Below are 60512 nucleotides of genomic sequence, written 5' to 3'. Positions count from 1 at the left end.
CTCCCCATTTAGTGCCAACATGCCTCCCTCCAGCTAGCCCTGGATGCCCCCAACTAGCTCAGACCCCCCTCAACTAGCCGTGAATGCCCCTAGATAGCCCAGACTCCCCCTCAGCTAGCCCTTGATGCCCCTAGGTAGCCGCCCTTGATGCCCCTAGGTAGCCCAGACTCCCCCTCAGCTAGCCCTTGATGCCCCTAGGTAGCCCAGACCCCTCTCAGCTAGCCCTGAATGCCCCCAGATAGCTCAGACTCCACCCAACTAGCCCTGGATGCCGTCAGGTAGCCCAGCCTCCCCTCAGCTAGCCCTAGATGCCCCCGTAGGAGGCTGCAGGGACTCAGAACCACTACCCTGGGCCACCCCGCCATTCCCAAGGTGGTCCTGGGGTCAGATCCAGAGGCAAGAGGGTCGCAGAGGCCAGCCTACACCCACCTCACCTTAACTCTGCCCTCGGGGGGGGGGCGGAGGGAGGGCTGACCCCGCCCCCACCGAGCGAGCCCCACCCCATCACAAGCCCCCGCCCTGTCCACAGAAGCCTGCCCCCTCCATCCCAAGCCCCACCCTTCCATGCAAACCCCGCCCCTCTCCCTCGTGCCCCGCCCTCTACACCAAGCCCCGCCTCTCCCAGCCGGCCCCGCCCCATGGCCGAGCCCCGCCCATATACTACAACCCCGCCCCTCCATATCAAGCTCCACCCCTTATACTAAGTCCTGCCCTCTGTACCCAAGTCCCGCCCCTCTGCCAAACTCCGCCAATCTATACCAACCATTGGACCCTCCACGGAGCGCCCCGCCCTTCTGTTTCCAAGCCACGCCCATACCGGCAAACCACGCTCCCAAACCACTCAATCTAAAAGCCCCGCCCATTGACAAACCCCGCCCTCCTCTAAACCCTATATGATAAAACCACGCAATCATCAAGCAACAAGTCCCACCCTTGTTCACAAGCCCCACCCATACACGTAAATTATATCAGTCAAGCCCCGCCCACAAGCTGGAGCTAACGTCATGTCCCTGTCGCTGATCCCAGCCACGCCTCATCGACGGAACTCTCGCGAGATCTGCGCTGCGGGACCTGCCGTGCAGCGGATACCTCGCGAGATCTGCGCTGCGGGACCTACCGTGCCGCTGAAATCCCGCGAGACATTCGTTGCGGGACCGGCCCTGTGGCTGAAATCTCGCGAGCATTGCAGGCGGTAGTGGCGGGATGTGCGGGGGCTGTGTGAGCACCGAGTACCCGGAGCGGGTAAGGCCGCGGTGGGGGTACCCGAGCCTGGTCCCGGGCCTGGGTCTCTCTTCACCCAGTGCCAGCCGTGTGCCGCTGCCCTAGGGAACCACCTGCTTGGAGGGCGGATCTTTCCTTCTCAACTTCGTGGGGTGCGCCCAGTGCGGCCGCCGGGACTTCGTGCTGCTCAGCAACCGGGCGGAGGGCCTGCACGGCGGGGAGGAGATCGTCACCTATGACCGTGCGGTGGCACTGGGGAACGGCGTGGGGGGCTTTGGGGCCTGAGGGGGACCTTTGGAAGCTGGTGTTTTAAGGAGGCTTGAGGGCTGAGAGGCGGTTTGTCGCCTGCGGGGACCTTTGGGGTCTGCGGAGGGCTTTTGGCGTCTAGGGTTTGGGAGAGGGGTCAGGGCGTAGGGGGGACTTTGGGGTTTTGCGGGCGATCTCATGGCTGGAGGGGGCTTTGAGGTTTGGGGACGACCTTTGGGGCCTAGGGGGCACCTCTGGGGTCTGAGTTTTGCAGGGGACCCATGGCTGGGAGGGGGCTTTAAGGTCTGGGGTTTGGCAGCTCATGGCTGGGAGGGGGGCTTTGGGGTCTAGGGGGAGCCTTTTGGGGTCTGGGGTTTGTGTGGGGTCAGGGCTTTGAGGACCTTTTGATTATGGGGTTCAGGGTGTCTGGAGTTTGAAGGGGGCCCTGAGGGATGGGGGGGACCTTTGAGATCTGGTGTTTGGGGACATCTTGAGAGCTGGGGGAGGTATTTTTAGGGCCTGGGGCTCAGAGAGAGGCTTGAGGTCTGGGGGAGACCTTTAGGGTCTGAGGCTTGGCAGGGGGTGGGGGAGGCCTGAGCAAGTGTTAGTTTGGGAAGGGTATATTTGGGGGTCTGCTACTCGGGGGGAGATGCTAAGTGATGCTTTCATGGAAGCAGGGGGGGCTGGATCTCAATCCTCTGGGGTGGGGCCATTAAGGGGGTTGGGGACTGGGGGAGAGGCTGTCTGATGCTGTAGGACCCACCCTGGGGACTTCTGGGGGTCAGTGCCAGAGAGGGTGAGTGGGCACACACAGGGGTGGGGGCTTGTTCCTGAGGGACTGAGGGGATTGTTTGGGGCAGGTGGGGTGAAAGACCCCTAGAACCAGCCATGTCCTCTTAACTGCCACATCTTCTCTCCTCCACAGACCTCTGCAAGAACTGCCACCACCTGATTGCACGCCACGAGTACACCTTCAGCGTGGTGGATGACTACCAGGTAGACCATGGGGGGTGGCTTGACTCCCTCCCCCACAGCCCCTTCTGCCCCCACCCCTGTAACTCCTTGCCCCTCCCCATAACCTGTCTTTGGCTCCAGGGACATCCTAAGCTAAGCCCTAGTCTTGTCCTCTACCTCCGTGGCACCAGCCTGGAAGGTTTAAGATCTTCATCCTAATGCTTGGGGCTACCTGGAGTCCTCCCAGCACCACTGCCTGCTTTGTGGCAGGGGAGGGGAGGCTCTTCTCTCCCACACATGGCAATGATGGTGACATAGTGCAGGCAAAAGTGTCTGTGGGGTGGAGGGGACCCTCCCCACCCTCCCTCTCTGGCACTCAACGCTGGAAAATGAGCTGAGGGAGGGGGGCAGGGGCAGGGAAAATGGGGCTGGAAATGAGATCCCTCCCCGGATCTGATTGCAATCGCGGATCAGGTGCCAGCTCCAGCTCGGGTTTCCCTGGCTGTGCCCCGCGTGGGGCAGTGTCCCCAGCTGTGACAGTGTCCCCCACCCTCCTCTGCTGTCCCAGGAGTACACCATGCTGTGCCTGCTCTGTGGCCGTGCCGAGGACTCCATCAGCATCCTGCCCGACGACCCCCGCCAGATGACTCCCCTCTTCTGAACCTGGTTTGTACCCCTGGCATGACTCCTGGGGTACTCCAAGATCTCCCTTCTCAATCCCTGGCACAAGGCCCTGAGTGCCCCAAGATCTCTGGACCCCTGTCAGAGGAGTCCTGGGGGTAGCCCAAGATCTCTGTCATTGATCACTTGCACAAGGCCCTGGGTACCCCAAAACCTTCCCCCTGCATCCCTGGAATGAAGTCCTGGGTGCCCCAAGATCTCCCTCCCCAATCCCTGCATCCCTGGAATGAGTCCTGGGTGCCCATAAACCTTCCTCATCAATCATTGGATCCCTGGAGTCAGGCCTTGGGTCCCCCAAGACCTCCCATCACCCAACCCCACCACACCAGCAGATCCCTGGGTCCCTGTCGCAGGGATCCCTGGGAACAGTGTAGTGCTTGACAGGATCCTCTTCTCCAAACCTCCAGCATGGATGCTGCAGATCCCAACTCTGGATGCTCCCATGCTTCACCTGCTGCCCTCTGGCCCCAACCCCACCATGGTGGAGCACCACAATCTGCCCCCCTCCTCGTGCTGAAGACATGATGGGACCTTGACATATTGCCACCCCAAAAAGGGGTCACAAAGGACACCCACCCTGTCCTCCTACTTGTGTGGGACAATAAATGTGACATGTCACAGCTCATGGTGCTACTGGGGACATTGTGGGGTGGGCTTCACCCAACACCAGAGTCTTTGTAGGTGGTGACAGGTGGTGGGACCCGACTCGGATCAGAGGAGGCTTTTTCCTCCTTGGAATCCTATGGGATTGTGACTCCTAGGAGCAGATCAGGTCCATCCCTGCTCCCTTTGTGCTTCAGAAAACTCTCCTGAGAAGTGATGTCACCTGGCTTTCCCCAGGACCTTCTTGGGGGGCTTAGGGGGATGGACCTTCTTTCACCCCCAAATTCCCTTTCCCTCTTGGGTATAACCCAGCCCTGGAGCAGGAAGGTGCCCAAATCTCTCTTCAGGGTGGGGTTGGGTGCTGCTTTTGGCACCCAACGCTGCCAACACCCTCAGGGAACTGGGTGCTGCAACCTTGGCACCCTGCCCATCCCTCCAGCATTTCCCAGGTCCTACAGCTTGTCCTCATGCCCCACCCTGCCAACACCCTCAGGGAACTGGGTGCTGCAACCTTGGCACCCTGCCCATCCCTCCAGCATCTCCCATGTCCCACAGCCTGTCCTCACGTCCAACAAACCACACGGACACCTGGCACGCTCCCTCTGGCAGCTTTATTGCCAGTGCTCTGTGCCACCCCCCAGCTCTCTGCCCCACCATCAAGCCCCCCCCCTCATTATGACAGTTTTGGAGGGGACCATCACCTGGCAAAGAGCTGGGGTGGCATCCAGGAGGGGTGGCAGCATGGGCAGCGGGGGAGGTGAGCCTACTTTGCCAGCTTGAGGAGCCGTTGGATGTCTGGCTCCAGCTGGATGGTGGCCATGCGGGGGCTGTAACGTCGGAAGGGTTCCCCCTCGGGACCCACCAAGAACTTCTCGAAGTTCCAGGAGATGTCAGACCGTCTGACGGGGCTCCAGGTGACGAAGCGAGGCTCGCCCATCAGGTGGGCCCCGTCGTCAGCTGGTGCAGGCAGGTGGGCCTTCAGGTAGGCAAAGACTGGGTGGGTGTCCTGCCCGTTCACCTGGCACTTCTGGAAGAGGGTGAAGTTGGGCTCGAAGCCGCCCCCCGGCCGCACGTGCTTCAGGCTGTTGAGGATCTCCTCGTTGCTGCCGTTCTCCTGCCGTGGGCGAGAGGAGAATCGTCACGGAACGTCAGGGGCTGGAAGGGACCTCCAGAGGTCACCCAGGCCGACCCTAAGGCCAGAGCAGGTCACACAGGAAGGCATCCAGGCAGGGCTTGGATAGCTCCAGAGAGGGAGACTCCACAACCCCCCAGGGAAGCCTGCTCCAGGGCTCTGTCACCCTCACAGTGAAACAGAACCAAACTGGGTCAGTGCTTTACCCCTCCCTGGGCACCATGGTGGCCCTCAAGGACCTTGGTTCAGCATCTTCCCATTTTCAGGTGCTGTGGTGGCCTTTGAGGATGTGGTAGCCAAATTGTGTCAGTGTTTTTGCCCACTCTAGGCACCATGGTGGCCCTCAAGGATCTGGTGGCCAAATTCTGTCAGTGTTTTTGCCCACTCTAGGCACCATGGCGGCCTTCAAGGATCTCGTGGGTAAATTGGTTCAGCATCTTCCCCATTCCAGGCACTGTGGTGGCCCTTGGGGACTTGGTAGCCAAATTTTGTCAGTGTTTTACCTGCTCTGGGCACCATGGTGGCCCTCAAGGACCTTGGTTCAGCATCTTCCCCTCTCCAGGCACTATGGTGGCCCTCAGGGACTTTGTGGCCAAATTGGGTCAGTGTTTTCCCCCCCTGGGGACTCCCTGCTAGCCAAATTGCTTCAGCATTTTCCTCTTCCAAATACTGGTGATCAAATTGATCCAGCATCTTCCCCTCCCTAGGCACCATGGTGGCTCCTGAGGTCTTGGTGGCCAAATTGGGTTAGTTGTTTACCTTTCCCAGGCACTGTGGTGGCCCCTGAGGATTTGGTGGCCAAATTAGTTCAGTGTCTTCCCTGTCTGAGCATGTGGTGGCCCTCAGGGACTCAGTGGCCAAACTGCTTCAGTGTTTTTTTCCCCCTGAGGACTTCCTGGTAGCCAAATTAGTTCAGCATTTTCCTCCTCCAGGCACGTGGTGGCTCTTGGGGATTTGGTGGCCAAATTGCTTCATTGTTTTTCTCTCTCTGGGCACTGTGATGGCCCTCAGGGACTTCACAGCCAAATTGCTTCTGCATTTTTCCCCCTTTCACTACTGTGATGGCCCTCAGGGACTTGGTAGTCAAACTGGTTCATTTGGTGCCTCCAGGAACTGTTATGGCCCTGGAGGACTTGGCAACCAAATTGGTGGAATTGGTACCTCCAGGATTTGGTAGCCAAACTGGTTCAGTTGGTGCCCTCCAGGCACCACGGTGAACCTGGGGGATCTTGGTAGCCAAAATTGGTTCCCTCCAGGCACCATGGTAGCCCTGGAGACTTGGTAGTCAAATTGGTGAAACTGATGCCTTCAGGACTTGGTAGCCAAATAGGTTGAATTGGTGCCCTGCAGGCACCACAATGGCCCTGGAGGACTTGGGAGCCAAATTGGTGAAATTGATGCCTCCAGGACTTGGTAGCCAAATGGGTTGAATTGGTGCCCACCATGATGGCCCTGGAGGACTTGGGAGCCAAATTGGTAGAACTGATGCCTCCAGGACGTGGTAGCCAGATGGGTTGAATTGGTGCCCTCCAAGCACCACGATGGCCCTGGAGGACTCGGTAGGCAACCCGAGCTTCCCCCTCCCCCCCCCAACTTACCTGGTAGCCAAACTGGTTGCAGGGGAAGCCCAGGACGACCAGGCGGCGCGGGTAGCGGGCCTGCAGCATGTTGAGCTGGGTGTAGTCGCGGGTGGTGGTCCCTCAGAGCGAGGCCACGTTCTCGATGAGGACCACCCGGCCCCGGAAGACGTTGAAGTCCACCTTCTCCCCCTGCAGGGTGGTGGCACTCAGGTCGTAGAAGGACTTGGCGATGGGGAGGGCCATGGCTGCGCGGGCACACGGCGCTCTCGCCCGCCGCCAGGAGCGGCCTTAAGAGCTGCCCCTTTGCCCACGTGATCCACCAGCTCCAAAGGTCTCCTGGAGGAAACCCGAGCTGGGTCCCACCGGTTGGCACCTACCCGAAGGGCGGGAGGGGGAGGGAGAGGGAAAGAGAAGGGTGCGGGTGGCACCGTGCCAACAGCTCAATAATTCATGGCGTTGGTCGGCAGGGTGCTGCTGCTGCTGCTCTTCTCCCCGTGCCCCACGGGATGCCATGGGGCTTGGTGCGCCCAGCCTGGCACACCAGGGAGGATACTGGGAGGGCATCATGGGATAATGGGAGGCTGGCAGCTGAGGAGGGGGTGAGGTGGGCACAGGTGGGTGATAAAGGGATCTCTGCCCCATCTCTGTCACCTTGGTATTGCCACTGGCACCTCCTGGTGCCTTCTGCTTCTCTCATCCCCCTCCCCAGTGCTCACCAGTCCTGGTCTGCTGGTTTATGTGCCACACTGGTAGCCATCTGCTGTGGTGCAGGTACCAGGATACTGGTGGATACATCTTGGTGCCCACCACCATCCCAGGGACTGCCATCATCCTGGTGCCCAGCAGCATCCCAGTGCTACCATCCTGGCACCCACCACAATGCTAGTGCCCATGCACTGTGGTGCTCACCACCATCCCAGTGCCCACCTCTCCTGGTACCCACCCATCCCAGTACTCATGACCACCCTCGTGCTTGCCCATCCCAACACCCATCACCATCCTGGCACCCAATGCCCACCACCATTCTGCTGCCCACTCATCTCAGTGCCCACCACCATCCTGATACCCAGCACCATCCCATTACCTGCCACCACCTCGGTGCCCAGTGCCCCCACCTGAGAAAGGGGACACCAGCCTGGAGCACCCTCAATTATTGATACCTGCTCGGGTTGCCATGGCCTGGCATTACCTGTGGCACATTGTCCCTCCCTCACCCCATGCTGGGGGGGCTGGGGTGTGTGTGCGCTGAGGTGGGTGGCACTGCCATGGTGGCACCGTGTCTGTGTGTCCCCACCACACGAGCCACCTCCAGCATCACCTTTATTCTGCAAACCATGTGTGTAAAACAAAGGGGAGGGGTTCCCATGGGCACAGGGCAGGCGGGGGGGCACAGGGTGGACACAGAACACCCATGACGCCCCCCCTCCATCCCTCACACCAGTGGAGGTGGGGGGGGGGGGCACTCCAGTGAATCCTGTTTGGTTCCCACCACCCCCACGGGTGTGTGTGGGGGTCACCCCCCGACACTCACTGCCCCCCCCCACCTCCAATGGAGGGGGCTGCCCCAATCCTGCACCCACCATGCCCACCCCAGACCAGTGTGGGGCTGGGGATGCGGGTTAGTGTGGGGTGGGGGTGGGGGGTCCAGCCTTCAACACCAGCAGGTTTTGGAGTTCTCCTCACTGCTCGGGGGTGGCTGCTGCTGTTCGCTTTCTTCCAGCCGGGCCAGGGTGGGGGTCCGGGGCGGGGCACGCAGCCCCTCCAGCTCTTTGCGGTGTGCCTGCAGCACCAGCTCCGTCAGCCGTGTGAAGGACTGGGGGCGGAAAAAGAGGGCAGGGACGAGTTAGGAGACCACCCCCCAAACCCCACCCTGAAACTCTAGACCCTCCTTCACTCCCGCAAGCTCCCCCCCGCCCACCTTGGCCCCTCCAGACCCTCCTTCACTCCCCCACCTCTTTGATGTTGAGGTTGCTGCAGGCGCTGGTCTCGTAAAAGTCCATTCCGTACTCCCTGGCCAGCTGTGGTTTGCAGGGACACACACAAGAGGGGCCACCAGCGGCATCACCAGGATTTTGAGGGGGGTGGGCAAAGAGCGTCAGCACCCCAAGTTCCCCCCCCATCAGTATATGGAGAGGTGGATGAGCTGTACCGGGGGGCTCAAGCACACTTGCAAGGGTGCAGGAGCTAGTGGGGAGGTCCCTGGAGTCACTGGAGAGGGCAGGAGTCTGGTGGGGGACTCCCTGGATTTACTGTGGGGTGCAGGAGTCTGGGGGTGGCGGGGGGCTGGCTCACTGTGGGGTGCAGGACTTACTGGGAGGGTGCAGGAATTTGCTGGTGGGGGTGGGGGTTGTCTCTGGACTCATTTGGGGCTGGGAGGGCTCCATGAGGGGGTCCCTGGGGATGCTTTGGGGTGCAATGTGAGGGTCCCTTGACCCAGGTAAGGCTGCAATGCAGAAGAGCTATTGAGGTCCCTACGGAGAGTGGTGGAGGAACTTTGGGGGAGTGGGGGGTCCCTCACCATGATAAAGGGAGGGGGGGCTGGGGATGCTTAGGATGCAAGTCAGGGGTGGGTTCCTAGACCCTGGTAGGGCTGCAGGCAGTTTGTTGAGGTCCCTGTGGAGTGCAAGGGGGAGCTTGGAGGAGGGGGGAGGAGGAAGGGGAGGCCATCCCTGGCTATACTGAGGTGCAATGGAGGGGTCTTTGGCCATAGTGGGGTGCAGGGTGGGGGTGTCCTCCACCTGGGGAGGAGGGGGGCACACACCAGCCCCCGCTCACCTGCAGCCCTTGCTCTTTGGCCACTTGCCTCTTGTGCTCCTCGTCTGCTTTGTTCCCAATGAGGATTTTCTGGACGCCATCAGGTGCATACTGGGAAGGATGGGGATCGGGGGGTTGTGTGTGACATGAAGACCCCCACTCCCCCCAGACTCCTTTTTACCTTCCCTCCCATCCCACCTCATCCACGTCGCTGGCCCATTTGACAATGTGCTGGTAGGAACGTTCACTGCTGATGTCATAGACCAAGAAGATGCCCTGAAAAAATGTTGGGGGGACACAACAAGGATTTACCCCCTGCCTCAGTTTCCCCCCTCCCTGCCATCTGTTCCCCCTCCCCTCAGTCTCCCCAGTACCTGTGCCCTCCGGTAATACTGTTTGGTGATGGTTTGGTACCGCTCCTGCCCTGCTGTGTCCCTGCAGCCAGGGAGAGCAGAGGTTGGGCTCAGGGCTCAGTCTGGGGGCAGGGCCAATGAGGTTCAGGTGCCCCCCCTGCCCCCAACCACCTCAACCTCCCAAAATTCCCCCCTGGGAACTTACCAGATCTGGATCCGCACCTTGATGCCATCTACTTCGATGGTTTTCATTTTGAAGTCAACGCCTGCCATGGGGGAAGGTTTTGGAGTGTCACCACTGTCATGGGAGCCCAGCAGTCCCCCCACTCTCTCCCAGTACATCAAAATGGGCCCCAGTTTGCACCCATGCCCACCCAAAGTCCCCCTTAGCAGTCTGGTTTCCACACCAGGTGCCAGGCCTGGTAATGGCCCTGGTGCTGGGAGGGTACTCCCTGTGCCCCAGTGACAGGGGTTCATGGTGCCCAACATTCTCCAGTGCCATGGCTGCCCAGTACCCCTGGTTTCCCAGTTTCCCAGTGCCCTGGCTTCCCAGTACCCCTGGTTTCCCAGTTCCCCAGTGCCATGGCTGCCCAGTACCCCTGGTTTCCCAGTTCCCCAGTGCCATGGCTTCCCAGTACCCCTGGTTTCCCATTTCCCCAGTGCCCTGGCTTCCCAGTACCCCTGGTTTCCCAGTTCCCCAGTGCCCTGGCTTCCCAGTACCCCTGGTTTCCCAGTTCCCCAGTGCCATGGCTGCCCAGTACCCCTGGTTTCCCAGTTCCCCAGTGCCCCCAGTTCCCCAGTAATGAGGATCCCCAGTGCCCACCATTCCCTAGAGCCATGGCTTCCCAGTACCCTTGGTTTAGTGGTTCCCCAGTGCCCCTAGTTCCCCAGTACTCAGGTTTCCCAGTGCCCACTGTTGTCCAGTTCCCAGTGTTATCCCATTCCCAGTGCTCCCAGTTCCCCAGTACAGCAGCTCCCCAGTGTCCCAGGGTTCCCGGTGCTGTGGCTGCCCGGTCCTCCGTGTTTCGCGGATCCCCAGCACTCCCAGTTCCCCGATGCTGCTGCCCGGTGCAACGGCTGCCCAATGCTCTCAGTTCTCCGCTGCCCACGGCTCTCTGGCTCTCCCCGGTGCTCCGAATTTCCCGGTTCCCCAGTGCTGCGTCTCCCCAGTGCTCCCGGTTCACCGGTGACGCGCCTCTCCGGTGACCCCAGTTTCCCGGTGCTGCGCCTGCCCCGCTGCTCCTGGTTCCCCGGTGTCCAGGCTCCCCGGATACCCTGTGCCTCCAGGTGCTCCCGGTTCCCCAGTCTCACAGCTGCCCGGTGCTCCCGGTGCTCACGGCTTCCCGCTTCCCCAGGTGCCCCTGGTTCGCTGGTGCCCACGGCTCCTAACTGCCCCCGTTTCCCCGGTTCCTGGGTGATGCAACTGCCTAGCGCTCCCGGGTCGCCGGTGCCCACATTTTCCCGTGCTCTGGCCCACGGTTTCGCTGTTCTCCGCTAATACATCTGCCCGGTGCTCCCGGTTCTCCAGTGCCACTGCGCCTCAGTTCCCCGGTGCCCACGTTTCCCGTTTCCCCGATGCCGCGGCTCCCGAGTTCCCTGGTGCTCCCAGGCTCTCGGAGTCCATAGCTTTCCGGTGCCGACGGCTTCCCTGTTCCTCGGTTCTCAGGTATCCGGTTCTCCCGGTTCTCCGGTGGCCGCAGTTTGCCACTTCCCCGGTACCCATAGCTGCCCCTTTCCCCAGAACTCTGACTCTCCGGTGCCCCTGGCTCCCAGGTGCCCACAGCTTCCCGTTTCTCCCGTTTCCCCGGTGGCACTGCTCCCGGTCCCTCCTCTCCTTGATGCTCCGGTTTTCCCAGTGCTCCCCTTTCCCTCCTTTCCCAGGTCCTCCCGGTCCCTCCCGGTGCTGCCGGTGCTCCCCCGGCGGCTGCCGGTGCCCGGTACCGATGGTAGAGATGTGGGTGGGGTGGAACTGGTTGTCGGTGAAGCGGCAGAGCAGGCAGGTCTTGCCCACGCCCGAATCGCCCAACAGCAGCAACCGGAACAAGACGTCGTATTGCTTGGCCATGGCGGGGCCGCACCGGGCCGCGCCGGGGGCTACCGGGGCTGCCGCCGGGGCTACCGGGACCGGGGAGAGGCTGCGACGGGGCTGGCACCGGGGCGGGGCGGGGGCGGGCGGCGGAGGGGAGAAGCGCGGAGGGGGTTGGACACTGGAGATGCACCGGGAGATGCACCGGGGAACGGGGAGGGGAAAATGACACACCGGGGATGGACTGGAGGATGGAGACGGGAACAGGAGGGATGCACCGCGTTCGGGGTCGGACAGTGGGAATGCACCGGGAGATGCGCCGGGATACAAGGAGGGGGACACGCACCGGGGATGTACCGGAGGATGGAGCCGGGAACGGGAAGGGATGCACCGGGAAACGCAGAGGGGGGGACACGTACCGGGGATGCACTGGGGGATGAACCAGGGAACGGGGAGGGGTGAATGGCTCTCCGGGGATGGACTGGAGGATGGAGCAGGGAATGGGAGGGAGGCACCGGGGGTGCACCGGGAAACGGAGAGACACACACATACACTGGGAAGGCACCGGATGATGGAGCGGGGAACTAGAGGGAGGCACCGGGGATGCACAGAGCAACGCACCGAGGAACTGAGACCGGAGATGCACTGGGAATGGTGGCAGGATGAACTGGGAAATGGGGGGTGACACACTGGGGATGCACCGAGGGGTGGGGAGGGGACACACAGGGGCTGCACCGGGGAAGGTTAGGGGTGGAGGCACTGGGAATGCACCGGGACACACACCGGGAGATGGTCTGGGGAACAAGGGGGACACCGGGAATATACCGAGGGGGACACTGGGAGAAGCTTTGGAACACTGGGAGGGGGACATGTGGGCAAAGGGGACGCCAGGAGATGCTTTGGGACACTTTGTTGGGGGAAACACAGCGGGGATACACCAGCTAGGGGACTCTGTGGGGCACTGGGAGACACACATGGAGGGAGAGGAGAGGGCACCCAGCAGTGTACCAGGGGACATAGGGAGGGCACCGGGGCTGAAGGTCCCCTGGTAGGGTTAGAGGGGCAGGAGGGTTCCCAGGGCAGGGCTGCAGTTGGTGCTGGGTGCTGTGTTGGGTGCAGAGTTGGTTGCTGAAGAGGGGCAGAGTTGGGTGCTGGGGTACAGAATTGGGTGTTTGGGTGCAGAGTTGGGTGCTGAGGTGCAGAGGTGGGTGTTGGGGTACAGAGGTGGGTGTTGGGATGCAGTGATGCAGTACCATGATGTGACAAGACCCAAATGGTGTCCCCAGGGCTTAGTGTTGGGGCCAATTCCCTTTAATGTCTTCATCCGTGGTGTGGATGAGGGGATCAAGGCACCCTCAGTGTTTGCAGATGACTCTACAAAGGGATCTGGCCAGCCTGGATCCAAGGTGAAGCCAATGGGATGGAGTTCACTAAGGCCAAGTGCTGGGTACTGCACCTGGGTCACAACCTCATGAAGGCTCTAGGCTGGGGGCACAGTGGCTGGAAACTGCCTGGTGGAAAAGGACCTGGGGAGATTGGTGATGGAGGCTGGAGGTGAGGCAGGGTGAGCCAAGAAGGCCACCAGCATCCTGGCCTGGACCAGCAAGAGTGTGGCCAGCAGGAGCAGGGCAGGGATTGTGCCCCTGCACTGGGCACAGGGGAGGCCACATCTGGAATCCTGGGGTCAGTTTTGGGCCTCTCACTCTAAGAAGGACATTGAGAGGCTGGAGCAGGGCAGAGCAGGGCAACAAAGCTGGGGCAGGGTCTGGAGAACAGGAATGGTGAGGAGCAGCTGAGGGAGCTGGGGGTGTGGAGCCTGGAGAAAAGGAGGCTGAGGGGAGACCTTCTGGCTCTCTGGAGCTCCCTGCAAGGAGGCTGGAGCCAGGTGGGGTTGGGCTCTGCTGCCAAGGGACAAGTGACAGGACAAGAGGAAAGGGCCTCATGTTGCCCCAGGGGAGGTTTAAGTTGGACATCAGGAGAAATGTCATCAGCAAAAGGGTTGTCCAGGCCTGTCCCAGGGCAGTGGTGCAGTCCCCATCCCTGGAGGGGTTCCCAAGCCTTGGAGCTGTGGTGCTGAGGCCATGGTTTGGTGGTGCCCTGGCAGTGCTGGGGGAAGGGTTGGACTCCAGGATCTGAAAGCTGTTTTCCACAGAAATCCGTTCCCTGGCTCTATGACGTCACGCAGCACTGCGATGACGCAATCAGCCAGCGCCCTCCTCCTGCAGATGGGCAGTCGCCGCCATGACGTCAGAGCGTGGTGACGCAGCTCGCCCATTTACTCTACGCCGGCACAGGGCGGGGCAGAGCTGAGGGGCGTGACCTAGACAGTAAGGGGCGTGGCTTTCTGCGCAACGGATCGTGGCTGCGTGTCCCCGCCCGGCCACCGTCGCCCCGCTGCCCCCAGGCGTGAGCCGCCCCGCAGCATGGCGGGAGCCGGTGTCCCCCCCGACCCCGCGGCCCCACAGCCCCGGCAAGGCCCCGGAGGGCGGCGGCGGCTGCAGGATGATGGCGTGAGGAGCGCGACCTCCGTTGAGCAGGTGTGGGGCGGGGTGGGATATGGGGTGCCAGGAGGCTCTGGGGTGCCAGGAGGCCCTGGGGCTGGGGTCTGGGGTCCCACGGAGCTGGCTCTGAGTGTGCTGTGTGACCGTGGGTCTGGGGTCCCATGGGGCTGACTCCGAGTGTGCTGTGTGACCGTGGGTCTGGGGTCCCATGGAGCTGGCTCTGAGTGTGCTGTGTGACCGTGGGTCTGGGGTCCCATGGGGCTGGCTCTGAGTGTGCTGTGTGACCGTGGGTCTGGGGTATGGGATGAGGTGGGGTTGGCGCTGAGGGTGCCAGGCTGCCGTGGGTCTGGGGTATGGGATGACGTGGGGCTGGCTCCGAGGGTACTGTGGCGCCACGGGGGTGGGGTATGAGGTGCTATAGGGCTGGTACTGAGGGTGCCGTGGGGCTGGCTATGAGGCTGTTGGGCTGGGATACAGGGTGTCAGGCTGCTGTGGGGCTGGGGTAGGGGTACCATGGCACTGTGTGACCCCTGCCCTAGCTCCTCCCTCGCCGAGCAGCTGCTCGCCCCAGCCAGCCTGTGCCAGCAACTTGAACGCCGGGGTTTCGGTGGGGTGGGTGGCTGCCACCTACCAGTGCTGGCAGCTCCAGAACTAGCCTGGGGAGGGTGCGTGGGTCTTGGGGGGCACCCAGCCCCTCCCTGCCCTATTTGCTCCACCCTTCCCTGCTCCAGTCCCCGGTGGTGCCAATGGGGTGAAAGGTGCCCCATGGGTTTCTCAATCTGGGGGTGTCCTGGGATGAGCCAAACCTTGTTGTGAAAATGGCTGTGTTCAAGTGGCCTCCCTGGGCAGTGCTGGAGGGCCCCCCTGCTCTCCAAAACCCCAGTGCCCAGGCTGCTACCACAGGCCAGTGTGGGACCAGCAGCTGCCTGTGGGGAGGAACTGGGGTGAGGATCACCGAGCCCCATGGCAACTGTACCCCAGCCCCACAGCAGCCTGGCACCCTCAGAGACTGCCCTGTGGCACTCCACATCTATCCCAGCCCTATGCCACACTCAGAGCCAGTCTCTGGCATGCTGAGACCCAGCCCCATGGCAGCCTGGCACCCTCAGAGCCAGCCCCATGGCCCTTCAGCCTAATCCCAGCACAAAGCTCCTCGGCAGCTCAGGCTAAGACGCTCCACAGGCAGTCCCAAGCAGCTTTGGGTCACTTGGTTTGCCCAGAGATGGTACCACTGGGAGCTGGATAAACCCCTAGGCTGGGAGCTGGGGGGCGTGGGGGGCTTGGTAAGGCCAAGATAGGGGATGGCGGAGGCACTTCCCCGAGCTCACTGTGGTCTTTGTCCCCTCATGGCACTGTGGCTGGTGGCAGACCAAGGTGGAGGACATTGTGCAGGAGGTGTTTGATGCCTTCAAGAACAACCACCATGACGTGCAGTAAGTCCCTGCAGCAGAAACTCCCCATAACAACTGTCTCAACCCTGTCCCCAAACCAGTGACTCCAGCAGCTGCCTAGATACAACATGGTGACATCAGCTCTTGTCCCAGTTGCCCAGCCCTGCCTTGTCTTCCAGACTCGTCCTGCACCGGGAGAAGCACTTCCATTACCTGAAGAGAGGCCTCCGGCAGCTCACTGAAGCCTATGAGGTACAGGTGATGGTGGCACTGCCACCAGTTTGCTTGCCAGAGGCCAACACTTAGCCCTGGGGCTGTCACCAGGTGTTTGTTGTCCCCTGGGGGTAGAGGTGTCACAAGGTGTCTCCTTGTGTTCCCTTAAGTCATGGTCATGCTCAGCCCCACGGTGATGCTCTCTGGAGGCTCTCCTGCTTGTCCCCTCCCTTACGTGCTCCTCCTGGCACACCCAGAACTGCTCATCCCTCCCTGGCCACCCTGACTGTCCCCTCTGTCCCCACAGTGTCTGGATGCCAGCCGTCCCTGGCTCTGCTACTGGATCCTGCACAGCTTGGAGCTGCTGGATGAGCCAATTCCCCAGTCGGTTGCCTCGGAGTAAGTGGCCAAAGCTGTTGGAGGCACCCTCAGCACCAAGCCCAGTGTGGCAGGGCTTGGAAGGGACTTCTGGAGATCATCCAGGCCAACCTCCCTCTAAAACCAAGGGGACCCACAGCAGCTTGCTCAGGAGCACAGTGGCCAGGGGTGGTTGGAAGCTCTCCACACAAGGAGACTCCACAACCTCTCTGGGTAGCCTGCTCCAGGCCTCCAGCACCTGCTGGTCTCCAAGAGACCATTGACCTTCTTTGGCCACGAGTGCACATTTCTGGCTCATGGGCAACTTGTCCATCAGCACTCCCAGGACCTACTCCTCGGAGTTGCTTCCCAGCAGGTCACCCCTCCCCTGTACTGCTGCAGGGGGTTGTTCCTCCCCAGGTGCAGAACCCTATACTTGCCCTGCTTGAACTTCATGAGGTTCCTCTGCCCCAGCTCTCCAGCCTGGCCAGGACTGCGGGGGCCACCCGCGTGATGCTGGAGGTGCCACCTCCCGCTGTCCCCACACGCTGGTGGCACCAAAAGAGTGCTTTGTCTTGCCCCTGGCAATCAATGCCACCCATTCTTGTGGCTGGTGCCTCGTGACAGGCAGAGATGGGGGACAAAGAGAGAGATAACCTCTGGCTTTGACCCTGGGGAGGGGGATGCCAAGGGGGTTTAACAGGGCCCTGTGTCCCCCCCCTATCCATGGTGATGCTGACTGAGGGGGTCTCCTGAGCCCCTTCCTCACCTTCCCTGTGTGTTCCCCTATCAGTGTCTGTGATTTCCTGAGCCGCTGCCAGAGCCCCCAGGGTGGTTTTGGGGGGGGTCCTGGCCAGCACCCCCACCTCGCCCCCACCTACGCTGCCGTCAGTGCGCTCTGCATCATCGGCACGGAGCAGGCGTTTGAGGTCATCAACAGGTATGGTGGCAGGCTGGTGGCACTGGGCTGGGGGAGGTGGCAGGATGCATGTCCCTCCCCTGGCATCATGTTGGCTCTTGCAGGAAGAAGCTCCTGGAGTATCTGCAGTCCCTGAAGCAGCCTGATGGCTCCTTCATCATGCACGTTGGCGGTGAGGTGGACGTCAGGTTGGTGAACACCATGGTTTGGGGTGGGGACGTGGCTGTGAGATGCTTCCAGCCAGCTGGGTGATGTGGTTGGGAGGGGATGCCATGGTCCTGAGCACCCATGGGCCCCCAGGAGTGCCTACTGTGCTGCCTCGGTGGCCTCGCTGACCAACATCCTCGCGCCTACGCTCTTCGCTGGGACGGCCGAGTGGATCCTGAGGTGAGAGCCAGCACCCGTGGGGGCATGGTGGGGGGCATCCAGGATCTCTCATGTGGGTGCTCTCTTCACCCCTCCTTGCCCACCTAGGTGCCAGAACTGGGAAGGTGGCATTGGTGGGGTGCCAGGCATGGAGGCCCATGGTGGTTACACTTTCTGTGGCATGGCAGCCTTGGTCATCCTCAAGAAGGAACATCTGCTGAACCTCCAGAGCTTGTTGGTGAGTGGGCACCGTGCCTGGTGGCTCCGTGGCTCTCAGCTTGGGGGGGTTGGCTGGTTGGTTGTGTTGGGGGATGGATATCTGTCCTCACGCTGTCACCTGCCCCTCTCTGTGCCATGCAGCGCTGGGTAACCAGCCGCCAGATGCGCTTTGAGGGTGGCTTCCAAGGTCGCTGCAACAAGCTGGTGGATGGTTGCTACTCCTTCTGGCAAGCTGGGCTGCTGCCCCTCATCCACCGTGCCCTCCACGCCCAGGGTGAGTCACTGCAGGGGGGAACCCAGCTTCTTTGTCCTCCAAACGCTGCCTTCAGGGAGGGATGAAGGTTTTAGAATCAGAGAATCATAGAGTCATGGAATCTGTTGAAGCTGGAAGAGAGCTTTGAGGTCATGGAGTCCAACCCTTAACCCAGCACTGCCAGGGCACTACCAAACCATGGTCCTCAGCACCACATCTCCAGGGCTGTGAAACACCTACAGGGATGGGGACTCCACCACTGCCCTAGGCAGCCCAGGTCTTGTGAACCCTCAAGGGCAACAAATTGTTCCTCATGTCCAGCCTAAACCTCCCCTGAGGCAGCTTGAGGCCATCTCCCCTTGCCCTGTTGCTTGTTCCTTGGCAGAAGAGCCCAACCCCACCTGGCTCCAGCCTCATTGCAGGGAGTTGCAGAGAGCCAGAAGGTCTCCTCTCAGCTTTCTTTTCTCCAGGCTCAACAACCGCAGCTCCCTCTGCTGCTCCTCACCAGCCCTGTTCTCTAGCTGAGGCTGGGGAGTTCCTTGGGTGTCCCCCAGGTCCTATTCTCAGGGAATCTCAGCAGGACTTTGTGCTGCCCCACTTGCTTTTCTGCCACGAGATTTGCTCCTGTGCTGGCCCAATACCTTGTGGGTGTGCAAGAAGGCTTTGGGGTGATTTCCCACCTCTCTGGGGTCCCCTCAAGCCTTGCTCTGTCTCCTCTGCCCAGGTGACACAGCACTGAGCATGTCCAGCTGGATGTTTGACCGCTCTGCGCTGCAGGAATACATCCTCCTGTGCTGCCAGTGCCAGGCCGGGGGGCTGCTGGACAAACCAGGCAAGTGAGTCCCAGCTTGGGGTGGGGGGAGGTGGCTTCCTGGTGGCCACAGACCCCTACTTAGCACCTAAATGTCACCCCTAGGTCCCGGGATTTCTACCACACCTGCTACTGCCTGAGCGGATTGTCCATCGCCCAGCACTTCGGCAGCGGAGACCTGCACCACGAGCTGGTCCTGGGCGGCCCTGAGAACCGCCTGGTACGTGCTGGGAAGGGGAGGGAAAAGGCCAGGGAGAGGGAGGCAAAAGGGCAAAAAAAGGGCCAGTGTAAGCCAGGAAAAGGCAAAAAAAAAAAAAAGGGCCAAAGTAAGCCAGAAAAAGGGCAAGAAAAGGGACAAAGAAAGCCAGGAAACGGCCAACAAGAAAAGGGCCAAAGAAAACCAGGAAATGGCCAAGAAAAGGGCCAAAGGAGGCCAAAAAAGGGAAAAAACCAAAGTGGGCCAAAGTAAGCCAGGAAAAGGCCAAAAAAAAAAAAAAGGGCCAAAGAAAGCCAGGAAAGGGTCAAGAAAAGGGCCAAAGGAGGCCAAAAAAGGGAAAAAACCAAAGTGGGCCAAAGTAAGCCAGGAAAAGGCCAAAAAAAAAAAAAAGGGCCAAAGAAAGCCAGGAAAGGGTCAAGAAAAGGGCCAAAGGAGGCCAAAAAAGGGAAAAAACCAAAGTGGGCCAAAGTAAGCCAGGAAAAGGCCAAAAAAAAAAAAAGGGCCAAAGAAAGCCAGGAAAGGGTCAAGAAAAGGGCCAAAGGAGGCCAAAAAAGGGAAAAAACCAAAGTGGGCCAAAGTAAGCCAGGAAAAGGCCAAAAAAAAAAAAGGGCCAAAGAAAGCCAGGAAAGGGTCAAGAAAAGGGCCAAAGGAGGCCAAAAAAGGGAAAAAACCAAAGTGGGCCAAAGTAAGCCAGGAAAAGGCCAAAAAAAAAAAAAGGGCCAAAGAAAGCCAGGAAAGGGTCAAGAAAAGGGCCAAAGGAGGCCAAAAAAGGGAAAAAACCAAAGTGGGCCAAAGTAAGCCAGGAAAAGGCCAAAAAAAAAAAAAGGGCCAAAGAAAGCCAGGAAAGGGTCAAGAAAAGGGCCAAAGGAGGCCAAAAAAGGGAAAAAACCAAAGTGGGCCAAAGTAAGCCAGGAAAAGGCCAAAAAAAAAAAAAGGGCCAAAGAAAGCCAGGAAAGGGTCAAGAAAAGGGCCAAAGGAGGCCAAAAAAGGGAAAAAAACCAAAGTGGGCCAAAGTAAGCCAGGAAAAGGCCAAAAAAAAAAAAAGGGCCAAAGAAAGCCAGGAAAGGGTCAAGAAAAGGGCCAAAGGAGGCCAAAAAAGGGAAAAAACCAAAGTGGGCCAAAGTAAGCCAGGAAAAGGCCAAAAAAAAAAAAAGGGCCAAAGAAAGCCAGGAAAGGGTCAAGAAAAGGGCCAAAGGAGGCCAAAAAAGGGAAAAAACCAAAGTGGGCCAAAGTAAGCCAGGAAAAGGCCAAAAAAAAAAAAAAGGGCCAAAGAAAGCCAGGAAAGGGTCAAGAAAAGGGCCAAAGGAGGCCAAAAAAGGGAAAAAACCAAAGTGGGCCAAAGTAAGCCAGGAAAAGGCCAAAAAAAAAAAAAGGGCCAAAGAAAGCCAGGAAAGGGTCAAGAAAAGGGCCAAAGGAGGCCAAAAAAGGGAAAAAACCAAAGTGGGCCAAAGTAAGCCAGGAAAAGGCCAAAAAAAAAAAAAGGGCCGAAGAAAGCCAGGAAAGGGTCAAGAAAAGGGCCAAAGGAGGCCAAAAAAGGGAAAAAACCAAAGTGGGCCAAAGTAAGCCAGGAAAAGGCCAAAAAAAAAAAAAGGGCCGAAGAAAGCCAGGAAAGGGTCAAGAAAAGGGCCAAAGGAGGCCAAAAAAGGGAAAAAAACCAAAGTGGGCCAAAGTAAGCCAGGAAAAGGCCAAAAAAAAAAAAAGGGCCGAAGAAAGCCAGGAAAGGGTCAAGAAAAGGGCCAAAGGAGGCCAAAAAAGGGAAAAAAACCAAAGTGGGCCAAAGTAAGCCAGGAAAAGGCCAAAAAAAAAAAAAGGGCCGAAGAAAGCCAGGAAAGGGTCAAGAAAAGGGCCAAAGGAGGCCAAAAAAGGGAAAAAACCAAAGTGGGCCAAAGTAAGCCAGGAAAAGGCCAAAAAAAAAAAAAGGGCCGAAGAAAGCCAGGAAAGGGTCAAGAAAAGGGCCAAAGGAGGCCAAAAAAGGGAAAAAAACCAAAGTGGGCCAAAGTAAGCCAGGAAAAGGCCAAAAAAAAAAAAAGGGCCGAAGAAAGCCAGGAAAGGGTCAAGAAAAGGGCCAAAGGAGGCCAAAAAAATGCCAAAAGGAGGGCCAAAGGAAGCCAGGAAAAGGCCAAAAAAAAGGGCCAAAGGAGGCCAAAAAATGCCAAAAGGAAGGCCAAAGGAAGCCAGGAAAAGGCCAAAAAAAAGAGCCAAAGGAGGCCAAAATATGCCAAACGGAGGGCCAAAGGAAGCCAGGAAAAGGCCAAAAACCAAAAACAGAAGTTATATTCAGGCAGAAAAAGGCTAACCCCCCAAAAAAGGCTAGAAAAAGCCATGGAAAGGGCAAAAAGAGGCTAGAAATGGCCAAAAAAGGCCAAAAACAAACAAAAAAAGAGGTTAGAAGAGAGTAAAAGTCCATAAAAAGACCAGAAATGGCCAGAAAAAGGCCAAAACCCAAAGAAAGAGATTAGAAGGCAGTAAATGGTGAAAACAAGGCTAGAAATGGCCAGAAAAAGGTCAAAACTAAAAAAAAAAACACTAAAAAAAAAAAAAAAAAAAAAAAAGAGGTTAGGAGGGGGCAGAGGAAGGCCAACCCAAGGCACTAACTCCCTTTCCCCCCGCAGCAGCCCACGCACCCTGTGTACAACATCTGCCCGGAGAAGGTGGTTCGAGCTGTGATGTACTTCCTGCAGCAGCCCCTGCCTGGCCAGGAGCCCTTGGACACTGCTGCTGCTGAATAAGGGCAGGGGTCCTGCTGCTGCCCACCCCCCCCTCCCCAAGACCCCAGACCATGCCCAGCAGGGCTGGGGGAGTGTTGGTGAGAAGCTGCCACTGTGGCCACGTTTGGGTGCAGCGAGGTCCTCAGGGTGCTAGCAATACCAAAAACCGGCTGGTCCCCCGGGGCTGCCGGCTCCTGGTGACGCCACCACGGCTGTCCCCACCCTACTGGGTGTCCCTGTTGTGCCCAGGGTGTCCCTGCGGTCCCCTAGCTCGTCCCTGTTGCTCTCTTGACAAGGAGCCAAGTGGGACGTGGGGGCTGTGGCATCTATAAAACCAACCTAAGAGCTGCCCATCTGCTGTCAGCTGGGAGGGCAGGTGGCCACCAACATCTTGGTGGCCCTGGGGATGGGGTATGTGACACCAAGCTTGGGCTGCTTCCAGGCTGTTTCTTTCCAGACTCTTTCTGGACCCTTTCCAGGATCCTTCCAAGTTCTTTCTGGACCCTTTCCTGTTTCTTTCTGAAGTCTTCCTAGACCCTTTCCAGTTTCTTTCCAGGCTCCTTCCAGACTCTTTTGGACCCTCTCCCAGGCTTCTTCTAAACCCTTTCCAGACTCTATCCAGACCCTTTCCCAAGCTCCTTCCAGACTCTTTCCAGCCCCACCTGGTGTCACCTCTTGCCTCTCCCCACTCCAAAAACATGCAGCCACCACAGGGGAAAAGGATAAAATAAGTTGTTTTTTGTCTTTATTCTTTATAGTCTTATAGTAAAGGGAAGCCTTAACTTGCAAGACAACTCTGGGCAGTATGTACAACATACCTTAGATCCATGGAATGAATCTGAATGGGGCTGGGGGGGGTACAAGGTGTGTGTGGGGATCACCTATGGGACAAGGGAAGGGACACTAGAGGTCAGAGAATGCCATGGGAGGTGGGGGGGTGTTGAAGGTGGGGAAAAAGAAGGCGGTGGTGGTGGGGGGGGCACAAACCAGCCTGACCCCACTCTTTGAAGAGAGATGGGAGGGGTACAGGTGCTGCCTCCCCCCTCCCAGTTTTTGCGGGGGGCAGGTGGAATTGCAGATGCAGAAAATAAATAGCAAGGCCCCCCTCCTCCCCTTCCCCCCCCCCTCAAGAAAACAGGTTCCCCACCCTGGCTTTGGGGAGGGGGCTGCCGGGCTCCTGCGCAGCCTTGTCCTTCAGCTCCAGACTGTTGTGGTCCTCAGGTATAAATAGAAACACTCATATAAAATCAGAAGGGAGAAGGAAGAGTGGGGGGGGGGCTCACTAATTTTGGGGGGGGGGGGCAGGGGGCAATGATGTCTCCTTGTGGCCCCCCCCCCCCCCTCTCCCCTCCTCCCAAGTCTGTGGGGTGGGTGCTGCGAGCCCCTGGCTGGCTTAGAGCAGGGGGGAAAAAGAGGCCGGGGAAGGGTCGGGAAGCTGCAGTCCAAGAGCTTCTAGGAGAGGAGGGAGAGAAAAGTCTTTAGGCAGCCAGGTTGTGGTGGGGAGGGTTCTGTGGAGTGAGGAGGGGGGGGCCCTAACTGGCCTCCATGCGCAGCTTCTTCCTGCTCTGCGGCTCCTCGGGCTCCGAGTCAGAGCTGGAGTCGGAGCCACCGTCGAAGGCGGAGATGGTGCTGCCCTTGGCGTTGGTGTAGAGGCTGCCGCTGTCTGTCGAGGGGTAGTTGGCCTGCAGCTGGGCGCTCGACCTGGCCTTCTCCAGGGCCCGCACTGCGGGGGGCACGGCGGGCACCGAGTCAGCCCCGGGGCACTCGGTCACTGCCCTGCGCACCCAGCCCCTCGGGCATCCCTCGGCTCCTCTGGGGCCCTGCTTCCTGCCTGCCTGCCCGTGTGGGATCTTCCCTGGGGGAGCTCTTCTGATACCTGAGGGACTCCCCGCCCTGCCTCCCATCAGCTCCCATGTCACTTCATCCCCTGCTTCCTGTGGGATCTCCCCCTGGCTCCTGTGGAACCCCTTCTGAATCTTGTAGGGCCTCCCCCAGCTCCTATGTCACCTTCCCTGGCTCTTGTGGATCACTCTCAGCTCCTGTGGGATCTCTTTTGCCTTCTGTGGGGCACTCTTGGCTCCTGTGGGATCTCCCTGGCTCCCATGGGATCTCCCTGGCTCCCATGGGACCCCTCCTAGCTCCTGCAGGACCCTGTCAACTCCCCTGGGACCATTCCTGGCTCTCATGGGATCCACTCAGCTCCTGTGAGACCAATTTCCAGCTCCCATGGGACCCCCGCAGCTTCCCTGGGACCATTCATGGCATTCACAGGACCCTTACCAGCTCCCGTGGGATCCCTTCTTGGATCCCTGGCTCCTGTGGGGCCTTCCCAGCCCCTGTGGGATCCCATTGGCTGTCCTGGAAATGTTTCTAGCACTCATGGGACCCCTCCCAGCTCCTGTAGGACCCCCCAGGTCCTCTGGGACCCCTGCAGGTGCTGACCTTGCTGCTCCAGGAGCGCGTTCTGCCTCTTGAGGTCGTCGATGTCCTGCTGGTGTGTGTGGTTTTTCCGGCGCATGTACTGGATGTACTCTGTGGCTTTGTCCAGGATTTGGGCCCGGGATGCCTGTTGCAATAGTGGGAAAAGACACGAGGCAAGATAAAGACCTTGCCCAAAAAGGTGTTGGGAGGGTCATCAGTGGTTTTTTGTGGGTTTTTTTGGTTTGCTTTTTTTCCTCCCCCCCGCCCATCCCATCCATTCCGCTGTGCCAACGTCACCAGGTGAAGCCAAACCCAGTTCTTGTCCCCAGCTGGGGGCAGAATGCTGGGGCAGGGCCGTTTTTGGACCCTGAGAACCTAACTATGCCCCCAGGAGAAGCCACTGTGCAGACGAGGTTGTTGACAGCACCATGGTCACCAAACCAAGTGCCACTATTCCCCCCTGGGGTGGGTAGAACAAGCTTGGAAGACCCAGCTGGATGAGGTGGAAGACCCAGCTGGATGAGGTGGAAGACCCAGCTGGATGAGGTGGAAGACCCAGCTGGATGAAGTGGAAGACCCAGCTGGATGAGGTGGAAGACCAACTGGATGAGGTGGAAGACCCAACTGGATGAGGTGGAATCCACCTTTCTCCACCTTCCCAAAAAAACAAAACCAGGGCCGGCAGCGAGCGGGAAGGGCTGGAGAGCACATCCTGCTCCCAGGAATGCTGCTCAGCAAGCCCTGTGGCCACGGAACCGCAGCTGAGCCCCATTGCTGATAGGTTCCCATCCCAAATGCTCGTCCAGGATGGGTCGGGAGGGCTCCTCAGCAGGCTGCCAGCACGCTCCACAAACTCACCTTCTCTCCCTGGAGGGACGGGACAGAGTCCCGCAGGCTGTGGAAACTGTCCTTGATGTGGTCCCTGCGCTTGCGCTCCAGAGCGTTGTGATGAGCACGTTTATCTGCCTGCCATGGAGAAGGGACAATCTGAGGGGGCAGGTGGCACCACACAGGGGGAACTCACAACCCACCAGGGACCCGTGCCCCACTCCCCTCTCAACCCATCAGCGCCCACAAGCCACCTTGACAGCTCCTTGGTGGTGTGTCAGCAGCTGCCTCGTGGAGAAAGCCAGGGCAGGAAGAACCGAAGTGTTGAATTTTTTTTCCCCTCAAAACCCCCAGGTTGGTAGCTTTGGAGCTGGTGCAGGAGCTCAGCTGGACCTCAACCCAGGTGCCAGCTACGGGCATGATGCCTCCAGCTCCCCCAGGACGCAGCGCTGGGGCGAGGCCGTGGGCAGGAGGCTGCTCCCAGTGCTTTCGGTTTCCCTCCACCCCAACCCCGGGGGTGGTTTCCTGCTGCTGAGGCTGCCCCACTACAGGGGTAAAAATGGGGAGCAGGGGGAGGGCCAGCACAGGCCCAAGGGTGTCCTGCACCCCCTCCCCACTTCCTAGGGCATGCCCCCCTCTCTCCACAACCCCTCTATCCTCTGCCAAAATACATGGCTGGCCCCATGCATGTGTTTGCCCCTGCCTCCTGAAAAGCTGGCCCCACATGCACCCCCCTGTCAAAAATAACCCCCACAGGTACCCCCAAAAGTTATAGCCACCCCATCTCATCCCTCAAAAGAAACACAGCCCCACACATAACCCTCCCTGAAGCACCCCCCAGCCTTCTTCCTCCCCAAAGCACCCCAGCCCCACACTTCCCCTCCCCTAAAGAGCTCCAGAGCCACAGATTACACTCCCCTCAAAAGACCCAAATCCCCCTCCCTCCCCAAGCCCCACAGACCCCCACCAAAACACCTCCCCCAAGAGACACAAACCCCATACGTCTGTGGGTGTCCCCAAGACCCCCAACCCCACAGGACACCCCTCAAGCAAACATCTCTTTGCCTCCAAGAGATGCAAGCCCCCATAAGTGTGTCCCCCCCCCGAAAAAGCCCCAGACCCACTTGTGTCCCCCCTAGTCCCACGTGCCCCTCCAAAAGCCCCAGCCCCACAGGACACTCCTAAATATATGTCCCCCCTCTAAAGCACACAAGCCTCACATGTGTGTCATGTGTGCCCCCTCCACTACCAGTGGTCCCCCAGCCCCATGCCTGTCCTCTCCCAAGAGTCCCAACTCCACGTCTCCCCTCAACAGTCCCAGACCCCCTGGTCTCCCTCCCCCTCGCCCAGAAAAATCCCAGCCCTACAGGACACCCCTAAACAGGCATCCCCCTCTCCAAGACACACAAACCCCACAGGTGTCCCCACCCCGAAAAGCCCCAGGCCCACAGATGTCCTTCCCCTTGCAAGTGACACAAACCCCGCGGGTGCCCCCCACAAAGATCCCAGCCACAAGGGACACCCCGACACTCCCTACCCCTCCCACAGCACAGCCCCAACCCCCACAGCACAGCCCCAACCCCGCACCCACAAATTTGCCTTCCCTCCCCCCCCGCAAACAACAGCCCCCCACGCAGGAGCCCCAACCCCACAGCACACCACGAACCACCCTTCCCCCCTCCGAACACCCATCCCGCAGGTCCCTTCTCCCTACGTTACGACCCACCCCATGTCACGACAGCCCCCCCGGCCCCCCCTCCCCTTTTCCCCCACGTGCTCCCGGTACCGGCAAGGGGCGGGGGTGTGTGTGAGGATATAAGGGGGGCCGGGGATGGGCGGCAGCAACGTACCGCGGACTGAAACCTCGGCTGCTCCTCCTAAAAGGGGGGACCGGGGCCGGCGGGGAGGAGGAAGAAGAGGAAGAGGAAGGTTTGTTTTTTTTTTTTGGGGGGGGGCACCGGGAAACAGGCCCATGATGAAGGAAGGGAAGGAAAGAAAGAAACCAAACGTTACCCCCCCGCTGCCCCAACACCGTGGGGAAGCTGTGGGGGGGGTAAAGGATTCTCCCGGGGATCCGATCCCTAACTCACGTCGCTCTCCACCTCGATGTCATCGTTATCGCTCATCGCTACCGGGGGCTGCCGGGGGTGAACCGCGGGCCGCGCCGCCACAACAACAGGCCGCAGCGCGCCTGCGCCGCATGCCCACGTGATGCCCTGCGGCGCGGAGCATTGTGGGTAATGTGGTCCGTAGTGGAAAGCGAGGCAGGGACGCTCTTAGCGGCTGGGAACTACAGTTCCCGGCGTGCAGCGTGCACTGGCGCCTTCCACACCGGGAGCTGTAGTTCCCATGTATGCGGTGCGCGGGGCCCGGCGCTGCGTTTGTCACCCTTCACGGAGGGAGGTGAGGCAGAGGATGGCGGAGAGAGAGGATTTATTCATTTGTAAGGGGAATAAAGGGAGGGAGGCTGGTCCCGGGGTGTTGTGGGCCTGTTTTGGGGGTGCTGAGTGTCAGTCTTGGAGGCCTGGGGATCTGTCTAGGGTCTGAAGATATGGCCTGAGGGTGGGTTGTGGACCTACCCGAGGAGGTTGTGGGCCTGGTTTAGGGTCTGTGTACCTTCCTGAAGGGGTTGTGAGCCCAGTTTGAGGGTGCTGAGTGGCAGTTTGGGGTGGGTGGGTTGTCTGTCTAGGGTCCAAAGACGTGGTCTGAGGAGCCGTGCACCTTCCTGAGGGGACTGTGTGTCTGTCTGGGAGGTTGTGAGTCTGGTTGAAGGTCTGTGGACCTGCCTGGAGGGCTTCTTGGGATGCTGTAGGCCTGGTCTGGGGAAGTTGTGGGTCTACCTGGTGGGCTTCCTGAGAACCTGTGGGCCTGGTGTAGGGTCTGTGGGCCTGATCTGGGAGCTGCAGGCCTGGGATAGGGGGCTGAGGGTTTGCCTTGGGGAGGGGGGTTGTGAGCCTCGTCTGGGGGTCTACTGCTCTGGCCTGCCTGTGAGGAGTCTGTGGTCCTGCTTTGAGGTCTGTGGACCTTCCTGAGGAAGCCTGTGCCCATTTGGACCATCCCCCCTCGGGCTCACAGAGCGAGGAGAGCCCTCCGCAGCAGTGGGACGGGACAAAAACGTCTCTAATCCAGATGTTCCTCGTCATCGTTTGGCAGCTTGTCCCTGCTGGCGGCTGGGTGTCGATCATCACCGTTGGCAGCTTCCTCACCCTCCGAGCCGGGCTCGTCCGAGTTGTCCTCCTCCACGTAGCGGTAGCCACGCATGGTGTGGTGCGGGCGAGGGATGCGGGGCAGGCGGTAGGCCACGTGCTGCCCCAGCTTGTGCTCCATCCGCAGGTAGGACCCCGCTGCCACCCACAGCGTCAGCAGCATGATGGAGAGCTTGGCCTGGGTGAAGGGGTGGCAGCAGGTGGGGTGTGACGCTGCGGCCTGGGGGTGGAAGCACCTCGAGGAGGTGGAGGGGACAGCCGCCGCTCACCTTCATGGGGAGCCCCGACCACAGGTAGACGGTGAAGATGGCCACAGCTTGCCACCAGTGGTAGATGGTGAAGATGAAGTCTTGGCGCTCCTTGTCCTCATACAGCATGCCCAGGAGGACTGGGGTGGAAGAGAGCGGCTGTCAGTGTGGCCCTTGTGTGCTCACATCCCCTCTCAGGGCGCTGGCAGCAGGATGCAGCTGCTGTGGGTCTGTCCCCCTCATCAGTGGGGCCAAGGAGCTGGGGACCACCAGGTTGTGGTGCCAGCAGACAGGAGGGGAGGGAGCTGGGAACAACCTGGCTATGCTAGGGGACATGAGGAAAAGAGCTGGGGACAACCTGGCTGTACCAGGGGATGCAAGGGGACAATCTGGCTATGCCAGCAGATGTGAGGAGAAGAGCTGGGGGCAGTCTGGCTGAGGAGCTGAGGACAACCTGGCTGTGCTAGGGGGCATGAGGAGAGGAGTTGGGGACAATCTGGCCATGGGAAAAGGAGCAGGGGAAAACCTGGCCATTCCAAGGGACATGAGGGAACAACATGGTCATGCCAGGGGATGTGAGGAGAGGAGCTGGATCCAACCTGGCTGTGACAGGGGACACAAGGAGAGGAGCTGGAAACAATGAGGCCGTGCCAAGAGGCAATTTTTGAGGACTCACTGCTGATGCCCGTCTTGTTGAGGGCACTGCCCATGCCCCAGAGCACGGCGATGGTGTAGAGCAGAGGTGCCTGGAGGAGGTGCTGGGGTTCAGGTGCCCAGCAGAAGAGGGTCACCAGGAGGGCAGTGTGGACAAGGCCACCAGCCAGCAGTGGGACCTGCCGGCGCAGGCGCAGGGTGCAGAGTGCCAGGCTGGAGCACACCGAAGCCGAGAAGCCGTAGGCCATGAGGAGATCTGCCAACTTCTCCAGCCCCAGGACACACACCCCGTAGTTCTGTGGTGAGGACAAGCTTGGGGTCACCCAGCTGGGTTCATAGGATCATAGGGGTTGGAAGGGACGTCCCAGAGATCGTCGAGTCCAACCCCCCTGCCAGAGCAGGACCATAGAATCCAGCACAGGTCACACAGGAACACATCCAGATGGGGCTGGAAAGTCTCCAGAGAAGGAGACTCCACAACCTCTCTGGGCAGCCTGTTCCAGTGCTCTGTGACCCTCACAGGGAGGAAGTTCCTCCTCATGTGGAGGTGGAACCTCCTGTGCTGGAGTTTCTCTCCATTGCCCCTTGTCCTAGCACAGGGTGCAAGTGAGCAGAGCCTGTCCCCTGCCTCCTGACCCCCAGCCCTCAGCTATTGATAGACATTGATCAGATCCCCTCTCAGCCTTCTCTTCTCCAGACTGAACATCCCCAGGGCTCTCAGCCTCTCCTCCCAGGGCAGTGCTCCAGTCCCTTCAGCATCCTCACAGCCCTCCCTTGGACTCTCTCAGCAGATCCCTGTCCCTCCTGAACTGGGGAGCCCTAGACTGGATGCAGTATTCCAGGTGACATCTCACCAGGGCAGAGTAGAGGGGGGGAGGAGAGCAGAGTAGAGTTGTCCCTCCTCTGTCACCCCCAGTAGCAGCATCCCCTTACCAAGGTGAAGCCGGTGCAGGCGAAGAGCACCTCGAAGCCGCTGTAGATGAAGAAGGGGAGGAGGTGGCGCAGGCGATAGTCTCTCATGTGCTTGAAGGGCAGCTGGAAGATGTTCCCCCAGCCGATGCTGCGCAGGTCGATCTCCTCCGTGGGTCGATAGGCTGAGCCACACAGCACCAGCACCTGCCCGTGCCGCGGAGACCACCGGTCAGGGAGGCACCAGCGGTTTGTCCCAGCTCATCCCCGGCCATCCCCAGCTCATCCCCGGCCATCCCCAGCCCAGCCACCGGAGCCCTCACCAGCAGCATGGCGAGGAAGGCAGCTGCCATCAAGGCGCTCTCCACGATGATGAGGTTGACGCTGCGAGGAAGGCTCTGAAGAACTGTCTTGTTGAGGCCAGCTAAGGTGCCGTGGCTCAGGGTACCTGCCCAGGGGACAGGCCACACCTCAGTGCCAAACTAAGGGAGCATGGTCTGGGTCACTGCTCCCGCAGGTTCCTGCAGCCCCCCACCTAAGTACCAGTCCTGACCTGCTGCCACCTATGCCCATCCTCAATACCCTAACCCCAACCTAAGCTTCTCTCCTATGAAGACAGGCTGAGAGAGCTGGGGTAGTTCAGTCTGGAGAGGAGAAGGCTCCAAGGAGACCTTCTTGTGGCCTTCCAGTATCTGAAGGGGGCTACAAGAAAGCTGGGGAGGGACTTTTCAGGGTGTCAGGTCATGACAGGACTGGGGGGAATGGAGCAAAACTAGAAATGGGGAGATTCAGATTGGATGTTAGGAAGAAATTCTTCCCCATGAGGGTGGTGAGAGACTGGCACAGGTTGCCCAGGGAGGTGGTGGAAGCCTCATCCCTGGAGGTTTTTGCAGCCAGGCTGGATGTGGCTCTGAGCAACTGGATCTGGTGTGAGGTGTCCCTGCCCATGGCAGGGGGGTTGGAACTGGCTGAGCCTTGAGGTCCCTTCCAACACTAACAATTCTCTGATTCTAAACAGCACCCTGACTCCCTCCCAGCACTCCTCATGCCACGCTGTCCCCTCACGTCCCACTGTCTCACCGCAGTGCTTGACCCCAGCGAGTGTGTGGTTGTGGTGGTAGAGGTAGTTGTTGAGGAAGAAGAGCATGGGCATCTGCGCACAGACGAAGCTCAGCTACAAGATTGAGAACCAAGGTTTGGGGGGCAGCTTTAGAATACCAGTTGTGCCCTCACCCCCATGCCCATACCGTGCCCCACCACCATCTCTCACATGGAAGCAGGCATAGAAGACAGTCTGGAAGATGATGATGTAGGTGTTGAAGGCACCTCGCGGTGCTCGCTCCTGCTCCTGGATGTACTCCTCTTTGTAGCTGGTGTACTCGTAGTACTTCTGCGCCATCCTAAGGGGGCATGCTGCCTCAGTTGGCCACCCCCTCTGACCACCCAGACCACCTCCCCAGCCCCCTCCCTCCCCCCCCAAAAGCTGCTTACCTCGTGATGTAGTTCCCCGTGGAAGCCCAGAGCGGCACGATGGCCACCCCGATGGCCACGGCGGAGGGCACCAGCGTGTAGTAGCGCTCCCAGTAGTTGCTGGAGACGAAGAGGGCGTAGATGCCAACTGCCAGGAACATGGCCCACTTGGTGCCCAAGAACCTGCCATGAGGAGGTGGAGAAGGCGTCAGCAAGCAGCCCCAGCGTGCCCAGGGGTGAGGAGAAGTGATGGTGAGGTCCTACCGGATGAGGACGGGTGTGTAGAGCAGTGCCACCACCGGGGTGACGTTGATGCCCATCAGGACCTTGCGGTCGATGTCCTCCAGTTGGATGTTGCTGTACTTCACCTCCCGGTAAGTCTCGTCGTAGTGGAGGATCAGCTGCATCTGCAGGAGGCCTTTTTGGGGGTGGAGGAGGCCCAGGTTGTCAGCCCCTTCACCCTCGAGCTTCCCCCCGAAGGCACGGGGAGGTGGTCCCCAGGGGGAGCAGGGCCATACCCAGGTAGACAGCATAGGTGAGGGTGAGGGCCAGGCTGGCAGCCACCACGTTCTTCACCACCCCCAGGCGCTTGCGGCGGAAATACTTCTGCTCCTCCTCCTCCTCGTTGTAGTCGGGGGGAGCACCCACAAAATCGTCCAGCTGTGGGGGGGAACCCCCCCAGCCCAAGCCCTGCTGTGAGCCCTGGGGATAGAGCACCCAGCCAGCACCCATGGGTGAGCACCACCCCAGGCCTCACCTGTGCCTCTGGCCCCTCAGCGCCCAACCTGTTACCGGCCACTGGCTTGGCTGCGTCCTGGTAGCAGTTGAGGTCCTTCTCCATTGTGGCCTCTGAAGAGGGGGCTGGGTGGTGTCAGGGGTGGGGAGATCATGGTGGTGCCCCCAAGTCCTGCACCCATGGGCCCAGCATCCCCAGACCCTGCACCCATGTGTCTTGTGCCCCCCAGACCCTGCACCCATGTGTCTTGTACCCCCCAGACCCTGCACCCTTGTGTCTTGTGCCCCCCAGACCCTGCACCCTCGTGTCTTGTGCCCCCCAGACCCTGCACCCTTGTGTCTTGTACCCCCCCAGACCCTGCACCCTCGTGTCTTGTACCCTCCAGACCCTGCACCCTCGTGTCTTGTGCCCCCCAGACCCTGCACCCTCGTGTCTTGTACCCTCCAGACCCTGCACCCTCGTGTCTTGTACCCCCCAGACCCTGCACCCTCGTGTCTTGTACCCTCCAGACCCTGCACCCTCGTGTCTTGTGACCCCCCAGACCCTGCACCCTCGTGTCTTGTACCCCCCCAGACCCTGCACCCTCGTGTCTTGTACCCTCCAGACCCTGCACCCTCGTGTCTTGTACCCCCCCAGACCCTGCACCCTCGTGTCTTGTACCCCCCGGACCCTGCACCCTCGTGTCTTGTACCCCCCAGACCCTGCACCCTCGTGTCTTGTACCCCCCGGACCCTGCACCCTCGTGTCTTGTGCCCCCAGACCCTGCACCTCGTGTCTTGTGCCCCCCGGACCCTGCACCTCGTGTCTTGTACCCCCCGGACCCTGCACCCTCGTGTCTTGTACCCCCCGGACCCTGCACCCTCGTGTCTTGTGCCCCCCCGACCCTGCACCCTCGTGTCTTGTACCCCCCCAGACCCTGCACCCTCGTGTCTTGTGCCCCCCAGACCCTGCACCCTCGTGTCTTGTACCCCCCCAGACCCTGCACCCTCGTGTCTTGTACCCCCCCAGACCCTGCACCCTCGTGTCTTGTACCCCCCAGACCCTGCACCCTCGTGTCTTGTGCCCCCAGACCCTGCACCCTCGTGTCTTGTACCCCCCGGACCCTGCACCCTCGTGTCTTGTACCCCCCGGACCCTGCACCCTCGTGTCTTGTACCCCCCAGACCTGCACCCTCGTGTCTTGTACCCCCCAGACCTGCACCCTCGTGTCTTGTACCCCCCGGACCCTGCACCCTCGTGTCTTGTACCCCCCGACCCTGCACCCTCGTGTCTTGTACCCCCCGACCCTGCACCCTCGTGTCTTGTACCCCCCCAGACCTGCACCCTCGTGTCTTGTACCCCCCCAGACCTGCACCCTCGTGTCTTGTGCCCCCCAGACCCTGCACCCTCGTGTCTTGTGCCCCCCAGACCCTGCACCCTCGTGTCTTGTGCCCCCCAGACCCTGCACCCCTGTGTCTTGTACCCCCCAGACCTGCACCCAGTGACCCAGCACCCCCAGACCTTCCACCCTGGGATCCGGTACCCCCAAACTCTGCACACTGGAGTCCAGCACCCCCAAAACCTGCACCCATACCCTACACCCTCAGCACCTTTGTGCCCTACACCCAGCACCCCAGACCCCGCACCCATGTGTTTTGTACGCCCCCAAAGCTGCACCCATGTGCCCTGCACCCAGCATCTCCAGACCCCGCACCCATACCCTGCACCCTCAGCACCTTGCATCCTTGTGCTGTGCACCCCTGTCCCCAGCAGCTTGCACCCCTGGTGCTCAGCACCCCCCCAGCCCCTGGGCCCCGGTCCCGGCGCCGCTGGGGGCGGGGCGGTGCCGCTTCCTCTTTCGGACGGGGCGGGACGGGGGTGGTTAAAGGGACCGCTCCTGCCCCCCCCCCCGGCCGCAGGAGCCCCCCTACCCAGCCCCCTGACCCCGCTGCACAGCACCCCTGTCGCCCCAAACTGCACAGCACCCTAAACCCCTCCTGCGCAGCCCCCAAACCTGCACAGCCCCCATGTCTGTCCCCCACCTAGCACCCATCTTGCACATCATCCTGAACCCCCTGCACAGCACTCGTGCCACCCCAAACTGCACAGCACCATCACCCCCCGCTGCACAGCACCCATATGTCACCCCAAAACTGCACAGCACCCTCACCCCCGCTGCACAGCACCCATATGTCACCCCAAACTGCACAGCACCCAGACACCCCTGCCTCCCCAGCACTCATCCTGAGCAGCACCCTGATCCCCTCTTGCACAATTCCCACCCCTGGCCACTCACCCACTCCCGCCCCAGCACCCCAGTCCCTCCCAGTCCCTCCAGTGCTCCCACCAGGCCCTGTAATGGGTGCCCCGTGGTGCCGGTTGCCTGCCGCTCTCACTTCCTTTTCCTGGACCTGGGTGATGGAAGGGGGGAGTGGGACTGGTCTGGGGAGGGGGTGGCAGGAACCCAAAACCCTGGTGGAGGGGTCAGGAAGGTGCTAGGAGCATATGGTGCTGATACTGGGGTGCTGGTGCCCCAGGGTAGGGTGGGGAGGGTGAAACCTGAGGTCACAAGGAGCTGAGGCAGGATCCAGCCCAGCAGGATTCTTGAGCTGCAGGCAGCACCATGTCGGGAGGGTGCTGAGCCCCTGGGGTTGCAGGGGGAGACATGGTAGGGGACAGCCAAGGGACGTGGCAGTGGCACACAGAATGTGGCCCCAGGGTCCCACCTCACCCTGGGGAAGGTAAAGAGGAGTCACCCCGGGGGGGGCAAAGGGCCCTTCTTGGGGGTGCTGATTTGTACCCCAAACCTGAGCCATGGGGGTTGGCGAGGGCAGGCTGGGGATGTAACCACCCCCAGGGCAGATTTGGGCCCCCCCCAAATATCCCCCCCCAGGTCTGCAGGCACTTCCAGCCCAATGACACAAATGGGGAGCTGGGCTCCCAGTTTTCCCACAGGGCCTGTGGGGGGGATGCTCTCTCCAGCTGTGTCCCCAGATTGGGGTGGGGGACACCAGTACCCCCCCCAACGAGCCCACTCTGTGTCCTGATCCGTGGCAGGGGAGGGACATGTGGCATCTGCCATGGCAACAGGGGCTGTGTGGGGACAGCTGTGCCCCCCTTAAGGCCAGGGCTGACTCCTGGGGTTGCCCTGGGCATCACGGGTGCCAGTTTGGGGCGGTGCTCGGCAGGGCAAAACCGTTCCCCCTCCCCTAGGGGGGCTGCTGTGGGTGCCCAGGATGGGGTGTGGGGCAGGGCCATGGCCCTTCCTGTTGGGAAAGAGCAGTAATTTGGGTGGGTGGAGAGCTGGTGGCCAAGGCTGGGCGTGGGGTGAGCTTGAGGCCTCAGCCGTATGGACAAGGCAGGGGATCTGTGGGGCCCCTGTGGGTCAGGGTGGCCCTGAGGAGCAGGTTAAGGGGTCTCAGGGGGGTCTCCATGGATCAGGGTGGTCAGGAGGAGCAGGTTAAGGGGTCTCAGGGGGGTCTCCATGGATCAGGGTGGTCAGGAGGAGCAGGTTAAGGGGTCTCAGGGGGGTCTCCATGGATCAGGGTGGTCAGGAGGAGCAGGTTAAGGGGTCTCAGGGGGGTCAGGAGGAGCAGGTTAAGGGGTCTCAGGGGGGTCTCCATGGGTCAGGGTGGTCAGGAGGAGCAGGTTAAGGGGTCTCAGGGGGGTCTCCATGGATCAGGGTGGTCAGGAGGAGCAGGTTAAGGGGTCTCAGGGGGGTCTCCATGGGTCAGGGTGGTCAGGAGGAGCAGGTTAAGGGGTCTCAGGGGGGTCTCCATGGGTCAGGGTGGTCAGGAGGAGCAGGTTAAGGGGTCTCAGGGGGGTCTCCATGGGTCAGGGTGGTCAGGAGGAGCAGGTTAAGGGGTCTCAGGGGGGTCTCCATGGGTCAGGGTGGTCAGGAGGAGCAGGTTAAGGGGTCTCAGGGGGGTCTCCATGGGTCAGGGTGGTCAGGAGGAGCAGGTTAAGGGGTCTCAGGGGGGTCTCCATGGGTCAGGGTGGTCAGGAGGAGCAGGTTAAGGGGTCTCAGGGGGGTCTCCATGGATCAGGGTGGTCAGGAGGAGCAGGCTGAGGGGTGTCTTTGGTGTCCCCATGAGTCCATGGTGCTGGTTTGGTGGCTGTGGGTGGTTCTCCTTGGGGGAAGTCCCATCCCAACTGCCAGCCCCATGGAGGCGGGGCATAATCCTGCCCACCCCCGGCCATGGGGCTCAGCCACCAGCCCCACAACATTTAGGAGGAGCCCCTGAGCCTCAGCAGCACCAGCCTGGCCTTCTGCTCCTTTGGCCACCACTCAGAACCCCCCAGGTAGGGACCTCTGGGGACTGGTCCTGAGCCTGGCCCTGTGGCTGGGCTTGCCTTCACAGGTGGAGGCTGTGGGGTGCTGGGTGGGTTCCCTTGAGGAAGAGTGGGTGCGGAGAGGGGAAGGGGTCCCTGGGGATCTGATGGGTCATCTGAAGATCCTGCCCCACACCTGGATCCTTGGGGATCTGATGGGTCAGCCTGGGATGCTGCCCCACAGCTGGATGCTTGGGGATTCCTGGGTCAGCCTGGGATGCTGCCCCACAGCTGGGTCCTTGGGGATCCAGTGGGACAACCCAGGATCCTAGCCTACTCCAGGACCCTTGGAGATCCCATGGGTCAGCCCAGGATGCTCCACCACACCTGGGTCCTCGGGTATCTCCATGCACCTTCTGGAGACCCTGCCCCACAGCAGGGTCTTCGGGTATCCCCATGGGTCAACCTGGCATCCTGCCCCACTCTGGGATCCCTGAGGTCCCCATGAGGTGACCAAGCAACCCAAGCATGTCCATGGCTAGAGGCTGGTGGCTATCCCAGAGCATGGGAAGAGCCTGGGAATCCCAAACATCCCTGGCCAGGGTTGAGCAGGGCCTCTGGCAGCCACACAGGGCTGAGTCACCCCCCAGCCAGCACAGCCCTGAGCAACAAAGCCACCTCCAAAGCTGCCAGGGGCACCGGAGACAGCTCAGGGCACCTGCAGGGTGGCTCTTGGGATGGAGGTGGCATCTCTGGCACTTCCAGCCAGCCCTGCTGTAACCAATGCTGTGTCTCTCCCCAGGGCCCCCACACTTGCCATGGTGGACTCCAGCAGCTCCATGTCACAGTTCAGCATGCAGCAGTCCTTTGAGCCTCCTGGGCAGCACCCACAGTGCTATGCCACCGGGAGTGCCACCGGGAGCAGTGGGAAGGGACCTGTCTGCACTCCTGTATGGTGAGAGTGAGGGGCTGGGGACCTGGGGTGGGGGCAGAAGGGAGATGGAGAGGCTTGGGGTGAGGGAGGTGGGCAGAGGGTGAGATGGCAGTGCCAAGGTCCTTGGGTTGGTGCTGCTGAGGGGTGTTGGGGGACAAGACTGGGGTCATGGGCCTGAGGGGGAGGGAACAAGGGATTTTGGGGGATGGTGCTGTGTTGGTGGGCACCAGGAGCTCTTGGTTCCAGCTCAGGCTGGGAGCACCCAACTTGAACCCAGCTCAGGTGTGTGGGCTCCCTGCTCTCTCCCCAGGGAATATGGGAAGCTCCAATTTGATGCTGGGCCGGGGTGGGACACAGAGCTGGGGTGGGATATGTTGCTCCTCCCAGGGAGGGTGGGAAGCTGGGATGGGGCAAGGGTCCCTCTGACAGCCCTGTGCCCCCAGTGGGCACCCCTATGCTGGGCTGGTGAGCCACCTGAGGACAAGCTGGCTCTCGGGGAGGACACGGCCCATGGAGTATCGTGTGGCCCAGCTGGAGGCCCTGGAACGCTTCCTGGATGACAAGAAGGAGGAGATCCTGGAGGCCACTGCCTCAGACATGGGCAAGGTGAGAGGGGCACAGGTGCTGACTACCAAGGTCACATCTTTGGAGACTTTTTGTACCCCTTTGCTTGGGTCCTGTCTCCATGTTGGGGGTCTCCTCATTGGGGTCCTGCATCCCACTTGAGGTGCTCCAGGGCTGGTGTGGAGCAGCTATAGGTGCTGGGTCCATGCTGCTGGGCAGGCTGGATGCCACTAACCCCATTCCCAGTGCCTTTAAACTGGGCAAAGCTCCTGTTGGCCAAAGCATGGTGGGCACCTTGATGTTACTGAGCTTTACCCTCTGCTTCCACCCCACAGCTGGTGGTTTCTGAGGGTGATGTCCTGGGGTTCTCCTCTGTTCCATCTGGGATTTACTGATGTTAAGCAACATGCAGGGCTTGCACATTCTTCTTGGGTGCTGCTCAGGGTGGCTCACCAGTCTGGCAGGGACTGGTTTGGCTGTCACAGTGATGAGCAGGGAAATGGACATGGCTCTGGGTATTACTGGTCTGCTGAGGAAGTGGGAGCATCCCCATTGTGGCTGGGTCTAGCAGCCTCAGCTCTCATCTTTTCCACCCAGCTGCTTCAGGCCCCTTCTTCTCTCCTTTTACCCCTTATGATGTGCCTTTGAAAATGTTCTCAGAGTGTCCAGCACAGCAGAACTGGTCTTAACTGGTGGTGGTGGCAGTTAAGGACAAGAGTGGGCCCTGAGCCATTTTGGTGATGGTACAGAACTGGGAGGAGTGGCTGGCACACATCAGGTTCTGCTGCCACTGAGTGAGACTGGAGAGGTGGGGGAGGGAAACCTCATGGAGTTCAACCAGGGCAAGTGGAGGGTCCTGCACCTGGGGAGGAACAACCTCCTGCAGCAGTACAGGGGAGGGGTGACCTGCTGGGAAGCATCTGTGTGGAGAAGGACCTGGGAGTGCTGATGGGCAACAAAGCTGCTCATGAGCCAGCAATGTGCCCCTGTGGCCAAGAAGGCCAATGGTGTCCTGGGGGCATGAAGAAGAGTGTGGCCACGGTTGAGAGAGGCTTTCTTCCCCCTCTTCTCTGCCCTGGTGAGGCCACAGCTGGAGTCCTGGGTCCAGTTCTGGGCTCCCCAGTTCAGGAGAGACTGGGAACTGCTGGAGGGAGTCCAGGGGAGGCTCTGGAGATGCTGAGGGGCCTGGAGCAGCTCTGTGAGCAGCAAAGGCTGAGAGCCCTGGGGCTGGTGAGCCTGCAGAAGAGCAGCCCCAGAGGGGAGCTGAGCAATGCTCAGCAAGACCTAAAGGAGCTGTGGGGGGCAAGAGGCTGGGGCCAGACTCTGCTGAGTGGTGCCCAGGGCCAGGCCAAGGGGCAGAGGGCACAAAGTGGAAGCCAGGAGGTTGCAGGTGAAGCTGAGGAGAAAGTTGTTTGGTGTGAGGGTGCTGGAGGCCTGGAGCAGGCTGGCCAGAGAGGTTGTGGAGTGTCCTTGTGTGGAGAGCTTCCAACCCCCCCTGGGCATTGTGCTGCTGGGCAAGCTGCTGTGGGTGCCCTGCTGGAGCAGGGGGCTTGGACTGGCTGATCTCCAGAGCTCCCTTCCAACCCCACCATGTGATTTGTATCTTTGTGTGTCTCACCACAGCAGCTCATTCCCTCAGATATGACTTTTAACATCCTGACATCTCCCAAGGCTTCTAATTGCCTTGTTTGTTTGAGGTGGGAGTCTTCTTCAGGCAAGGTTGATAGGCATCAGTGTTCAAGGTGCGTCCTTCATCTCTGCTAATTGGGGGTAATTAGAGCCAGTTGTCCAGTAATAGGCTTGTTATGCAGCCAGGCCTTCATAGTTAGGTGGACAATTCATCTGGCCTTACGTATCTGAGGTGGGAACTCACCTCCATGGCTCCCAGTTTCTCTCTGCTGATGAATGAAGGCCCCTGGATGACTTCAGACTTAATGTCTCATCTCACAACCTTCGTGTCCCATCTAAACCCTTAATGGTCCATCTGCACCAGCAATTTCCTCATCCTCCTGGTGATGCAATTCTCAGCTGGGGCCAAGAGCAGCCCCACTGCTTCATCAGGACATCCGAAGTGATGAGCCCTCAGGTCCAGGAGCAGCTCAAGCCTCCTGGCAGGATGCTTGAGTGGTGTTGGGGACCTGAAGGTCTCTGTTGCTTCATCAGGACATCCAAAGTGATGAGCCCTCAGGTCCAGGAGCAGCTCAGTCTCCTGGCAGGATGCTTGAGTGGTGTCGGGGACCTGAAGGTCTCTTGAACAGGGCCTGATTGTGGAGCCTGGGAGTCAGTAACCAACCTTTCAACCCCTGAAGAGGTGTTTTGGAGGAGTGATGGAGGAAGGCTCCCACCTGGAGATGCTTTTAGGTTGGAGAAGACCAAAGGATGTTGTGGTGGATAGCAACAGCTTCATCTTGCGGAGCTTTGCTCCTCCTGCTCTCCAGGGTGATGGAAGGCCTTTACTGAGCCCTCTGGGCATGATGGTCTCCTCTTGGGCACCTTGATGTGCTCCAGGTGTTGAGCACAGAGTTCTCTCTGAGTTATCTTCTTGTGTCTTCCTATTTCTCCTGCAAGAAGAGTCCTGTGGCAGTGGTGTTTCATCAACTGGTTGCACTTTTTCCTGCCTCTCCTTGAACAAAGCAAGGTCTTGAGTTCAACTTTGGGACGGAGCTCAGGGCTTTGCTTCCAGCTTGTGTGTCCAGGTGGTTGGACACACATCAGTACAGGGGCACTGTCCCATCACAGGTGGTGGTTTGACACCAGTAGCAGCTTTTTTCTTCTAGCTCCTGGAGCTCAGGGGATACTGCTTGGTCCCCCTGTGGCTTGGGGCTCTGTGGCCAGGTGTGAAGCTTACAGATGCTGAGCTCAGAAAGGTCAAATAGGGTGAAGATGTTCAATGTGGTGAAGATGTGGTTCTTCATGGAATCATTGAATCACAGGATGCCTTTGGTTGGAGAAGACTTTGGAGGTCATGGAGTCCAACCCTTAACCCAGCACTACCAGGGCACTACTAGGCCATGGCCCTCAGCACCACATCTCCATGGCTTTGAACCCTCTCTAGAGATGGGGACTCCACCACTGCCTTGAGCAGCCTGGGCCAGGCCTTGACAATCCTCAAGGGCAACAAATTGTTCTTCATGTCCAACTTAAACCTCCCCTGGAGCAACTTGATCTTCTACTTCAAGAAGAGGGGGGAAATGTGTCCTGCAGGAGATGGGTTGGTTTTGGGATCATTCTTACATGTGATGTCTGTCCCCAGCCATGCTTTGAGGCCTTCTTCAGCGAGATCCTCCTCTGCAAGAACGAGCTCCACCAGACCCTGAACAACTTGGGCCAGTGGATGAAGGATGAGCATGTGGACAAGAATCTGGTAAGGAGGAAGATGAGGGAGAGGATGGGGGAAAGGGGGAAGGATCCACCTGCCATGCAGAGCTTGGTGGGATGATGGTGGAGGTTTGGAGCTGTCCTGCAATGACCTGACGTGGTGGGTGTCCTGCAGGTGACCCGGCTGGACTCAGCCTTCATCCGCAAGGACCCCTATGGGGTGGTGCTCATCATTGGGCCCTGGAACTACCCCATCCACCTCCTGCTGGTGCCCCTCATTGGGGCCATCGCTGCTGGTGAGCCAAACCCAACCCCTGGGCAATGCCAGGCATCAGTGAGGGCACCTTGTCCCCTCGCTGGGGTGCCAGAAGAGCTGGTTGTCACCGTGTCACTGTTCTGATGTCCTGTTGGTGTCCCCTGCAGGTAACTGTGTCATTATCAAACCCTCTGAGATAAGCAAGAGCACTGAGAGGCTTGTGGCTGAATCACTGAGCTGCTACTTGGACAATGTAAGAAGCAATTCCTGTCCTTGTCCTTGTCCCAGCCCTGCCTTCACCACACTATCCCTGAGTGGGATGCTTCCATCCTTTCTTCCTTCACACTCAGCCCATGTCCAGACACCCAGCAGTCCAGGATGCTCTTGGTGGGAGCAGAGACAGAAGTTGACATGTGGACTCTTCTTTTGTCACAGGACTGCTATGCTGTGGTGACAGGTGGTGTGCAGGAGACCACCAGACTGCTGGAGAACAAGTTTGACTTCATCTTCTTCACTGGTAGGTCCTGAGGTTTAAAAGCAGAGCCCTACCTGGGGTTTGTGCAAGAAGGAAGAGGGACATCTACTCCATCACCATGAATTGGTGGGCAGCCTGCCAGCAGGACTCCATCCCTGTGCTCCAAGAGGGCAGGGCTTGTGTTTGGCATCTGTTGGAGAACCCAGGGTGTGTGTGCCTGAGGGTCTGGTGGGACTGTGAGGTTCACTAAGGCTAAGTGCTAGGTTGTGCACCTGGGTCACAATAACCCTATGAATGCTTCCAGGCTGGGGGCAGAGTGGCTGGAAACTGCCTGGTGGAAAAGGACCTGGCAGAGGGTTGGTGAAAGCAGCTGCAGGTGAGCCAGGGGGTGCCCAGGTGGCCAAGAAGGCCACCAGCATCCTGGCCTGGGTCAGCAAGAGTGTGGCCAGCAGGAGCAGGGCAGGGATTGTCCCTCTGGAGTGGGCACTGCTGAGGTCACACCTGCAATCCTGTGGTCAGTTTTGGGCTCCTCACTCCACGAAGGACAAAGGTGGGGCAGGGTCTGGAGAACAGGAATGGTGAGGAGCAGCTGAGGGAGCTGGGGTTGTTGTGCCTGGAGAAAAGGAGGCTGAGGGGAGACCTTCTGGCTCTCTGCAACTCCCTGCAAGGAGGCTGGAGCCAGCTGAGGCTTGGTCTCTTCTCCCAAGAAACAAGCAACAGGACAAGAAGAAACAGCCTCAAGATGCCCCAGGGGAGGTTTAGGTTGGACATGAGGAACAATTTTTTTATGGAAAGGGTTGTCAAGACCTGGCCCAGGCTGCCCAGGGCACTGGTGGAGTCCCCATCCCTGGAGAGATTTCAAAGCCCTGGAGATGTGGTGCTGAGGGCCATGGTTTGGTGGTGCCCTGGCAGTGCTGGGGGAAGGATTGGACTCCACGATCTCAAAGCTCTCTTCCAACCTCAACACTTCCATGACTCTGTGCCTCGATGCCTTTCCTCTGGCTCCCCAGGGGAGCCGCGCACCACAGCCAGCGAGCTCTTCCCTCACGCTGCTGCTGTTTTGCTGCTCCCCAGGCAGCCCCTCGGTGGGCAGGGTGGTGATGACTGCTGCTGCCAAGCACCTGACACCAGTGACGCTGGAGCTGGGGGGCAAGAACCCCTGCTACGTGTCTGACAGCTGCCACGTGCAGAACACCGCTCGGCGCCTGGCCTGGGGCCGCTTCTTCAACGCCGGCCAGACCTGCATCGCGCCTGACTACGTCCTCTGCAGCTTGGAGATGCAGGAGAAGCTGATGCCAGCCCTCCGGGAGGCCATCGCCGAGTTTTACGGCCCCAACCCTCAGGAGTCCCCAGATTTCGGCCGCATCGTGGGGGACAAACACTTCCGCCGCGTCCGGGCGCTGCTGAGCAGCGGGCGGGTGGCCATGGGAGGCCAGACGGACGAGGAGGAGCTGTACATCGGTGAGGAGGGCACTTGGCTTGGCCTTGTGGGACCAGTGGTGTTTGTTCCATGGCTGGTGTGTTGCCAGAACCCTATTCCAACTTGGGACAGGCAGCACAGGGAGGCAGTGGAGTCATCACCCCTGGAGGTATTCAAGTAGTGGGTGGCTGTGGCACTTGGAGCCATGGTTTAGTGGCTGTGGTGGTGTCCAGAGAAGGGCAAAAAAGCTGGGGAGGGGTCTGGAGCACAAAGCCCTGTGAGGAGAGAATGAGGGAGCTGAGGTTGTTTAGCCTGGAGAAGAGGAGGCTCAGGGGAGACCTTCTTGCTGTCTACAACTACCTGAAGGGAGGTTGTAGCCAGGTGGGGTTGGTCTCTTCTCCCAGGCAACCAGCACCAGAAGAAGAGGACACAGTCTCAAGCTGTGCAGGGGAAAGTTTAGGCTTGAGCTTAGAAAGTTTTTCAGACAGAGAGATTGTCCTTTGGGATGGGCTGCCCAGGCAGGTGATGGGTTCGGTGTCCCTGGAGGTGCTTAAGAAGAGGCTGGATGAGGCACTTAGTGCCATGGTCTGGTTGATTCGATAGTGTTGGGTGTTTGGTTGGACTTGATCTTGGAGGTCTCTTCCAACCTGGGTGATTCTGTGTGTTGGGTTGATGTTTGGACTCAGTGATCTCAGAGGTACAATTCCATGACTCTCCACAGCTCCCACGGTGCTTGCAGACGTGCTGCCCTCAGACCCAATCATGCAGGAGGAGATCTTTGGGCCCATCCTGCCCATTGTTGTTGTGGCCAACATGGATGAAGCCATTGACTTCATCAACGCCCGGCCGAGGCCCTTGGCCATCTATGCCTTCTCCTCTGACAGCAAGGTACCTGGGCTTCATGGGCCAGGAAAAGGGGCTGAGGGAAATCAGAGAATCATCAACTGGCTTGGGTTGAAGGGGTCTTGAATGGTCCATCTAGTCCAGTCAGCAGGGACAGCCCCAACCAGAGCAGGTTGCTCAGAGCCCCACACAACCTGACCTGCAGTGGTGCCAGGGCTGGGGCAGCTCCCACCTCTCTGGGCATCGTGGGCCAAGGTCTCACCACCCTCAGTGTAACACATTCCTTCCTTAGCTCTACAAGTAAGGCAGTTGGGCTTCTGCCCACCTTGGCCACCACATGCCCACCTTGTGTCCACCTTGTGTCCACCACTTTTTTTTTTTTTTTTTTTAGGGTGTCAGGTAATGATAGGACTGGTTGGGAATGGAGCAAAACTAGAAATGGGTAGATTCAGATTGGATGTTAGGAAGAAGTTCTTCACCGTGAGGGTGGTGAGACACTGGAACAGGTTGCCCAGGGAGGTGGTGGAAGCCTCATCCCTGGAGGTTTTTGCAGCCAGGCTGAATGTGGCTCTGAGCAACCTGATCTGGTGGGAGGTGTCCCTGCCCATGGCAGGGGGGTTGGAACTAGGTGGTAGGTGAGGTCCCTTCCAACTCCAGCAATTCTCTGATTCTGTGCCTGCTCTGATGGGCCTTTTGAGAACATAGGGACAATGGATGAGCTGGGTCATGTTTGACCAGGGTGCAAGACTCATCTCCACCTTCTCTGCTTCCCTCCCAGGTAGTGAACCAGGTGCTGGAGAGGACAAGCAGCGGTGGCTTCTGTGGCAATGACACCCTGATGCATGTTACGTTGACCTCGCTGCCCTTTGGTGGCATTGGTAGGTCCAAACCCCCCAACCAAACCTGCCTCATCCACACTGACCATGTTGAGGAAGGGTCTCAGGGGAGACAGGGCACCCAGGTCCCACCCTGGGTTCAGAGGGCTCCACGACCTGTAGGGAAATCCTTCTGCACCAGGTAGGACACCACCAGAAGCTCTTTGCTGCGCTGCACCAGGACTGAGCTCTTGGGCTTTCTGCTGAACATGTGTGAGGACTCTTCTGTCTGTGTTTGCCATCCCAAACACAGTGTTCCATGTGTCCATGGAAATATCCTGTTTAATAGGTAGAGCATCTTGGATGTGGCCACCACAGGAACATCTCCAGACCTTCCTCTCCACATGCAGTGCCTCTCCAGGGTGCTGGGAACCTGTACCACTTGATTTCCATGGTGTCTCTGAGCACTATGGGTACCATGAGTGAATGTGGGGCCAAGGCTGGATTCCTGCCTGCTCAAGTTTAGCTAGGAGCTCCTCAACTCTGCTCTCCTCAACTCTCCTCAACTCTGCTCTTTTTGGTCTGCTTCTTATCTGGTGGCACATCCAACGTGCTGTCCTTCTAGGGCCAATGAGGTTCCTCCTGCACACAGCATGATGCTGGGTGGGAGCCCTTAACCTCACTCAGGAGAAGGCTTTTGGTACTAAATAGTGACAGCAAAACACTCAGAAACATCTGAAGAACCTGCTTGTGATGACCTGGAGATCCTCCTGGGCAAAGAGGAAGAGTTTCTGCTCTCCAGGGGCTATCACAAGTGGCAACTTGTGGCTCGGGGGCCAATTCTTGGTGGTTCTCGTACCGTACCTTCTCCTGATGGCAATGATTGAGATCAAACCGCCTCATGTGATCAGGTGAAGCCATTTCTTAACAGCAGAAGGGTCTGAGGTCATGGAGGTGGGATGGTGCTCACCAAAGCTTCCACAGCAGCTTGAGGGTGAAGTCACAGAGCTATTAATCACAATCTGCAACCACAGGAATCAGGAGAACTGTGGTTGTCAACGTGGTTCCAATTTTTAAGAGCTCCAGGAAGAAGGTGACTGTAGAAAGAACCATGCTGGGAGCTCCTAACCACAGGTAGATGTGGTGGAGCACCACAGAGGTCACAGGGGGGAAACTGAGCCTTGTAAACCCAGCAAAGCTTATGCAGAGCAGTAGAAATGATGCTCTTGGACCTCTTCCAGGAAGAAGCTGACCACCATAGGGACCATGCTGGTGGCTCCAAGCCATGGGTAGATGTGGTGGAGTACCACAGAGGGAAATTGAGCCTCACAGCTCAATAGATAATAGATAAACATAGGCCAACAACAATGATGTCCTTGGACCTTCTGAATGAGTCACTGTAGAGCTGGAAGAGGCCCAAGGAAAGGTGAGGCCTCCTCCACTCTGCCTTGGTTGCTCACCAGCAGGAGAATTTGAATGAGGAGGACCTTGGGAGACTTTCTTGTTTCATTGATACAGGCAGGAGCGAAGTTCTCTGGAAACCAAGTTTGGACCTGTGCTGTGTGTTACAGGGAACAGTGGCCTGGGGAAGTACCATGGCAAGTTCACCTTTGACACCTTCAGCCACCAGCGTGGCTGCCTGCACCGCAACATGGGCCTGGAGGCCCTCAACACCCCACGCTACCCTCCCTACAGCCAGCAGAAGCTGGGGCTGGTGACAGCCACCTTTGAGATCAAGCGCAGGGGCACATGCACCATCCTCTGAAGACCTCCTGCACCCCTCATGGACTTCGGGAGAGGGAGAACTTCTGCCTGGGTCCTTAAGGAGCAAATCCAGCCTCTTTGTGCTCCTCAGCATGGCTGCCCTGAACCCCTTGCCACCTAGATGTGTGTCAGAGGGTGGGGATGGACATCACCACCCTGGCTTCTACTCTGCTGCCTCTCCTCAGGACCATCTACTGGGACACATCTGGAATGGCAAAAAATTCTTCTTACACTCACCTAGTCTTGCTTCTCCCAGCACAGAAATGGTCTCCAGGAAGCTGAGGACCAGCAGTCAGTCCCATCTCCTGTCAGATGGACCTTTCCTTCTGGATGAACTTCACTCTCCTTCCTCCATGTAACTCTACCTGTAATAAAGACTTTGCATCGAGCCTGGTTTCTCCTCACCCTTCCAGCCCCCAGTTTTGGGTGTGTCAGACTGGAGTCTGGCCACTGAGCCCCAGGGAGTAGGTGCCCTCACCCCATGTATCCCCCACCCATCACACCAACACCCCTAGCCCCACCATCACCTTCTGCTGGTGGCAGTGAGGTGTTCCCAGTGTTGCTTCATATCATCAGCTGCTTTCTTGATGGTACCAAAGTGGGAGGAGTGGACATCCTGCTGTGGGTGCCCCTGCTGTAGCAGGGGGGTTGGACTGGACGATCTCCAGAGGTCCCTTCCAACCTCCACCATGCTGAGATTCTGGGATTTCAATCTTCCCTTTTTTTTTTTTTTTTTTTTTTTTTCCCCCTCCCTGCCACCCATCTGATGGTTGCACCCCAGAGAGTGGGAGAACTGGAGTTGTGCACAGAGGTCCAGGCTCAATAGATGCTGATGAGCACAGCTGGAGATGTGAGATGATGAAGAAGGTGGAACCTTGCTCTCCATGGTTGTGCACAGGATTTCATCATCATGCCATGGGTGGTCTACAGGTGGCTGTGGCTAAGTGCAGTTTTGAGACCCGTTTTGGGGACAAAGAATGCAGGAATGAATCCTGGCATGTTCTTTTTGACTTGATGCCATCAGCCAAGTGCTCCAAGTGCTTCATCTTGCAGATGAGGGTGAAGCTGAGTCTGTCCAGCCTGAGTTTGCGGCGTGGGAAACTCCGGTGAGAAACAAAAGGAGGAAAGAGGTCTCTAGAAGGGTGGTCAGACCCTGGAGCAGGGGCCAGGGAGGGTGTGAAACCTCTGCCCTGGGTGCTCCCTAAGGATCAGAGGGACAACGAGGTGTGAGCTGACCCTGGCTGATGGTGCAGAACAGGGAGGAGTGGCTTGCACCCATCAGGCTCTGCTGCCATTGAGACCTGGAGAGGCTGGGGAGAGGAGCCTCAGGGAGTTCAAGGACAAGTGGAGGGTCTTGCACCTGGGGAGGAACAATCCCCTGCAGCAGTACAGATGAAGGGGACCTGCTGGGAAGCAGCTCCACAGATGAAGACCTGAGAGTGATGTTAGACAACAATGTGCCCTCATGGTCAACAAGGCAAATGGTCTTCTGGGGGCATAAAGAGGACTGTGGCCAGCAGGTCAAGGAAGGTTCTTCTCCTCTTCTTCTCTGTCCTGGTGAGGACACAGCTGGAGTCCTGGGTCCAGTTCTGGGCTCCCAGTTCAAGAGAGACTGGGAACTACAACAGTGCAGGCTCTGAAGATGCTGAGGGGCCTGGAGCAGCTCTGTGAGCAGCAAAGGCTGAGAGCCCTGGGGCTGGTGAGCCTGCAGAAGAGCAGCCCCAGAGGGGAGCTGAGCAATGCTCAGCAAGAGCTAAAGGAGCTGTGGGAGGCAAGAGGCTGGGGCCAGACTCTGCTCAGTGGTGCCCAGGGCCAAGGGGCAGAGGGCACAAAGTGGAAGCCAGGAGGTTGCAGGTTAAGCTGAGGTTAAGTTGTTTGGTGTGAGGGTGCTGGAGGCCTGGAGCAGGCTGGCCAGAGAGGTTGTGGAGTGTCCTTGTGTGGAGAGCTTCCAACTCCCCCTGGGCATTGTGCTGCTGGGCAAGCTGCTGTGGGTGCCCTGCTGGAGCAGGGGGCTTGGACTGGCTGAGCTCCAGAGATCTCTTCCAACCCCACCACGCTGGGATTCAGGGATGCGTTTTGCATCTGATTGGCTTGGGCTGGAGCAGAGCCAGTGACGTGCAGCAGGGCAGGCCCCCAAGGAGGCAGGGCCAGCAGCAAGCCTGTGGGCTTTCTCCTCCCGGCATAAAGAGGCTGGAACAAGTGGGCTGTAACTGGCACCGAGTGGCTGCCTGCACTCCGCTAGCTCTGCAGCTCAGCAGGGTCCTGGCTAAACCCTCCGAGGTCTTCTGCTCAGGGAGAAAGTCCTCATTAGCTGGGTGAGGAACCAGCCCCTGGGGCACGGCAGTGTAAGCAGCCCCACCTCATTCCCCTGGGACCATGGAAACCTGCAGTGCCTTCCCACAGTCCTTGGGCAGTGGGGCCACGAAAGCTCCTGAGCATGAGAACAGTGCTGGTGGTGGGAAGGAGAGCATGGACAGTGATGCCATGAGGTGAGAGCCTGTGGTTGGGGCAGAAGGAAGCAGGAGGAGTCTGGATGCTCTGCCATCAGCCCAGGGCTCTGCTGTGATGCTGGAGTGGGGCATGGAGCTATGGTGACTCGGAGATAGGGTGGGATGTGAAGCAGGAGACATGGAACCGGGGTGGGACATGGAGCTGGGGTGGGACATGGAGCTGGGGTGGGACATGGAGCTGGGGGGGACATGGAACCAGGGTGGGACATGGAGCTGGGGGGACATGGAACCGGGGTGGGACATGGAGCTGGGGGGACATGGACAGGGTGGGACATGGACAGGGGGGACATGGAACCAGGGTGGGACATGGAGCTGGGGTGACATGGAACCAGGGTGGGACATGGAGCTGGGGTGACATGGAACAGGGTGGGACATGGAGCTGGGGGACATGGACAGGTGGGACATGGAGCTGGGGGACATGGAACCGGGGTGGGACATGGAGCTGGGGGGACATGGAACCAGGGTGGGACATGGAGCTGGGGTGACATGGAACCAGGGTGGGACATGGAGCTGGGGAGACATGGAACCAGGGTGGGACATGGAACCAGGGTGGGACGTGGAGCTGGGGTGACATGGAACCGGGGTGGGACATGGAGCTGGGGGGACATGGAACCAGGGTGGGACATGGAGCTGGGGGGACATGGAACCGGGGTGGGACATGGAGCTGGGGGGACATGGAACCAGGGTGGGACATGGAGCTGGGGGGACATGGAACCGGGGTGGGACATGGAGCTGGGGTGACATGGAACCGGGGTGGGACATGGAGCTGGGGTGACATGGAACCAGGGTGGGACATGGAACCAGGGTGGGACGTGGAGCTGGGGTGACATGGAACCAGGGTGGGACATGGAGCTGGGGAGACATGGAACCAGGGTGGGACATGGAACCAGGGTGGGACATGGAACCAGGGTGGGACATGGAGCTGGGGGGACATGGAACCAGGGTGGGATGGGGAGCTGGGGTGACACGGAACCGGGGTGGGACATGAAGCTAGGGTGACATGGAGCTGGGGTGGGATGTGGAGCTCCTCACTGGGAGCATTAGGAATTGGGATGGAGCTGGAGTCCCTCTAACCCCATAGCAGGAACCCCTATGCTGGGCTGGTGAGCCACCTGAGGACAACCTGGCTCTCAAGGAAGACACGGCCCATGGAGTATCGTGTGGCCCAGCTGGAGGCCCTGGGACGTTTCCTGGAGGAGAAGGAGGAGGAGATCCTGGAGGCCACCACCTTGGACATGGGCAAGGTGAGAAAGTGATGGGAACTGAGGGAACCCATGGCTGAAGGAGCCCACAGCCCCACCAACTCCTGCCCTCATGCTGCATGTTGATGTTGCTGGGTCAACAGAACTTCCTCCCCTGCTGGGTTGATTCATCCTTGTGCACGCCTCTGCCCTGGACTTACTGCCAGTAGATGTGGGTGGAGGAAGGACCTGGAGTGTTTCCCAACCCAACTTCTCCAGAGTTGTCCCCATGGGGACAGAGCAGGGCTGTGGGGAGCGTCCAGCCTCCATTAACCATTTCCAAACCCACCAGCCTCAGTTTACCTCCTTCCCCAACACTCCTCACCCCATAGATGTGCTCTCTGCCTTGGGTTTCCCACCCAGTGTTATCCTCCTGCCTTTTTGGTGCCTTCAGAGTCTGGACTCATCTCTTGGCTTTGTATTGTCCCTTTCCTCTAAGCTCCTGCCCTATGTCAGGGTCAAGGGCAGAGGCTGAGCAGACTCATCCCCTGAGGGCTCTATAAGTCCTCAAGGATCTCTAGCTCCCGAGCCTGAAAGTTCTCCCTTTGGTCCAGCTCCTTTGCCCACAGTCTCATGTGCTCGACAGGGCTCACCATCTGTTGTTCTCCATCCTTTTGGACACCATCACCATCCCCACCACGATCTGGCTTGGTGGAATTCATATAATTTGACTTATTTTTTCAAAGGCAGAGCTTGGATGGGGCCTTGAGCAAGCTGGTCAAGTAGGAGATGCTGGGATTTGCACCTGGATCTCTTAGCTTTACTGGGCTAAAGCCTTCAGAATTCTCACTGCAGTTGTTCCTCCATTGCCTTGTTTTGTTTGGGTGTGAAAACACCTGATAGAAAAAGGGGTTGTGACTTGGGATGCTCCACAGAAATTGAATGGTAAGGACTGGAAGGGACCTCTGGAGATCATCCAGTTCAACCTCCCTGCTAAAGCAGGGCACCCGCAGCAGCTTGCTCAAGAGCACAGTGGCCGGGGGAGTTGGAAGCTCTCCACACAAGGACACTCCACACCTGTCTGGGCAGCCTGCTCCAGGTCTCCAGCACCCTCACACCCAAAAACTTTCTCCTCATCTTCAGATGCAACCTCCTGGCTTCCGCTTTGTTACTCTCTGCCCCTTGTCCTGTCCCTGGGCACCAGTGACAAGAGTCTGGCCCCAGCCTCTTGCCCCCCACAGCTCCTTTAGCTCTTGCTGAACATTGAGCAGCTCCCCTCTGGGGCTGCTGTTCTGCAGGCTCCAAAGCCCTACAGCTCTCAGCCCCACAGCTCTCAGCCTTTCCTCCTCAGAGATGCTCCAGGCCACTCAGCACCTTTGTAGCTCCAGACCAAACAGGATTCAACATCCAGACCAGTCCTTTGTTCCCCAAAATGCCACTACACCTTCACAGCCCCCAAATACTTCATTTTCCTGCATATCAGCTGAGCTGAACTCAGGCAGTTTTTTGCTGACAGAAATAGCCTGGCAACATCATAAAAGGAAGAAAAGTTTGCCAAGCAGGGACAAAAGTTGATGAAGTACAGAGATGTGTCATGTGAAGTCATCTGTGTCCCCAGCCACTCTTTGAATTCCAATACCCTGAGATCCTGCTCTGCAAGAATAACCTGAAGACAGCAAGCTGGAGGGTGTGCCCACATGACCAAGGCCACAAGCATCCTGGCTTGGATCAGCAAGAGTGGGGCCAGTAGGGATATCAGGGATTGTCCCTCTGGCCTGGGAGCTGCTGAGGCCACAGATGTAGTCCTGGGGTCAGTTTTGGGCCTCTCACTCCAAGGACATTGAGGGGTTGGAGCAGGTCCAAGGAAGGACAAAAAAAGCTGGGGAAGGGTCTGGAGAACAGGGCTGGTGAGGAACAGCTGAGGGAGCTGGGGGTGTTGAGGCTGGAGAAAAGGAGGCTGAGGGGAGACCTTCTGGCTCTCTGCAGCTCCCTGAAATGAAGCTGGAGCCAGGTGAGGGTTGGTTTGTTCTGCTAAGGAACAAGTGACAGGACAAGAGGGCACGTTTGGGTGGGACATGAGGAGAAATGTCCTCACCCAAAAGAACTGCCAAAGCCTGGCCCAGGCTGCCCAGGGCAGTGGTGGAATCCTCATCACAGGATGTTAGGGGTTGGAAGGGACCTCCATAGATCAAGTCCAACCCTCCTGCCAGAGCAGGACCACACAACCATAGAATCTAGTGCAGGTCACACAGGAATGCATCCAGACAGGTCTTGTTTTGTCTCCAGAGAGGGAGACTCCACAACCTCTCTGGGGAGCCTGTCCAACCCCCACGGGGTTTTGAAGCCATGGAGATGTGGTGCTGAGGGCCATGGTTTAGTGGTGCCCTGGCAGTGCTGGGTTAAGGGTTGGACTCCATGATCTTCAAGCTCTTTTCCAACCAAAACCATTCTGTGATTCTAACCATGGCGAGGTGGCCATGGGGCTGTGCCTGCAGTGGTGGCCATCAGGACCTCTTGTGTCCCCTCTGCAGCCACGCTTTGAAACGCAGCTCTCCGAGATCTTCGTTTGCAGGAGTGAGCTCAACCACACTCTCAACAACCTGAGCACCTGGATGAAGGATGAGCACGTGGAGAAAAACTGGGTATGGGGCACCGACTGGGTGGGAACACAGAAGCTGGGCTGGGGATGTCCCTCACACTGTCTCGGTGTCCCCAGGCGATGCAGCTGGACTCAGCCTTCATCCGCAAGGACCCCTATGGGGTGGTGCTCATCATTGGGCCCTGGAACTACCCCATCAACCTCCTCCTGGTGCCCCTCATTGGGGCCATCGCTGCTGGTGAGGCTGGGCTGGGGCCCTGACATAGGTGGGGGTACCAAAACCTCGCTATGGGGAGTGTCCTGTCCTCCCTGGGGTGGGAATGTGGTGGTGGTGGTGGAGCTGTGCTGAACACAGGTCTGTTCCCCATGAGTGAGGTCCTCACCAGGAGGGAGCCTCTGTCCTGCAGGGAACTGTGTAATTGTGAAACCCTCTGAAGTCAGCAAGAACGTGGAGAGGTTAATGGCTGAGACACTGCCAAAGTACCTGGACAAGGTAAAAAGAACCTTCTGCCGTGGGCAACCTCCCTCTGCAGGGATATTTCTCACTGTGTCCCCCAGACCTGCTTGGCCAAGGCATGTCCACCCACCTGCTCTCTCTACTCCTGCATTCCTCACCATGTTACAGGACTGCTTTGCTGTGGTGGCTGCTGGTGTGGAGGGGACGACCAGACTGCTGGAGAACAGATTTGACTACATCTTCTACACTGGTAGGTCCCATAGGGACACTCTAGTCCCATCCCTAGGGCATGGGGCTGCCCCAGCAAGCCCAGTATGGATCTGCTGGGAGGTCTGAACCACACTGGGCTCACATTGCTCCTCAGGGAGCCCCTCAGCTGGTGAGGGTTGGTCTCTTCTTGAAGGGGTCAAGCAACAGGATGAGGAAATGGCCTGGAATTACCCCAGGGGAGGTTTAGGTTGGACATGAGGAACAGTTTCTTGCCCTTGAGAGTTGTCATAGGCCTGGCCCAGGCTGCTCAGGGCAGTGGTGGAGTCCCCATCCCTGGAGGGGAGCTGAGCTGTGGTGCTGAGGGCCATGGGTTGGTGGTGCCCTGGCAGTGCTGGGTTATTCTTTGACTTGATGCCAGAAGGCAGTCCTGGCTCCTCGAGAGAGCCACGTTCCACAGCTGTGCCACAGCCAGCGAGCTCTTCCCTCACGCTGCTGCTGTTTTGCTGCTCCCCAGGCAGCCCCTCGGTGGGCAGGGTGGTGATGACTGCTGCTGCCAAGCACCTGACACCAGTGACGCTGGAGCTGGGGGGCAAGAACCCCTGCTACGTGTCCGACAGCTGCCACGTGCAGAACACCGCTCGGCGCCTGGCCTGGGGCCGCTTCTTCAACGCCGGCCAGACCTGCATCGCGCCTGACTACGTCCTCTGCAGCTTGGAGATGCAGGAGAAGCTGATGCCAGCCCTCCGGGAGGCCATCGCCGAGTTTTACGGCCCCAACCCTCAGGAGTCCTCCAGCTTTGCCCGGATCATTGGGGACAGACACTTCCAGCGGGTGAGGGCCCTGCTGAGCAGCGGCCGCGTGGCCATCGGGGGACAGACGGACGCGGGGACGCGCTACATCGGTGAGGACACGGCCTGCAAGGTGGAAGGGCATGCTCAGGGGCAGGGGTCCTAGGCACTCTAGGCTTGGCTCTTCCCTCTCTTGGCAGCCCCCACAGTGCTGGTGGATGTGCAGCAGGATGACCCCGTGATGAAGCAGGAGATCTTTGGGCCCGTCCTGCCCATCCTCACAGTGAAGAGCATGGACGATGCCATCGCCTTCATCAATGCCCGGGAGCGGCCCTTGGCCATCTATGTCTTCTCCTCCTGCAAGCAGGTATGGGGCTGGGCTAGCAGCAGCAACTCCTTCAGCTCGGGTCACATCCTGCTGAGGCCTCATATCCCCAGCCATGAATGCCCTGGTGTGCCTCAGGCAACAGGCAGGCAAAGGCTGCCCAATTGGTGCTCAGCACCCTCCTGCCCTCCCCTCAGGTGGTGAACCAGGTGCTGGAGAGGACAAGCAGCGGTGGGTTCTGCGGCAATGACACCCTGATGCACTTCACGTTGACCTCGCTGCCCTTTGGTGGAATTGGTAGGTCCAAACCCTCCAGAGCAGGGAGCTGTGGGACCTCATCCTCCAGCACCCAGAGCTGAGCAAGCATGGCGAAACCCAGCCCAGAGTCCCCATGCTCTGCCACCACTTGGGACCTTCCTGTCCTGGGGCTGCATTCCTAGCACTGGTCCTGAACCTCTGTACAGTGTCTCATGTGTCCCCTACCCCACTATCCTCTGCCCCATCATCTAATGGCATCCCTCCCCCAGTGTCTCCAGTCTTATCTTCCCCAGTCTGTCTCCTGGGGCTATGCCCCAGTGTCCCCTGCCCCAGCATCTCGTGGGCCCCAGATCCCAGTATCCGACCCTTGAGACGCTTGTCCCTGTGGTCCTTGTCCCTGTACTCTCAGTATTTCCTGACTGGTGCCCCGCTGCCAACCCTCCCATCACGGGAGACGAGCCGTGGCTCAGCGCTCGGAGCCCGTTGCTTCCTGCCCTTGAAGTCCCGCTCCCTGCCATGATTCCTTCCCCCCGCCCCCCAAGGTTCCGCTCACACACAGTACTTCGCAGGGCAGAGCGGCCTGGGCAACTATCACGGCCGCTTCACCTTCGACACTTTCTCGCACCCCCGGGCCACACTGCTGCGTGGAAACGGCCGGGAAGCCTTCAACACACTCCGCTACCCGCCCTACGAACCGCGACGCCTCCCGCTGCTCCGCTCCGCCACCCAGACCAGGCGCCACCAAACCTGCGCCATCCTCTGACCCCCGCCCGCACAATAAACACCCACTTCCCTTTCGGCCGCACGCCTGTCCAATCGCGGATGTTTCCCCGCCCACCCGTCCCGGGGCGACCCAATGGGAAGCTAACTGTCACCTTCCTATCAGCCAATGGCGACCTTTTCCTCGCTCTTCTTTTCCGAGCGAGCCAATGGGGAACGAGTCTAGCAGGGTCCGTGGCTGCGCCGTGACGCCAAAGCTGCGCCGCTGCCCTTTGGCGCATGCGCAGTGCGGTCAGGACGGCCGGGTCCTTGGGGGAGGTGAGTGGGGGAGACCTAGCGGTATCGGGCCCCTTGGGAAGGGGCTGCAGGGTGGGGAATGGCACCGAACGGGCTCGTGGTGGCCCATAGTGCTTTATGGTGGCTCACAGTGCTTTATGGTGGCCCCTTGATCCAGCTTGGGGCAGAGCGGGAGGTCCGGACGCTTGGCTCCTCCTGTCTCTGGACACGCATACGGAGTCCCCGAAGCCTTTTTGGGGTCAAGGTGTGGGGGACGGCGCGGTCCGATCCTGAGGGGTGCTGGAGAGTGGGGAGAGGGGAGATTTGGGGCAAGGTTTTTGAGTGGTATGAGGTGAGGGAGGCTCTTCGAGGTCCCTCAGGCAGGGCTTGGGGGCGGGCAGGACCCCTGGGTCCATTTGGTGGTGTTGGACACCCTTGGGGGGACACACTTGGGTTATTCTGGGGAGATGGGGGAGGCACACAAGGTGATTATAGCACTTGTAGGGGACATCTTGGTTCCATGTGGGAGTTGGGAGGCATGGAACGATGCCTGGGTCAGTTGGCAGGGGAATGGGGCAGGACGGGACAGGACGTTTGGGGTCCCTTTAAGGGGTGTAGGGGGCCAGGACACCTGGGTCACTTGGAGGGGACAACACATTTGTCCCTTGTGGGGAATGAGGGAGGTGAAGCAAGATGCCTGGGTACGTTTTAGGGTGGGGGTGGTGGATATCTGGACCACTTGGTGGGGGGCAGGAGGGAAGCAGGATGACTGGGTTCCTTGTGTGAGGTGGTGACACCTGGGTCCATTTTTGGGGGGGGGGGCGAGCTGTATATTTGGGTCCTTTTGAGGAAGAGACACAGTTGAGTCCCTTGTTGGGGGACACAGTTGGATTCTCTGTTGAGGTCGTGGGGGGAACAGGACAGTTGGGTCCCTTGTGGGGTGGGACACAGGACCCATGGGTCTGTTCTGGGAAGGGAGTTGGACATTTGGGTCCCTTGGGGATGGACAGGGTTGGGTCCCCTGTTACAGGGTGGGGAGCAGGACGCCTGGATCCCTAGTGGAAGGTGGTGGGCCAAGAGCCCTGGGTCCGTTTCGGGGTGAGGGGAGGATAGGACATCTTGGTCCCTTGTAGGTGGGGGGGCAAACAGGATACTGAGTCCATTTTTTGGGGTGTGGTGGGGGTGGTTGGGCATCTGGGTCCCTTGAAGGGGAACGAGGCACATCTGCGTCCGTTGCAGGAAGAGGGCTCATAGGGGCACCATGTCTCTTCTGGTAGCGGGCTGGGGGTCAGGACTCCTGGGTGAGTGCCCTCTGGGGAGTGGGCGATGTGCTCTGGACTGCCCCCAGTGACTTGCTGAGTGGGCACCTGTGTGCCCTCAGGCTGTGCCCCTCTGTCCCAGCAGGACCGGAGATGGCGGCGCTGCGCTTGCTGTACCAGGCTGCCCGCAGAGGTGAGGCCGTGCCGGGCACCCCTTTGCCCCTCTCTCCTCCTCCCCAACCCCTCTGACCCTCCTCTCTCTTTCTCTTTCCTCCCTATCTACCAAGGCCCACCAGCTCCCCTGGGATACCTGCGCCCTCTCAGCACCAGCACCCCCAGGGACACTTACAGTGAGTTGGGGCATGGGATGGGCACAGCTGGGATAGGCACAGCTTCCCCCTCTTCGCAGGGTAGACACAGCTGGGGTTGGCACATCTTTCTTCTCCCTGTGGAGTGGGCACAGCTGAAGTGGCCACAGCTGCTCTCTCCTTATGGGTTGGGCACAGCTTCCTCCTCTCTGAGTATAGGCACAACTGGAGTAGACACAAGTGGAGTGGGCACAACTTCATCCCTTCCATGGGGTGGATACAGCTCCCATCTGCTTGGGATGGGCACAGCTGGGGTGGGTACAACTCCTATCTGTTTGGGATGGGCACAGCTGGGGTGGGTACAACTCCTATCTGTTTAGGATGGGCACAGCTGGAGTGGGTACAACTCCTATCTGTTTAGGATGGGCACAGCTGGGGTGGGCACAACTCCCATCTGCTTGGGATGGGCATAACTGGGGTGGGCACAGCTTCCCCTCCTCCACAGGGCAGTCAGAATTTCCTGCTGTCTGTGGGGGGAGGGATACAACTTCCCTTTTCCCCATGGCGTGGGCGCAGCTGGCACAGGCACAGCTGGCACGGGCACAGCTCCCCCCTCCCCACAGAGTACGTCAACGTGCAGGAGCCAGCCATGGACATGCGCTCCATCACCGACCGGGCTGCCCAGACCCTGCTGTGGACCGAGCTCATCCGAGGTGACTCCTGGGACAAACCGCTCCCCTCCTCCCCACAGCCCATCCATGGGGTGCCCACCTCCCACCCTACCTGTCCCATAATTCATCTCTGCTTTGTCTTCCCAGGCTTGGCCATGACCCTGAGCTACCTTTTCCGGGAGCCAGCCACCATCAACTACCCCTTTGAGAAGGGGCCCCTGAGCCCAAGGTTCCGCGGGGAGCATGCCCTGCGCCGCTACCCCTCAGGAGAGGAGAGGTGCATCGCCTGCAAGCTCTGTGAGGCCATCTGCCCAGCACAGGTCAGCTCCAGGGCCTCCAGCATGGGCTGCAGCAGGACATCAAGCCACCCTCAGTCACTTTGTAGATGACACTAAGTTGGGTAGGAGTGTTGATCTGCTGGAGGGTCTGGCCAGGCAGGATCCATGGGATGAGGCTCAACCAGGCTCGAAGTGCTGGGTCCTGTACCCGGGTCACAACAACCCCAGGAAGGCTTCCAGGCTGGGGGCAGAGTGGAAACTGCCTGGTGGAAAAGGCAGGGGGTTGGTGACAGCAGATGGAGAGCCAGGGTGTGCCCACATGGCCAAGAAGGCCACCAGCATCCTGGCCTGGATCAGCAAGAGTGTGGCCAGCAGGAGCAGGGCAGGGATTGTCCTCCTGGGCTGGGCACTGCTGAGGTCACACCTGGAATCCTGGGGTCAGTTTTGGGCCTCTCACTCCAAGAAGGACACTGAGGAGCTGGAGCAGGTCCAGAGCAGGGCAGCAAAGGTGGGGAAGGGTCTGGAGAACAGGAATGGCGAGGAGCAGCTGAGGGAGCTGGGGGTGTTGAGCCTGGAGAAAAGGAGGCTGAGGGGAGACCTTCTGGCTCTCTGCAACTCCCTGCAAGGAGGCTGGAGCCAGGTGGGGGTTGGGCTCTGCTGCCAAGGAAGAAGTGACAGGACAAGGGGAAAGGGCCTTATGTTGCCCCATGGGAGGTTTGGGTTGGACATGAGGAACAATTTGTTGCCCTTGAGGATTGTCAGGGCCTGGTCCAGGCTGCCCAGGGCAGTGGTGGAGTCCCCACCCTGCTGTGATTTCCACACCATGGAGATTTGGTGCCTGTTTAGTGGCAACCTGGCAAGTGCTGGGCTAAGGGCTGGGCTCTGTGACCTTCAAGCTCTTTTCCAACCAAAAACCATTCAGTGATTCACCCCCAACCCCTCCTGCTGGCTCTGGAGGGTGCCCTTGTCCCTGTGTGAGCTCTGATGGTGTCCTTGTGCCAGGCCATCACCATCGAGGCCGAGCCCCGCGCCGACGGCAGCCGCCGCACCACGCGCTACGACATCGACATGACCAAGTGCATCTACTGCGGGTTCTGCCAGGAGGCCTGCCCTGTGGATGCCATCGTGGAGGTCAGCTGGGGGGACACACAGAGCTGTGGGGCAGTGAGACACCATCCCCCCACACCCCTTACCCCACTCCCTCCTCCCCAGGCCCTGCTCGAGGCTGGGGGTGGGGTCCAACGATCCTGGAGACCAAAATCTTTTCTGTCTCGGTAGGGTCCCAACTTCGAGTTCTCCACAGAGACCCACGAGGAGCTTCTCTACAACAAGGAGAAGCTGCTCAACAATGGGGACAAGTGGGAGGCTGAGATTGCTGCCAACATCCAGGCTGATTATCTCTACCGGTGACGGCCACATCTCCTCCCCCCTCCCCAAAATAAAGGGTCTGGGGGGGTTGGTGGTGGTTCTACCACCTCCTCCCCTCAGCTGCACTATGGGCACCGGTGGCTTCTGAACCTCCAGCTCCAGCTTTCTCTGTCTCACCTCTGTTTTGGGGCAAAGAAGGGGTTGAATCCCACCCTGGTTGGGGGTTGGGAAGGGGTCTGGATGGATTCTGGGGAGGGGGATGCGTGTCCTGGAATGGCAGGGTCGGGGCCCAGGAGAAGGGAATGGTGTGGGGTAGGGAGATAGAGTGGTTTTGGGACCATGGGGCAGTGCTGGGGGCTAGTTTAAGGAGCTCCTGGGGGGTTCCTAGGGCTCTCCCACAGAGGTGGTTGGTGTCTCTGCACGGGGTGGAATTACTCCTGGGCCCCAGCTTCCTGGGACAGCCACTGAGGGGAGTTCTGGAGGTACCAAGGAGGAGCCAGCGGTAATGAGTGGCACTGAAGGGATCCCCGTGGTACCAAGGTGGGGCTGGTGCCACCAAGAGGATCCTGGTGGTACTGAGGGGGGTCTCTGTGGTACTGGGGTGGTCCTGAGGCAGGTCCTGGTTTTGTACCAAGGCAGGGTCTCCGTGGTTCCCAGATGGGTCTGATGGCACTGAGAGGATTCCTGG

General features: G+C 59.3%; 9 protein-coding genes across 15 annotated transcripts; 5 read left to right on the top strand and 4 right to left on the bottom strand.

The window, feature by feature from the left end:
• The first annotated feature begins 1131 nt into the window (after positions 1 to 1131).
• Positions 1132 to 3548, top strand: CHURC1 (churchill domain containing 1). The gene is made up of 5 exons (XM_054390680.1): positions 1132 to 1242; positions 1327 to 1462; positions 2393 to 2463; positions 2990 to 3087; positions 3510 to 3548. Exons 1-4 carry the CDS (start codon positions 1204 to 1206, stop codon positions 3080 to 3082), a joined length of 339 nt encoding a protein of 112 aa, XP_054246655.1. The 5' UTR covers positions 1132 to 1203; the 3' UTR covers positions 3083 to 3087; positions 3510 to 3548.
• A 920-nt stretch (positions 3549 to 4468) lies between these two features.
• GPX2 (glutathione peroxidase 2) lies at positions 4469 to 6660 on the bottom strand. Its single transcript, XM_054390667.1, has 2 exons — positions 6436 to 6660; positions 4469 to 4819 (listed from the first exon to the last, which is right to left on the bottom strand). Exons 1-2 carry the CDS (start codon positions 6658 to 6660, stop codon positions 4469 to 4471), a joined length of 576 nt encoding a protein of 191 aa, XP_054246642.1.
• A 1408-nt stretch (positions 6661 to 8068) lies between these two features.
• On the bottom strand, positions 8069 to 11589 carry RAB15 (RAB15, member RAS oncogene family). Its single transcript, XM_054390668.1, has 7 exons — positions 11466 to 11589; positions 9730 to 9790; positions 9546 to 9606; positions 9370 to 9447; positions 9193 to 9282; positions 8370 to 8435; positions 8069 to 8230 (listed from the first exon to the last, which is right to left on the bottom strand). The coding sequence occupies exons 1-7, from the start codon at positions 11587 to 11589 to the stop codon at positions 8069 to 8071; spliced, it is 642 nt and encodes a 213-aa protein (XP_054246643.1).
• Positions 11590 to 13973: 2384 nt separating this feature from the next.
• On the top strand, positions 13974 to 21526 carry FNTB (farnesyltransferase, CAAX box, beta). The gene is made up of 12 exons (XM_054390430.1): positions 13974 to 14087; positions 15420 to 15484; positions 15622 to 15694; positions 15963 to 16054; positions 16806 to 16952; positions 17036 to 17119; positions 17232 to 17318; positions 17406 to 17535; positions 17658 to 17790; positions 18494 to 18605; positions 18686 to 18800; positions 21410 to 21526. Exons 1-12 carry the CDS (start codon positions 13974 to 13976, stop codon positions 21524 to 21526), a joined length of 1269 nt encoding a protein of 422 aa, XP_054246405.1.
• A 1333-nt stretch (positions 21527 to 22859) lies between these two features.
• MAX (MYC associated factor X) lies at positions 22860 to 26904 on the bottom strand. Of its 6 annotated transcripts, none has more exons than XM_054390671.1 (6): positions 26845 to 26904; positions 26605 to 26631; positions 24785 to 24892; positions 23913 to 24071; positions 23181 to 23268; positions 22860 to 23105 (listed from the first exon to the last, which is right to left on the bottom strand). In XM_054390671.1, the coding sequence occupies exons 1-6, from the start codon at positions 26878 to 26880 to the stop codon at positions 23038 to 23040; spliced, it is 486 nt and encodes a 161-aa protein (XP_054246646.1). In that variant the 5' UTR covers positions 26881 to 26904; the 3' UTR covers positions 22860 to 23037. The 6 variants fall into 6 exon arrangements, with proteins under 6 accessions (XP_054246646.1, XP_054246649.1, XP_054246645.1 ...); XM_054390674.1 differs by having other exon boundaries at positions 23181 to 23228; positions 23948 to 24071; XM_054390670.1 differs by having other exon boundaries at positions 22860 to 23228; positions 23948 to 24071.
• Positions 26905 to 27874: 970 nt separating this feature from the next.
• On the bottom strand, positions 27875 to 33719 carry UNC93B1 (unc-93 homolog B1, TLR signaling regulator). Its single transcript, XM_054390429.1, has 12 exons — positions 33692 to 33719; positions 31999 to 32102; positions 31760 to 31901; positions 31506 to 31659; positions 31263 to 31424; positions 31042 to 31171; positions 30852 to 30945; positions 30095 to 30219; positions 29796 to 29978; positions 28885 to 29158; positions 28230 to 28348; positions 27875 to 28138 (listed from the first exon to the last, which is right to left on the bottom strand). Exons 1-12 carry the CDS (start codon positions 33696 to 33698, stop codon positions 27875 to 27877), a joined length of 1758 nt encoding a protein of 585 aa, XP_054246404.1. The 5' UTR covers positions 33699 to 33719.
• Positions 33720 to 36118: 2399 nt separating this feature from the next.
• On the top strand, positions 36119 to 46617 carry LOC128973930 (aldehyde dehydrogenase family 3 member B1-like). The gene is given in 12 exon segments (XM_054390428.1): positions 36119 to 36191; positions 36667 to 36736; positions 37030 to 37177; positions 37549 to 37767; positions 40979 to 41089; positions 41219 to 41339; positions 41467 to 41552; positions 41735 to 41816; positions 42849 to 43235; positions 43916 to 44082; positions 44816 to 44915; positions 46424 to 46617. Coding segments are annotated over 12 exon segments (1758 nt in total).
• A 2375-nt stretch (positions 46618 to 48992) lies between these two features.
• Positions 48993 to 55707, top strand: LOC128973929 (aldehyde dehydrogenase family 3 member B1-like). The gene is made up of 10 exons (XM_054390427.1): positions 48993 to 49105; positions 50208 to 50370; positions 52839 to 52949; positions 53024 to 53144; positions 53314 to 53399; positions 53532 to 53613; positions 54088 to 54474; positions 54562 to 54728; positions 54884 to 54983; positions 55514 to 55707. The coding sequence occupies exons 1-10, from the start codon at positions 48993 to 48995 to the stop codon at positions 55705 to 55707; spliced, it is 1524 nt and encodes a 507-aa protein (XP_054246402.1).
• A 245-nt stretch (positions 55708 to 55952) lies between these two features.
• Positions 55953 to 59973, top strand: NDUFS8 (NADH:ubiquinone oxidoreductase core subunit S8). 2 transcript variants are annotated; one of them, XM_054390665.1, is made up of 7 exons: positions 55953 to 55982; positions 57345 to 57392; positions 57487 to 57549; positions 58131 to 58220; positions 58326 to 58498; positions 59459 to 59587; positions 59735 to 59973. In XM_054390665.1, the coding sequence occupies exons 2-7, from the start codon at positions 57353 to 57355 to the stop codon at positions 59864 to 59866; spliced, it is 627 nt and encodes a 208-aa protein (XP_054246640.1). In that variant the 5' UTR covers positions 55953 to 55982; positions 57345 to 57352; the 3' UTR covers positions 59867 to 59973. The 2 variants fall into 2 exon arrangements, with proteins under 2 accessions (XP_054246640.1, XP_054246641.1); XM_054390666.1 differs by having other exon boundaries at positions 57322 to 57392.
• Positions 59974 to 60512: the final 539 nt, after the last annotated feature.

The sequence above is a fragment of the Indicator indicator genome, chromosome 21, assembly GCF_027791375.1.
Source record: "Indicator indicator isolate 239-I01 chromosome 21, UM_Iind_1.1, whole genome shotgun sequence".
Lineage (NCBI taxonomy): Eukaryota > Metazoa > Chordata > Aves > Piciformes > Indicatoridae > Indicator > Indicator indicator.
The sequence above is the reverse complement of the archived record's forward strand: the minus strand, read 5'-3'. Positions and strand labels throughout refer to the sequence as shown.

Coding starts and splice junctions, on each gene's coding strand:
- NDUFS8 (XM_054390665.1), top strand. CDS start 57,353: ATGGCGGCGCTGCGCTTGCTGTACCAGGCTGCCCGCAGAG. Junction 58,499..59,458: donor AGGCCATCTGCCCAGCACAG/GTCAGCTCCAGG, acceptor TCCTTGTGCCAG/GCCATCACCATCGAGGCCGA. Junction 59,588..59,734: donor CTGTGGATGCCATCGTGGAG/GTCAGCTGGGGG, acceptor CTGTCTCGGTAG/GGTCCCAACTTCGAGTTCTC.
- FNTB (XM_054390430.1), top strand. CDS start 13,974: ATGGCGGGAGCCGGTGTCCCCCCCGACCCCGCGGCCCCACAGCCCCGG. Junction 15,485..15,621: donor AACAACCACCATGACGTGCA/GTAAGTCCCTGC, acceptor CTTGTCTTCCAG/ACTCGTCCTGCACCGGGAGA. Junction 17,536..17,657: donor TGAACCTCCAGAGCTTGTTG/GTGAGTGGGCAC, acceptor TGTGCCATGCAG/CGCTGGGTAACCAGCCGCCA.
- MAX (XM_054390671.1), bottom strand. CDS start 26,880: ATGAGCGATAACGATGACATCGAGGTGGAGAGCGAC. Junction 24,893..26,604: donor AGCCGAGGTTTCAGTCCGCG/GTACGTTGCTGC, acceptor TCTCCATGGCAG/GCAGATAAACGTGCTCATCA. Junction 24,072..24,784: donor CGTCCCTCCAGGGAGAGAAG/GTGAGTTTGTGG, acceptor CTATTGCAACAG/GCATCCCGGGCCCAAATCCT.
- CHURC1 (XM_054390680.1), top strand. CDS start 1,204: ATGTGCGGGGGCTGTGTGAGCACCGAGTACCCGGAGCGG. Junction 1,463..2,392: donor GGAGATCGTCACCTATGACC/GTGCGGTGGCAC, acceptor TCTCCTCCACAG/ACCTCTGCAAGAACTGCCAC. Junction 2,464..2,989: donor GCGTGGTGGATGACTACCAG/GTAGACCATGGG, acceptor CTGCTGTCCCAG/GAGTACACCATGCTGTGCCT.
- UNC93B1 (XM_054390429.1), bottom strand. Junction 31,902..31,998: donor CTGAGGGGCCAGAGGCACAG/GTGAGGCCTGGG, acceptor TCCCCCCCACAG/CTGGACGATTTTGTGGGTGC. Junction 29,979..30,094: donor CCTTCCTCGCCATGCTGCTG/GTGAGGGCTCCG, acceptor CGGCACGGGCAG/GTGCTGGTGCTGTGTGGCTC.
- RAB15 (XM_054390668.1), bottom strand. CDS start 11,589: ATGGCCAAGCAATACGACGTCTTGTTCCGGTTGCTGCTGTTGGGCGAT. Junction 9,607..9,729: donor AAGGTGCGGATCCAGATCTG/GTAAGTTCCCAG, acceptor CCCTGGCTGCAG/GGACACAGCAGGGCAGGAGC. Junction 9,448..9,545: donor AGTATTACCGGAGGGCACAG/GTACTGGGGAGA, acceptor ACATTTTTTCAG/GGCATCTTCTTGGTCTATGA.
- LOC128973929 (XM_054390427.1), top strand. CDS start 48,993: ATGGAAACCTGCAGTGCCTTCCCACAGTCCTTGGGCAGTGGGGCCACG. Junction 53,614..54,087: donor TGACTACATCTTCTACACTG/GTAGGTCCCATA, acceptor GCTGCTCCCCAG/GCAGCCCCTCGGTGGGCAGG. Junction 54,475..54,561: donor CGCGGGGACGCGCTACATCG/GTGAGGACACGG, acceptor CTCTCTTGGCAG/CCCCCACAGTGCTGGTGGAT.